Below are 60,948 nucleotides of genomic sequence, written 5' to 3' on the forward strand. Positions count from 1 at the left end.
GATAAATATTCAAAATTGCAGGTGATTGATGATGAAAAATGTTAAAGTACTAAGTATGCGAAAAAATTGTAAAATAAGTAATTTGCAATTATTTTTTTTTTCAATAAAATAATAAAGACTTCACTTAATATATGAATGGGCAAATAGAAATGCAATGTTTCGAAAAATTATTTAATATTTTTTAAAAGTATGTCATTGTAAATTATACGCTTAATAAATTAGAAAAGAAAAGAAAAAGAAAACATTTGCGTATAAGCATAGCATTTCAAATTTTTAAATAAACGTATTAAGAAAGGCTATTAATGTAGTGAAAATGAAAAGATTTGTTATTCTAAAGAAGTTTTGTGTGAAATGAGTTGTTAATAAAAATGATGTTTCGGTTTAACAACACCAAATTTTCATAGGATACTTTCGTTTTTTCAACATCATATGGTCATTAGTTTAAGCAGAAAATTTTTTAAGGATTTGTGAGGAACAGAAATTGGAAAATTTTGTAAACACATTTATTAATTATTTTGAAGAGATAGCCATAGGTTTACAGGCTGTATAGATAATTATCATAAAATTAATAAAATTATCTTGCATGTAATTGATGTTTTAAATAATTTAAATAATTATTTGGCGTTTATAATAAATAATTGACGTAGTGAAACACAATTAATAATAAATATTGAAAGAATTGTTTCATCATTTATCACGGCACAAAATTAATGATAATGGTCGTTTATTTTTTGATAATACAAAATGCCGTGATTCTTATTTTTGTAAAATTGGAAATTCAAATTAAAATTTACTAAGGTTAATTTATTTTAATTATTGTGTTAGTGCCGACTTAGTTAAAAATTTTGAGATTTAATAAATAACTTAAATAAATATTAATAAATTAAAATTATTAATTTAAATATTAATAAATGTAGGTATAGTGAAAATTAAAATGACACAGAAAGCTCTAGTTTATCTTCCGTGTAAAGCTCTAGTAAGTGTCAAATCTGCAGTTGACCGCATTAAGTGAGGTTATGCATGTTAATAAAATTGTCGTAATTGAAGTCAACCTTGTCAAATACCATTATTCGAGAAAAAACATAATAGCCACAGTAAGTGCAGATGCATTGAACATTTGACTTTCAGTTTTTGCTGTTATTGCTATTAGCTGTTTGTTGTTATCTTGTTTTTATTGTTCAGTAGTCATGATTTAGGGAAAACTGAAATTCACTTGATAAGCAGTACTACGGTAAGATCAAATGAGAACGAATATTAACAAATCTATACCTTAATCACACCTCTCGTGTATGCTGTTCCAACTTGACTTAGGAAGTCTGCTGTTGACTGTTTTTAAGTATGAACTGACATATTTAGTGGTGAGTTGATATAACAGATGGATAGGATGAGCATCGCATGTCTGTTTACATATGGCACTATCTAGAGAACATAACCTTGCTTTTTACACTCCATTATAGATAATAGTGAAATTTTTTAATGTTGATATTATGCTTACCTACTATTTCACAAAATTGATAAAATGTTCTAAGGGCGTGAAATTCTAATAAAGTACAGGCTTTTGTTTACAATTAAATGTTTTCTCTTAAATAAAGGAAGGAGCATTCCGCAAAAAGAGTGGAAAATAGATTTTTTTTAAATTAATTTCCATATTGATAAAAGATCTTTTTCAATATTAAAATATTTTTATTAATGTTTCTTATACTGCAAACAGCCAGATGTTTTTAGATAGCAATATTAACAACAGAATATGCATACTTCCTTCAAAATGGTACAAAAGTCGACCGCCTTTTTTCCTCATTTTTTTTTTTTAAATAGATTTCTAGTTAAACAATGAACGGACGTATTTTAAATTGAATTTTTCATACACAAGAAGAATTTCTTTTCAGAAACTTTAAAATCTAATGGTTTTATTTTTAACAATAGGAATGATTTTTCTTATTTATTTCTTTTGTAAATAATTTTAACATTGACCTACCATAGTAAAAGTTATTAACACTTTTGTGCTCATAACTGCCATTCTATTGTGTTTAAATAATATGAGCAAATGCAAAAACAAAAAGAAGTAAATAACCATTGCAAACAAATATGAAATTTATATTTTTTCTTAATATGTTTACAATAACAAGTTGGTCGGTTTTCTACTACCACTAAAATGAAGTTGAATTAAATTTAAAGTTTTTCAAGGAAGCACATTATTTTTGTATATGTATGAAATTGTATTGATGAATAATTTAAATGCTTTAAATTATATTTTGTAATTTAGTAGGTAATTGTAAAACTGTTTAAAAGTCGCTTAGATGCTAGGTATCCTCTATACATAAAATCCCTCCGAGTAACCCATTTTCGTGTAGTTAATTTTGTATTATGTTCTCTGAGTCTGCAAAGAATTTTTTTGGACGTCATTGCCATCTAAATAACAATCACAGTTTTTCTGGTTACATTTTTTTAGAAAAAATTTTGGCTGGCAAACTTTGCATGATTTCTTAAATGAAGATCGTGGCTATTCTATCTCTCTTTATATTTCACTTTGTTCCGATAAAGTTGAAATCTAACTCCATAAAATGATACTGACCCGATGTGCGAGGTCCTACTCCCGGATTTGCAAGCTTTTTAGTTAACCTCCAAATTTGTAAAATAATTGAAAGTTGATGGACAAACTTATAACAAAAAATTATAATTAATTAAGGAAAAATGCTTAAAAACTTAGAAATTCTTATAACCATAAAATAAACACGCCAAAACGTAACAAAAATTAAATATTTTTCTCCTCTAATGAATTTTTTAACAACACTCTTCTTTCTTTTTCTTCTTCTCCTTTTTTCTCTATAACAAGCCATAGTTTTGTAAATTTAATAGTAACAGGTGTGCTGATGTGTTGCGGCTTCTTTTCTTTTTTTCTTCATATTTTCTTATAAAATACTTTTCTTGTAGTTTCATCACCTTTAAAATTTTTATTATTTTTTCCAAATAATTTTTTGTATGAACACCAATAAAAAAAAAAAACATTTTTTTTTTAATTGTAATTTTTACCTTAAAATTTTTTTATTTAATGTATTCTTGGTACTTACAAAAGAAAAGTAACCAAATGTCATGGACCGAATTTAATGCAAAAAAAAAAAAAATTAAAGGGAGGAAAGTTAAAATGAAATTTTTAACAAATGTTTTCATTCTTATATTTGTGTGTATGATAATATATTAAACGGTAACTTAAGAATACCGTTAAAACTATATAAAAGTAAATATTGTAATTAGAATATAAAAAATCTGATGTGGTCAGCACATAACCGACCGCATTGTGTATTGTCTAGTTAAATGAAAGTGTTACAGAATATTATAAAAATGTCTGTTAAATACTTCGTTCCAATTTTTAGGACATTAGTAAGCTTATAGTTAACATACTTAGAAAAATGTAAATTTGGCTCTTAGTAGAGTTTTGCTTTGTGCTACCCGAATTCCCTGAAATGCTCGTCAGTTAGTTTCGGTAACAACCAGAACTCAAATATCAAATTTCAAGAAATTCCATAAATTTGTTCTGTGGATATGGTGAAAAATGTAAAATCGGCCCGCAAATCAGTTCTCGAGCCCTGATCTTTCCAAAAAAGTTATATGTTCATTGGTTTAATATGAGGAATTCATATATTAAATTTCAATGAAATCGGTTGATTATTTCTCTTTATATACACAAAAGTGTATGTTTGGCCCGTAGTAAACGTCTAGTTGCCGATGCCTGATCTTTCCAAAAAATTTACATGTTCATTGTTTTAATACGAGGAATTCATGTATTAAATTTCAATGAAATCGGTTGATTATTTCTCTTTATATACACAAAAATGTATATTTGGCCCGTAGTAAACGCCCAGTTGCTGATGCCTGATTTCTTCCAAAAGTTAGGAATTTTTGCGTATGATCGAGCAAAGCTTATATATGAAATTTCAAGTAAATCGGTTGAATACTTTCTTCAAAATGGTGAGAAATGTAAAATCGGCCCGCTAAAAAGTGCAGTTCCCGAGGCCTGATATATACCAAAAGTTGATCGATCCGTGCCATGGTGGAAACAAACTTACATATAAAATTTCATCAAAATCGGTTCAGCCGAACTTGAGATACACGCGTGCACACACAGACCGACAGACCGACAGACCGACAGACCGACAGACCGACAGACCGACAGACCGACAGGTTGCTAAAAATAGTTTATTTACACTTCCCTACTATGGAGAAGTACGTTCCCACCGAAAACTCGATATGCAAAATTTGTTGCCATCACATAACCTACCTATTGTTTACACAATACGGTCGGTAAAAAAATTCAAAAATTTAGTAAATTGAAAGCAATGTGTACGTATGTGTGTGTTTATAAGAATGACATTAGAATTTTTATGTGTGCATTCGAATCCGTTAAAGTGCACGATTCATAAGTGTAATTAATAATTTAACAAGTAACAGAGGAAAACAGTGTGTGGGATTGAAGGAAAAGTAGATGAAATTCTCTGACAAAAGAAATGTCATTTTGAAGAGTTGAATGTTTGGCGTTATGAAAAGGCGGTTAAATACCCGACCGGCTAAATAGCGTACTACTCTTGAATCGAAATTCGTTCTAGTAAGTAACATTTTACTAATTGGAACTGAATTTAGTTATTAAATTATCGATCAAATTTACGGATAAAATAAGTTTAAAGACTTATCTTTAAAATTACTCTTTCTTTTCGTATTCAAATTAATGCGGTCCCGCGAAGAAGTCACCTAAACCACTTCGGTCTGTTCTGGCTAGGCTCGTCGTTTAATGGTATTTCAATTAGAAATTATAAAATATTTTGCCTAATTTATTAATTTGTTTCTTTGTTTGCAAATGATTTTGTAATTTCAAATTAAAACTCTTGACAATATTGTAGCACACTGTAAAAAATTTTCATGCAATTTGAGCTCAGTGAACTTTCTTTAAGAATTAATTTTTATGTACATTTCTTTTTATTTCTTATATATGTACGTGTGTGTGTTTTCCGTGTACAAATAAAACTTCCACTTAAAAATAAAAAAAAAGTTCACGATTTTTCTTGTGTAAAGTTTAATGAATAAAGAAAAAACAGTTATTTTTCATTTGTTCTTTAATAATTTTCAGTTTTCTATTTAGTTTTTCTTTTTTCTCTATGAAAAATTCTCAAAAGCGAAAATTTACTATGAACATTTGAATGTTTGTAGGTTTATATGTAGACAAAGTGTAATTTTATCAAGTGGAAAACTTTAATTGCAATGATGTTTTTGTTTTTTGTATAAATGTGATCATGCACAATGTAAATACTTATTTGAACATTTCTACATTAACATACATAAATATGGTATTTATGGTATCTATATTTCTGTGGTGATAAGCAAAACCTACCAATGTGTAATTTAGAACTTCTTTACTTTATTAAAATTATGTCAAACATTAAAATGTTTATTGTATGTAATTTTCTTAAAAAATAATCTTTCGACTTAGAATTAAGTTTTCCCTTGAAACCACAGATTTTATATGATGTAGATTTGGTACTTAATAATGTGATGTACTCATTTTATAAGAATACTTTGTAAGATTCAATTTATGGAGTTTTTTGTATTTAAGGGAAAATTTTTTACGCGTTAAGTAAAATACAATGTAAATGGATGGGAAACATGATTTTATTTAATTGATTTTTTTCTTCTTGAACTAGCGAAATCTGATACATAAACATGTGTTCTATAAATAATGTAATTTTTAATGTAATTGCTGTTATTATCTGCAAAGAAAGAGCATAAGATTAAGTAAGTTTTGAGTAAGTTTTAATCTAAAATAAAAGAAAAAAAAATTGATGAGGCAAGTAATAGCTATGGTTTATTATCATTTAAAAATGATTATTGTATTAAAATATTAAAATAGAACTTATTCACTGTGGAAATAGAACATGGTTTTTTTTTTTAATAATTAGCTGGAGTTAACAGATGAACTGACATTTAACTTAATTTATTTTATTTTAAGGTTTAAAAAGAGTAACGGCTCATTGATTTATATTTCAAGTACTTTTGAGTATAACTTAAAAAGGGGAACTGAGAGAATTATCACGACCCTCTTTCTTTGTTAAAATATACCATGTCATTTCATTTCAAATGCAGTTATAAAACTTTTGAAAACAAGAAGAGTACTCAGCTTTTTGAGTTTACACGAACAATATTCATAAGATTTAAACTGAATGTACGTATAATGGCATTTTATTGCGTTTACGCTTGTTTACAAAAAAATAATTAAACAGTTATAAAAATTTACTATAAATAGTAATTATACAGTTATATTAAGTTTTTTCTCACACAAAATGCGATTGTTATAAAGATAATGCCCTTTCTTGGGCGTAATTGTGTGAAGCAATGAACTTTTTTTTTATAATTTTAATTATTTTTAAGTAGTTGAAAAATACTCGTAATTTTACAAAATTCCTAAGATTTAAAGTAGTTTACCTTCAAAAATTAGTAATTTTTGTGATGGTAAAGGAGTTTACAGCCCCTACGTTGGGAAACATCTTTATTTATAATAGGTTTATATTTGTGTACGCATGTCTGATTCGGACGCCATACCATTCTACTGATATGTGAATTTATACATCCTTTTCTATTAGAACAGGTGTCTTTGTAAGGAATTCAGATAATTTGAGGTCGGTGGAGCTTTTCAATATTCGTTATCATAATATGGATTCTGGTAGCAATGAGCCGGATTTTGAGCGCCGCTAATTATTATTCTAGATGCTTTAAACTTGGTATTAGTAAGAGTATACTTAGTTTGGTAGTTTTTAGAAATTTTAAATTACGTTTAATTATAGGTTATATAGCACTAATCTGGATTGCGACTCATATCTACCTTTTTCAAAAACGTTCGACTTTAAGCGTTCAATTTTCGAACTTTCTGGACGGTGTAACATTGTTTAATATTATAATATCTCCTTAATTTTAGCACTTTGTTAAGATCTGCCTTTTTGGTAGTTTTTTAATTATTGCGAATTTTGAGATTTCTTCATGCTGCTATATTTTTTCTTTGATTTGCTTCGTAGTCCCTAAAACATTGATTTTTTCGGCTTTGTCTTTACCTTGTTGGTTTCTATAACTTTCCTTTGGTCTCCATTACTCTTTTTAATGTTGAAAACCTTAGTTGGTTCCGATGGTGTTCTTGAATCAAGTATAGCAATAAATTAAGTGCGGTGCCTTTACGAGTACAAGTACAGACTAAACATTTTGTCATTCTTATTTGGAGGTATATATAGATACATTTTTTATACTAACTTCTTGTATAAATGTAGAAACTAGTATGCAACTGAGTGTTTTTAATTTATACGTAATGATTCATTATTGGTAGATATTATTTTCAGATATTAAAGTTTATACATATACGTAACAGCCTGTTTAACATGATGCCATACAGGTATATAAATTTTTTTGAAAATATTTATTATTATAATGAATTTCCGAGCATATTATATTTTATTACTTATTCTTTTTTTTTTATTATCATATTCAGTCGTTCTTTCACCTCAAACAACAATTCATTAATATTAATTTTGATTAGCATTAATGCAATTTTCCAAATATATATACATTATGTATTTTTTTTTTCTGGTTTTCTTTTTTTAAACAGTATAATATTATTGTAATTGAATCTCATTCACATCATATCCATAATATGACCTAATTTTATACAAACAATAAATAAGTCATATTACGAGTATATAGTGGTAGTACTCTATGAAAGTAGATGTAGAAATTACATACCACCATATTAATATTATTATGTTTAAATGAATTAAAAAACATGAGTACTATAGTAATCGAATTGGAGTTTTTTATATTTTATAATAATGGTGAACGTGTATGGAAAGAATAGTGTACGAATCAAGGTATACACATACGATCGTACACATTATTGGCACGAATCAAATAAACAAAAAAGAAAAGTGGTTCAAAGCAGTGAATGAATGAATGAAAAAGAAACAGAAGAAACAAAAAAAAAATTTGTAAGAAAATAAAAGAAATATTAAAAAAAAAAAAAAACAAAAACAAGAAAGTGAATTGCGGCGCAACGATGACTTATTTATTCGGAAATGCGTGTGAAATTTCTTTATTTTACGTTTTTTTTTTTTTTACAATTCTATAATACAACACAATACAACATCAAACATGTTGGAGGACTTTTATATTTATGTGTGTATACAAGTATTTAATGTTATTGTATATTTCTTTTTGTTATCAAGAAATTTACAATATTGCTGTGCAATACTATGTAATATACTCGTACTTAGATATTGTGGGAGAATAACATACTTTTTGTAAAATTTTCATATTTATTCGGATTTAGATATTTCGTTTAAAATATATTTATTTAATGTGTTTGTTGTTAACTCTTTTATTTATAGTAAAAAAAAGTTTTCAACGAATTCTATGTAAACATTTTGTCTACACCAATTTTTTTTCTTCATGCCTTAAAGATTTTCCTTGTTTGGTATGAAATGGTATGAATATTCTTCTATATCCTTCATGTAAGCAGTATTTTTTTTTTAATAAATTTGTTTGTAAATTAATTTACGATTTAAATGTCTGGTAAACAGGAACAAAAAAAATAAAAGTCGTTTTAATCATTGTTTGATTGGTTACAACATGTTTGATTGGTTACAACATGTTTGATTGGTCACAACATGTTTGATTGGTAACAACATGTTTGACTGTTTAGAACATATCCGATTGGTTAGATAAATCGTACTGCGACACGAGGTTAACAATGGGTATATGAAGACGTTTAAACTGTATAATCACTTAAAACATTGCTTACTGATATTGCTATGTTTTTATATTTTGAATGCAATTCAAAACACTCATAAATATATATATGTACATAATATTGAAATGAGTGAGGACGATAAACTAAATGTATTAATTTTTTACTGTTATATTTTAATCTGAAAATTTCAATAAGTTTCACAAAATATATTTAAGTTTTCTATTTTAATTATATATAAATATATATACAAAATTTCATTCACATTAAATTTATAAAAAAGTATTGTTTATACATGAGTAATTTTTCGGAATTAAGTTCAAATTGATTTTTTCTTTTAAACTTTAAATATATAGTTGGGTATATTCGGTGATCTTGAACTTATTTTTCACTTCTTTTCATAATCTATATATTGTAAATGTCTTTTATTAATTAATTCATTATATTACGAGTATGAGAATTAAAATATAATCAGTGGAGGTCGAAAAATATTTCTTTTATTTTTTTCATTTTTTGAAAATATAAAAGTGTATAGATAGTTTTTTACGACAAATTTTACGCTCCATTTATTGAAAATGTTGCGTTAAGGTATGATGGGTGAACGTGAAGAAGAAAGAATTTTTTTTTTGTTCATTATTATTAATGAAAAAAGATTTAACAAAAAATATTGTAACTATTATAAAGTTGTTAATTGTGGTTTACTTTTGAATTGATATGGTGTTAATTAATGATTGTGTTATTTTGCCGACAGGTTAGTGAATGCCTTTTGTTAATTAAATTTTTGAATTTTAAATAAATAGAAGTACATATTATATGTATTTAGTTTGATTTTATACTGCAACGAAAATTTTATATTAACGATTGTTTAATTGTCAAATAATAAATATATGGAAGACCTTCATAACTTATACGATTCAGTCATTTTTGTACTTATTTCATTTTTCATTCAGATTTATTTAAAATCTTTTGAATTTATTTTTTTCTATCATTTGTAACTGCAGGCTATACATATTTGTAATTATACATAAAAGAAAAGAAAAATCAGAATTATGGGGGCCAACGTATTTCAAAAAAATTTTACTATTAAATATTTAAGAATATATTTTGATATTATATTAGATGGTGGGTACTCTACTATTGTTTTAATACTTTATTGTAGTAAAAATTTGCCCTTTTAAGGAAAAATCAATTAAAGTAAATGTTCTTTGGTCAAAAGTATTAAATGTAAACGCTTTTATGTAGGCGTAGAAAAATTTAACATTACAGAACACAAGAGTAACAATGTTGGCATTTAAAATATTTAATTTTAACACTAGGGAGCTGACTAACCCCTATCGTAAAAATTTGTCTCTCCTGGCAAATACACTCGGGCAGTTGAACAAAGTGTATCTCGTCAGTATCCAAACGGAATTAACATAAAACGGAATCATATTTACCCTATTTGTGTAGATGATATTCCTCTTGGCAGTGTCCAGTGGTGAATTTCGCAATAGTACAATTTTTTTTTGTTCATTCTCAATATACAGCTATGGTCAAAATAATAGAAACACCTAATATTTTTGTTCATAACAATCCCAAATCATTATGTTGCCGCCACCATGTTTTACGGTTTTGAGCGTGAACCTGGGGTTTAATTCAGTATTTAGTGGACGTCTAACGAATGTAGGAACATCTGGCCCAAATAAATTAATTTTTGTTTCGTCCGAACAGAGGATATTGCGCCACTTCTTTACACCCTCTTGCCCACTGCACTCCGAATGAGTTTTAGCAAAAGTTTTTCTATGTTTAATATTGTTTTTACTGACATAGGGAACTTTTCGAGCTCCGCGACCGAATGAATTATTTTTGTTTAATATTTTGAATGGTTCTACCACTCACATTAGCCTGACATTCTTTTTAAATTGCTTTTGAAGATTTGAATGGGTCTTTTTTACATATCATTACAATTTTTCTGTTCAGTTTTTCACTTGTTTATTGCTTTCTTCCTCGTGTTTCAGGACTTTTACTACTTTTTAAAGCGTTAAAAACTAAATATACTCAACGTTCAATAATTATGGCAATTTCTTTTACACTTTTTCCTTGGTTTCTTAAGTTTTTAATTATTTATTTTTCCTTAACACTAGAATGATTCGATCGACCCACAATTCTGCAATATTTTTCCAATTTTTTAAAAAATTAAATTATTTGATTATTAAAATTTAAATATTGTTCAATATTTGCTTAAATAATTTTAAAAAAATTAGTTTTATTCATCAATAAAGCTACCTTCGCCGGGTGTTTCTATTATTTTGACCAGATGAAATACGGTATTTTTACTTTCAAATGCTGAATTTCCGCAGATTACAGTTTTTTAGTGACAATAAATATATTCACATATCAACATAATATAGCAAAATAATTTTGCAAAAAATGGCATTTAATTCGAATATAATTTACAAATGATATAAAAGAAATTAAAAACGTATATTAAGTGTTTCTATTATTTTGACCATAGCTGTATGTATCTACGTATGTAGCTCTAAGATGAATTTTTCTTAGAAAAACACTATTTAACGATCACATCCCTCCGCACTCCACCAACGAAAGAGCATTAATACCTAATTCGCTTGACTATTTATATACCATTAAACTGTACTGTAGTTTCTTTGTTTAGATGAAACGTATATTCTCCATTTTTTGAATTAAATCTCAAATACCCAATCAAAAATTTTTGTGTTCTTGATTTTGATATCAAATTTCAAATTGAAAACATTTTTTTTTTCTTTTCATACAGCTATAGTAGCTGCGCGAATAAAATTTTTGAAATATTTTTTTTTTTTTTTTGCAAAATCACCATTAAAACCACCATCACATATTGAAATCAATGAAAATTAAACATCCGCTTGATGGTTTCTATATTCTAGCCTATCTTATTTCAATTGCTTACATTTGAAGTTCTTATATTTGGAGCAATATGCGTGCGTGCATTGCTGTAATAAGATTCGTATAGGTTATATTAATTAATTAATAGATTTAGTAATATTTTTTTTTTGTTTTTATTAAATTAAAACTTTATAACGTAGTTTAATTACACGCAAAATTAAATAAAATGCAAAAATTGCTTATAATTTTTTTATAAAAAACATTCATTGTTAATATTTAGTATTGTTGTTATTCGTGTGGTTTTATTGAAATTTTAGAAATATTCGAAAAAAAAACTTACTTCAATGAATTTTTTTCTATTTAAACATAAAAGGTTTCCATGCCGCTTAAAAAAATTTTTAAATTTCTCAAATTACATAAGTTTTTTTTTTTTTGCTTTATCTGCGTTCTTTTCATATTTGTTGTTTATTTTAAGAAATGATTAATTAAAATAAAAACAAAGTTTTTTTTCGGTTTGTGTATGGTAAGCATTTTTTACCGACCGCATTTGCATACAATAAGGGAGGTAATGTGATGACACCGAATTTCGCATATTGAGTTTTCAGCGGAACGGCAATTCTTCATGGTAGGGAAGTGTAAATAAACTATTTTTAACAAAATTCCGTTCTGTCGGTTTGTGTGGGCACGTGTATATCTCAAGTTCGACTGAACCGATTTTGATATTTTGACTATGTCACGAATTGATCAATTTTTCGAACATGTTCAGGTTCGGAAACAAGCCGTAAAAACCTTGATTTAACATTTTTCGGGCATTTTTAAGAAAATATTCAAAAGATTTTCTAGAGATAAACGTTTGACAGGACCGAAAAGCACCTAATTTTTGAAGAAATCAATAGACAATTGTTGCACTTTTACTAAAGCTCAAATTAACATTTTTGCGGATATAAATCGCATTTAAGCATTTTCATAATCTTTTGGAATAATTTCGCTAAGCTAGTAAAAACATCTTGCGATCGTTTATGTGTTGGCCTCATCAGATTTTTTTTTATTTACTTTATAGAATTTGTGTTTAAAATTTTTAAGAATGCTGAATTTTTGTTTTGTGCGCTATTGTTGATATTTTAGGAGTGCAGGTATTTCGTTTTTTACTACTGTATGAGCTCAGGTTTGATCTTAGCACATATTCCGTAAAGTAAATAAAATAATATCCAGATGTTTAGTATTTACTTAAAAAAAAATGCTAATTTGACACTCGTAATCGTTACTCTTGCTTGAGTCATGGCTTTAAATACATTTTTTTTTGTTTTTATTATTGAAGCAGTTGTTTTCATTTTTTTTAAATATTTTAGTATACATACTTGAATATTAATAGTGACAGTTATTAATAAAAAATAAAAGTCATAATGACCTTGAACTTTGGTTATAATTTTATTATACGAATAAAATTATCAATGAAAAATGCAATGTGAGATTTATAAATTTATTCTTCTTTTTTGCATTTGGTTATTTACAGAAGTCTTTGGTTAGGAATCGATATTCGAGCGAACAAATTTGACAACAAATGAAATTCGAATGGAAAGCTGACCGATTTGATTAGATAATGCCGTTCGGCTATTGCAAATATTGTTGAAAATATCAAAATACATTTTGCACTCGGTTTTTTCTTGCACTTATCACTCCGTTGGGGTGGTTAAGGGCAGGGGGATGGGGGTTAAAGTACTAATCGATTTTCCTCATATCGCCATCATACCATGTTCGGATAAACATGTTCTATTCCTAACAAAATAATATTTGACACTTTGATTTCTTATTTAATATATGTCCAAGGTGGGGTTCCTGTGAGATTTTGTCAACAGTTAGTTGCATTTCTTTTGCTGTATTCAGTAATTTTTTCTTGGCTACAATATTTTATATACAGTGCTGTTGTCATAGTCAAATATGCACCCTTATAGTGAAAAATGTGTGGAGTTTGATTTTTAGCAAAATTCCTTAAAATACTCCCTGAGAAATTGTAAAAAGGAACAAAATGTATTTTTGAATTAGTCAAATATTTTAATATATATTTAATATTTTAATAACTTTATATAATTTGACTCAAATTTTTATGGAATCTGTACACAAACCCTGAAGAAATATGAGATTGATTTCCTTAATTGACAACATTTTCGTTGGCCATCAAGCAGATTTTATTTTTGTTTCATTACGTAAACAAATTGTAATGTATATTTTAGTAAATTCAATTTAATTTTAACTAATTTGTAAATATTTTTAGCATTTTAAATCATCAAAACCTCATCTATTATACTTTTCGCTAATGTTTAACTTTTGTTCAATGAAAGCTTTAACAAATATTTAATTTTAAATCATGTATATTTAAAAAAAAAGTACAATAAATTATAGCGGGATGCCATAAAAACGAACTTGTCAAAAATGTGGATATAAGGAAAAAAACGGTACTTAATTTAATCTTTGGTTAAAAACAAAATTTGATTCTTTTGAAGTAAAATTTCCAAATCATCACCAGAATGCAAAAAAAAAAAAAGACAAAAATAATAAATTATGGGTTACAGGAAAATGTAAACGAAGCCGGATCGTTTTCATTTCATAAAAAAGGCAAAAAAAATGAAGTAATTCACATTTTTTTTTAGTATTTATTTTTGCATAATTTAGTTGAAAGTGAAAATTTGTGGTTACTTTTATACAAAAAAATATAAAACTTTAGCAATAGACACAATTAAATTACTGTAGAAACCAACAAAAACAAAAAAAAAACTGTAGATTAAAACGAGAAAAATAATAGAGTTGACCTTGTCAACTCTGTGATACCCGTACGAATTTGTTATCCTATGTGCGAATAACTAATGTGCCATAACTAACTATGGGGCAGACTATGACTTTAAGTTGCCGTATTACCATATTAATTTATGCAAAATTTCAGTACTATGTGTTATTCAAAATACTGGTTGTGCCAAACTACTACTGATGTTGTATGGCAGCTACCAGAAAGAGCCAAGAAATTTTAGCAAATTTTATCAAGCACATCGGCCCTACTAATATATTCACTTTTGTGAAATCTCAATATCACAGCTTTTATAGTTTCTGAGATATAGTCAAATAACTTTTGAAGTTGTATGGCAGGTACCAGAAGAAGCCAAGTAATTTCAACGACTTTTATGAGACACATTGGCCCTACTAATATATTCGTTTGTGTGAAATTTCAATACCATAGCTTTAATAGTTTCTGAAATATAGTCAAATAACTTTTAAAGTTGTATGGCAGGTACCAGAAGGAGCCAAGTAATTTCAACGACTTTTACCAGACACATCGGCCCTACTAATATATTCACTTGTGTGAAATCTCAATATCACAGCTTTTATAGTTTCTGAGATATAGCTAAATAACTTTTGAAGTTGTATGGCAGGTACCAGAAGGAGCCAAGTAATTTCAACGACTTTTACCAGACACATCGGCCCTACTAATATATTCACTTGTGTGAAATCTCAATATCACAGCTTTTATAGTTTCTGAGATATAGCTAAATAAATTTTGAAGTTGTATGGCAGCTACCCGAACCGGTACCCCGATCATGTCCAATTTAAATAGGGTTCTGGCACTTACTACAATAAATCATTTGTGAAAATTTGGTGAACTTAGCTCAATTAGTTTTTGAGTTATCGTTCGGACGGACGGACGGACGGACGGACGGACGGACGGACGGACGGACAGACAAAGCTAAATCAACTCAGAATTTGACGCTGATCAAAAACATACACTTGAGTCTATATCTAACACCGTTATTTCTTAGCGTTACAAACGGTAAGGCAAATTTAGTATACCCTTCGAACATACGTTCGTACGGGTATAAAAAAACAACATATTATTAAAAAAACAAACGCAACATAACATCCAACAATCAACAACTTGACAGCATGAAAAACAATTAAGAAAAAACAAAAAACCAAACTGAAACAAACTACTCAACAACATGGTTCAATTTTTTGTGTTATTCTTCATCGATGAATGATGGCGACCATTTTTACTTCCCAACTATACGCTTTAATATTGCTTTAAACTTTATGTATAGGTGTTAATTTTTTTGTATAACGTTTGTTATTACACATTGTTGTTTGAAGAAATGCGAATTGAAATTGAAGTCTAGCTAAAATCGTTATCCAAGCCAAATTTACATAATTATGATTAGATTTAGAGGAAGAGCCTTCGAAAGTATTTTTTTTTTCTGCATTTTTACAATTGTAACAAATTATCGAGAGACAAATATAGGTGGACACGAATTACCGTCAGAACTATTAATAATAAACTATTAATAAACCGCTATTTAAGTCTAAGTTATGGCAATCGTAACTTTTTAGAACTATAGTCAAATTGACAAACCATTAGTTTTGCTCAATAGTGTTTTTCTGTCTACATTTCGTAAAGGAGTGCACTGAAGTGTTATATATCAGCATTTTAGGCTTAATTGAGAGATCTCATTCGTTTCAATCTTCAGTTCTAACCTTATTCTCAAGAAGGCGTGAGGCGTTAATATTTTCGAATTTTACTCTAATATGGAGTAATTTTACAACATTTTTAGTTCATTTCTATGAGGGTTCACATGATCCTCTTTTAAATTTAAAAAGATTTAATGGTAATCAAATACTCATTTAAGAAGTCTTCCTTTTACCGATCGCATTGCTTACAGAAAGGGAAGGTTATTTTATTTATTTTTAAATTTAGTGATTTTTTCTTGGACATACCGAAAATAAATTTTGATTTATGTTTTTGAAAAATTCAATTCGAATAGCCTATAGTTGATCTTATGAAAATCTATTATGAGTGCGGTAGTTAAACAATAGGAGAGGAAAACTAAAATTATTTATCTTGTTATTCAAACAGTGTTTTCACAATATACATATGTATGTGTGTTTTATGTACATCAACCATTCAAAGGTGGAAAAATTTTAATGTAGCGTGAAAACGTAAGTATTTTTATTTTGTCAGTTTAGAAAAAAGAGAAAAATTTATTTTTAATTGTGTTTTATGCTAAAAACGTTTTTTTTTTTTTTTTTGGGGATTTAATAACCATGTTTTCAAATCATTTACAGCATATTTTTCTTCAAGTACATAGCAGAATTTATTTAAATAATTTTCTCATAGGAAGTTATTAATTTTTTCAACAAACAATGAGGGGCTTTTCTTCTATTGAGCGTCTTCATGCTGTTGCCTTTTGTATATAAAAAATATGTAGTTTTTTTTTACTATATATTTAATATTTTAAGAATTGTAATGGTTGTTTATTTTACGACAATTTACGAGTAAATGATGGTAGTAGATTGTTATGTATTTCAAAAGTATCAATGAAATTATTCATATTAATTCTGAAAATGGTCATTTTAGAGAATACAAACTTCTTTTAAATATTTATTCTTTAATTAATTTACAAAAAGAATAATGTAAATTAAATTGTATACAATGATTTTTATAATTGATCAAACGACATATTAGAATAGATGTATAATAGGCAACCCTCATGTTGTGATTGTTAAATTTTTCAAAGAATTCTTCACTTAGAATTTTTGTGTGCCCTTATGTGACAAAAATTTATTAGAATTGTTTAAATTGTCTTGAATGATTTCATAAATATTATTTTAAGAAATTTTGTAGAATCAAAGAAATAAAAAATTGGGTGCGTTAATTGCTATATTGTGATCAGTAAAGTAAGATATTTTAAGTTCCTATATAATTACGTTATTATAGACAACTAATTTAGTGTTAAAGAAATTTGGTATTCTAACTTTAAGAAATTTTTATTGTTGTCAATTGAGTACACGAGTGAATGAAGGTGTCATATGCAATTTTTTTTTCGGAATATGGGTTTGTTGCATAAATAGAAATTTTATATGAAAAGACTCGTTTTTCAAAAAATGTATCAGTTTAAGAGATAGCTTGTCTTTAAAAGGTGTTTGAAAGAAAATTAACTTACTCGAAACTTCAAAAACTGTAGCTGACACCTTCATTCGATCGTGTCTTCAATTGTGGTTAAATATAAGAACAATCACACAAAATCTTATCGTCCCGGCAAAATTAATACACAAAAGAGAGATAAATTTTTCCAAGCTTATGTTGGTGATGTTTCATTTTAGCAACTTACAATTAAGTTATCGATAATTTCTTTAATAATGACAATTCGCTGATAATTTCTTTATATTCCAGTCATGAGCTGAAGCGTTTTATACTTTCCACTCGAAAGTTCACCTTCCAGGAAGGTCACTGGTTTAAATGCAGATTTATTTTCATAATTTTATGCTTTTTAAATCTTCTTTTGCTATCTCCCTGTTTTTTTGGCTTGTTACAATTTGCTTTTTAGTCTTGAAGAAATATGTATTCGCGAAGAGTGTGTTTACAAAAAAAATTTTAATTTTTATTTAGTTCCACAAAAAATTGGAAACAAAATCAACCTGTGCTGTTACATTTTGAAATGTTGCAAAATTATTGAAAAATAATTTTTGGAAAAAATGAAAAAATTGTTGAAGAAGCAGATAAAAAGCTAGCCCACTATGATTGATCGCTTTATTGCAGAAGTATTGCACTTCTTTAACATTTTCAGTAAATAATGATACGGTATGTACTTAATTTCTAAATACGTACGACGTATAAATATACATAACAATAATAATATTAACATTGCCATTGAATTTTTTTCCTAATTAATTATATTTTAAGTGATTTCTTGTTAAATTGATGGTCAAGTCCAGTGAATAATTAGGCTAATTCTTCATATATTTCTTGACTATTAACAATTATTTTTTGTTTTCTTCTCTTTCTTTACCACTCTTTTTTTTTTTTAACTTTTTTAATTAATTTATTTTATGTTTTTTTTTTTGTTATGATTGTTCTGGTCCAATTCACATTATTATTTTTTTAACTCATTAAAATTTTTTATTTGTATATTGTAAAATGTGATGTACTTTTCGCTTGAAATTAAATATAAAGTCGCCTTATATGTGAAATTTTATATAAAATGTGTATACGTAATACGGGTTAATTAATTTATATAGAAATAGTTGGTAAGGTGTTGTTGGTTGAAAGCAATTTATCTATTTTTGTTTACAGTACTCATATAACCAATACACTACTTTGCTCATATGTGCTCAAAGTAAAAAAGACGTTGGTACCTACTTTGAAAAATCACTTTCAACTTTTTTTTGGGAATATTATATGAGACAGAAGATTTAGTTTTCCAATTAAAATTAAAGTCGTACAAGTAGTCAAATTTTCATAAAACTTTTTTTTTTCTTTTCAATTTCCTTTTTTGTATTTGTTACAAATTTTACAGTTTTTCCCATGTAAATTGTATTTTTTATTGCTTTATATCAATTTATAATAAGTTGTTTTTTATTACTGTTTGTCATTATCACGCACTCTAATTCAATATCGAAACTAAGCACATACACATAATAAACTTTGTTTACCATATATAAACTTAAACGACAAAATGCAGAAGGTGTTAACTATGCCTTAAATTTAATGACTTTTTTTGAATTAAGTCACCTATATGTGTTTATGATCAAGTGAGTTATTGTTTGAATGCAAGTTTTTCACTAAATTCGGCTTCACCATAAAGAAATATTGATTTCAAGGTGGATCAAAACACAACCTAAAGAAAGGTTAATTTACTTTCGATTGATTTTTGATTACGAAAGCGACACAAGGCCAAAATCATTTTCGTTTGTTGCCCGATTCCTCGCGCAAATCCTATTTTCGCCAACTAATTTTCAATCACTTTTCAAAATCTTAATTTCCGTAATTTTATACTTACAAAAGCTTCGCTTAACAAAGAGTCTGTGTATATTTTTCAAATTTAAAAAATTGTAAGACTCCTTTTGGTCGGAATTGAAAAATTATTTGTTTTCTGCTACTATTTGGTAGACAATATTTATATTTATGTATGCAGGGGGACCCGCTAATTTTGCCACATTGAAAATTGCAAAATTTCTGCTCATAAGGAACAAGTTCACTTATTAACACAAATTTTGCTTTAAAACGAGTTTTTTATTTGTCTAAGAATGACCAAAATTTCATAAAGGGACAAATTCATTTGGTTTTAGAAAAGGTGTTTGCTTGTAATCGATGCGCTTATAAGCTTGTAAATTATGAACTAAAAATAGATATATGTATAACACCAATTTTTTTTTGCTAATAAAAAATTTTACATTTATGCGAGTTGATTATATACGAGTTCTACTGTACATTCTGCCAATTTTACTTAATTTTGTGGTACATGTATATTCTCTGATTCGTATACCAATAGTATAATAGGTATTTTAATTATAATATTCTTTTTATACTTTACTTTTAAAGTTCACATATGTATTAAACTTTTACTACGGGTACAAAGAGTATATTTTATGTATATTGAAAAATATTGAAAATAAAGCAGAGATAAACAAAAAGTAAAGAAATTCAAATGAAGTGAAGAAAGCATATCGTCACTGATGATAATGGTGGTCAGCAAAAATATACAAAACTCTAATTAATTAAATCAATAAAAATGTTAAATAATGAAGACAAAATAAAAAACAACTTTCCCAATCTCATATCTATAGAAAATAAAATTGACAAAAGTCATCTACATTTTATAGTTAATAAATAACAAAAAGGGAGTCAGTCATTTTAAATGAAAAGATTCACAATTACTAAGTACCGTATATAGTTATTATGAATATGTTTCATATGCTTAATATACGTAATTTAGTGTTGAGAGTTTATAGTAATATTACAATAGTGTTGTTGAAAATCTTTAACATTGTGTTGTAAAATTATAATTTATTACGAGTACTTTATTCATAATTTTTATTATAAATTTCACTTTTTTAGAGTTGTAAGCAAATTAAATTAATTTCTTTAACTAAATTTATAGGTACTTTAAATAAATTATTTGACTTTTTCATTAAACAATTGGCATCAAATTATTGGTCGAGTCGATCTACAATTTCAAGAGTTCATTATATTGTGATTCTGTTGTTTTCCAACATGTGTTCTTTTCTTCACCTCATTGAATATAAACCAAGCTGTTCGACTTAAATATTTATTATCAAGAAAAAAAAATTATCCTAAAAAAATTGGGATGTTTCTGCATTTTGGATACTGTGAAAATACTCTTGTGTAGCCAGCCGGCCATTCAGGCGTTACAGTCGTTACAGTGGTGAAATTTTGAAGAAAGTTGTCCTATTAAAATGAACTTTTCTGTACTCTGCCGAGATAGTTTGTGGCTGTTAGAGAGTCCGAACAAATCAAGAAATCACATTACAAATGCTGTTACAGTAGTATTAATATTAATACTTTTAATAATACATAGTATTATTGTATAGTATTTTTGTATTATTATAGTATTATTAATATAGTATTTGTATTATAAATCGACGAAAAAGTATTAGTATAGTAGATAATACATAAGTATTATCTAGTATTTATTGTGACAGGAGTTGTAATTTGCGAAAAATAAAACTTGTTGTGAACTGTTTGTGTATATTTTGCTATGATAAAGATGAGTACATTGTTTGGCTTTTCAAAGACTGGTTTCGGCTAAACAGTGATGAACAGTTTCGGAAAATGTTTCAATTTGAACTTCTACAAAATCTTTGCTATAAATTCTTTTTGATTTCTTCACTCAAACGCTGCAATAAGTTTGCATAATACCTGCCGTTGATTGTTTTTCCCTTCTGTAGATAATCAATAAAAATTATCCCAGGCGCATCTCAAAAAACGGATGCCATAACTTTTTCAGCCGATATAGTTGTTTTTGCCTTCTTCGGAGCCGGTTCTCCCCTACTGGTACATTGTTTCGACTGCTCTTTTGTTTCAGGAGTGTAATGATAAACCCAAGTTTCATCCATTGTTATAAATCGACGCAAAAAATCGGTCTTATTTTTAGTAAACATGGCCAAACAGTTCATTGAAATATCCTCACGATTTTGTTTGTGGTCGATTGTGAGTAAACGCCGCACCCATCTTGCGCAAAGCTTTTTCATGTCCAAATTTTCGGTCAATATCCGATGTGCAGCACTTTTTGATAAGCCTACTACGAGTATATCAGCTAACTCACGCACTTTCAATCGACGGCCGTCTAGTATGATTTTGTGGATTTTTTTAACCGTTTCTGGTGTGGTGACCTCATTTGGTCGACCAGTGCGATGTTCATCTTCACAGTTCGTACGGCCACGTTTAATCTGCGCTACCCAATTTTTAATCATTGCATATGAGGGAGCAGACTCCCCTAGTGTAGAATTTAGTTCACTTTTGATACCGGCTGGACTAAGACCTTTCAAATAAAAATATTGAATGACATAACGATGACCAATTTTATCCATATTAAACATTTACTAAAAAGCTTCACTATTAATAGTCGGTAATCTGAAAAGAAAAAAAAATAAAAGTGTGACAATTAATCCTTCAAATGTTAGGGCTTTCTGCCAGGCTTATTTTTTTTTTCAAAATTTTTGTGTTTTCTTGGTTAGGCTACTTAATTCTGGGACAGCCCTCGTATATAATTTTTCAGAATTATTTTAAAACCAGGCTGAAGTGACAAATTTGACAATATTCAAATTAGTATAATTATAAAGTTTTACGGTGTACCTCTTGGAATATAATTACGTTAAGAAGTTGTAAAAATATTTTATAGGAAAAGGTATTAAATAAGCTTATTACTCAATTTCTTGTGTACCCGAATGTACTCGTATTTATGGTTATTTTATAAAGATATCATGTGTAAATTTTGTTCTCTTTTTTCTTTTGTTTGTTTGTTAAATTGCCATAAATAAGAGTAAATCTGCTACTTTATTTATAAGTAGTTTATTTTTAAAAAGAAATGTATTAGTTATTATATGAAAACCTGAGCGTTATTATGACTATAAAAATCCGCTTATCACACCATTAGAAGACGAAAACAATTACTGTATCAAACAATTTTTGTCGGAATATAGAAATTTCTGGGCCTATCTAAACAAAATAAGAAAAATGAGGAGTCCCAAATGCCGGTAATGCCATTATATTCGAAATAACCGGTTTCCTTGTTTTGTTTTTTAAAGTGCAACAGGAGATGGAGAACCAGTAATAGGAATTTCAAAGTGAGAGAATATCTTGTTGTAAACCAGGATAAGTATTATCAAAAAACATAGAGAATACTGTTTCACATAATTTTTCTGAGTGCCAATGGCTGAAGAATGTAGAGATTTAAAGGCAGCCGAAATATACCAAGGCAGTTTTATACATAAACCGGAAACTAAAATATCTGGTCGATCCAGAAGAGGCAGAAATGAGAGTTCCATGATAAAATATAATGACACGGTCAGATTTGAAGTCAGTTCAGTTGTTTCGAAGTCAGCGTCTCTGGAGTGGATTCATAGTGATATAATTAATAGTGTTTTTGAAAATAATTTTGATAATTTGAGAATATTAAAATATTTGCTAAAAACATCTTACAATTTTAAGAGATATATATTTTCTTCTTCTTTCTTTTGTCTATAACAATAGTTCCCGAAATTCGATATTCCATCGATTTGCGTGTAATTATGATTCGAAATTGAAAAAGAAAAAGCAAAAGAAAAATTATGATTGCAAATTTTGCAATCGGAATGTTTTTATTTTCTTTTTCTTGTTTTGTATTTTGCAACGTGACTAAATTTTTTCAATTTTCATGGAAAATCTTTTTTAAATCTTGTACTTTTTGCTATTATATACGTATATGAATATATTTATACATATGGGTTTATATTTTTATACATTTTAAGAGAATAATGGGAATTAGTAAAGGAAAAATAAATAAGAGAGAAATAGCATAGAAATATATTGCAAATTGTATCACAATATTCACAATAATGTTGTGATTCGTGAATATTTGTTTTTTTATAGTTATTGCTTGCTAAGGTTGTTTGGGGTTACCTTATGAACGCATTCAAGTGCAAAGTGTACGGAAGTAATTTTGCTAATTTTATATTCATTTTAATATAATGTGAGAATGAGTGAGAGAGAGTTCGATAGAAATATAGAAAAGGGATTTTTTTTGTACTTAGATTTATTTTGAATAAATTTGCATACATATCTTTAAAGGTTCATATATGAATATACATGCTATATGAATATACATGCTATTTAACCAAAATTTCCGGAGTGTGAAATAATTAACGGAAATTTATTTTTGAATGTATTGTGTAGGTATTGAAATTTCTTTTAGTTTCCTTGTGAAAAAAAATGTGCTTTGATTGCAAAAATTTAAAGAATTCGAGGATATTTTTTTGTTGAGTGTAGGGTAGTGATTAAAAAATTGCATTAATATTTAAACTTGCTTCATATTAATTTCCAGTTACATCATATAGAATTTTCGGCCTATTGATTATTTCCAATTTTGTATTATATTCAACTTTTTAGTTAAAAAAATTTTTAATTTAACTAATTCTTTTTTGGGGATGCTCACCTGCCGCTGAAGGAATCCATTAATAGATAAGGAAACTAAAAGGAGCATATTGGTGGGGATGCTGAGAGAACTGGTTGGGGGAATTCATATTTGGCGCGACACTTCAGATTCGCTAGGAAGAAATATTATTCAAGGAGTTTGATTGGCTCCGGTAGATGGCTTTTGTGGTTTGCGTTACATGGGTGTTTTTTATTGTTAATTTGAGGGTTGTCAATGGGTCATCTTGTTAGTTTAGTGCACGTGCTTCACGTGAGTGGTCGGTCGCAGTCCTGCTCTTTTACTATTACTATTACTATTACTACTACTATTACTATTACTACTACTATTACTATTACTACTACTACTACTACTATTACTATTACTGGTACTACACTCTAGTAATAATAGTAATAGTAGTAGGAGTAGTACTAGTTTTTTTGTTGAAAAATTAACACGTGAACTTTGGTTCAATCGCAATACCTTTCTTATTGTACTCAAAACCGGTCGGCAGTAGGCCATATTAGTTTTAGACTTAATATAATTAAAAAAGTGATGTTATAGTTATTTTTTAATTTAATCGAATTAAATTCATATATGAGCAAAAGAAGCCAAAGGCATTTAAAATTATTTTTGGAAGTTGCAAATATCTGTTATTTGGCAAAGAAATAAATTCTAAATATTGCTTTATTTTTGGAAAATATATGAAATCACTAGCTACAATAATGCCTTTTCTTTTTAATTAGCTTTTGTTTTCATTTTGCAATCGTTGACAAAATTAAAATCTTAAAGCTTTCTAAGGCAATTAAAAAAAAATATTAAAACCCTAAATTTGTAATTCCTTTGCTTTGTAACATTTTTTTATTTTTTTTTAATTTGTTTTTAATATTCTCAAATGCTCTTCCGAGTAATGTGATTTTGACATGTGACAAATTTTAACAATGCAATCTGGTTCACTACATATGTATGTATATGTATTACGTTTTCTTTATGTTGTAAAAAACCAAATTCTTCTTTGTTGTTCAAATATCTGAATATTATTTAAAATATTCAAAATGTTTTTCCCCCCCTTGACTATACCTCACTTAAAACATAAAATAAGATCTAAAAAAAATATTGAAATCAATTTTCAAAATAATAAATAAAAACAAATAATAATGTAGGCATGTCTAGTAGTGTGTACAAAATGTATATAATATATAAAGTAGCTATATACATATATATATAAAGAAAGACGCATTTTAATCCGAATTTAGTGTATAGTCAACACAAATAATTGTACACTATTGATATCACGTTTTTTTTTCAAACATTGTGACAGCAATTTATAGCAGATTTTACCATGAATTCAATTTTGGTTTTTAAAAAATGTACATAATGTACGTATGTATGTTGGCTGGGATAACATGTTTACAAAAAAAATAAATTCTAATTTCATTCTTCTCGATGAGATAATACACTGTGGTCGAAAAATATTAAGTAATTTTTAACTGATTTGAGTGAAAATAACGATTTATTTGTATGGGAGTGTGGGATTCGCATATTATTTTGTCTAAGGGGAGGATTCGCCTGTATCGTTTCGTGTTAGATGAAGTCTGTCGCTATTTAGGAAATTAAATGGAAATATTCTATTGTAACACAATAAATTGTTAAAGAATGACATTTTCAGTATTTCGACGTAAACATATTTTCAGTATTTTGACGTGCATGTTTAAGAGGCTAATGGATGGGCATAGTAAAAATAATAAGCACATAATTTTCAATTCTGGAAGAAATATAGTTAAAAAATATTATCTTAGATGATTTTTAGCAAATTCATTTATTTGCTAAATATTTAAGTGGAACTGAAAAATCCGAATAAATTTCGTGTCATCGTTCATAGAGTAAAGATGAGTCGGAACGGACCGTTAAATGGCAATAGGTACTGTGAATAGAAGAAGTTTAAAGCGATTTTGGAATTTAATTATTTTGGTTTTTATGCTTACCCACTTTTTAAGTTCACCAAATTTAAGAAATGTTTAAGAAATGCATTGAAGAAGAAATTTGTAGTCCATTCTTCTAAATTTGTAACAGTTAGATTTAATGTTGTAATTTTTGTACACTTTGTTAGCACTGTTCCAAAATTTTTTTGAAAAAAAGTGCTTATTAGATTCATTCTGTCCGTACGTCCGTGGACATGTTTACAAAACTTCTACACCCTTGAAGATAGAAAGCTGAAATTTGAAGAATAAGTACATAGATTTTTGCTAAAAACTTGTTTCCGTAGAAAAAACTATTTACATATCTGCCCCCCCCCCCCCCCCAAAACCCTAAAAACGCTATTCCTTTACTGTTTATTGCACTGAAACCATAAGCATTCCAAATTTTGCGAATGCAGAAAGGCAGTGACTTGCTTCTCCTATCGCGCCATACTACAGTTAAACTTTAAAAAACAAAATGGCCGTTCAATTTTACCGTTATCAAAAGTTCGTTTTTTTCAAATTTCCATGCCCGTTTTTTTCAAAACTCCATGACAAACTCATTTTTGCTTTATTTCAAAGACTGCATAAATCGTTCATACTAAATATATGCAATCTTGGAAACAGTTTCGTATATGAATTAAAATAATTTTAGTAGTGTGGTAGGTATACATAGACTGTATTTAAAAGCAGTATTTTCATTTGTTGAAGGGAAAAGTGCTACTATACAAATCATTAGTTTGACCCAACTTTATTTTTAATATTATTTTGTTTTTGGTATATACTAACTATTATATCCAAAAATGGCTTCTTTAAACTATTTTTAATAAAGCACCTAACAGCATAGAATCCTATGACGTGATGTTGTTGTTTTTTTTTGTTCTTTCCAACTAATTTCTTTCCAATGTGTTTCCTTTGCTTTCCTTTACCGTTACCGTACTTCAAAATAATCCAATTAATTTAAAATTATTTTTTATTTGTATTTTTCGTTATTTGTTTTTTTAAATCTCTTTATATGTGTATATATACACATAAGATTTAATGGGTAACCTGTATTCATACAATGGTTATATACATTTATAGCTATATGCATGTGTGTATAGTATATATGAAAATGAAAATTCTATTCACTTTTATGCCTTTATTTTTAAAAGAATTTCAATTTTTAAATTCAGTTGAATACATTCCTTAAAATGATAAAGTTTTAATAAGAACAAAAATAAAAATATTTTAACAATTTTTTTTTCTTGAAATTTTAAATAAATTTAAAAAAAAATATGTCAAATAATTTGTTTTTAATTGATTTACAATTTTAATATTTGAATTTGCAAAAAATAAAAAAATAATAAAAAATTTTATTGTTTATTTTGCAAGTTAGTATTTAAAATTATTAAAAATTATATTTATTTTCAAAATATTATCAAATTATTGTAGTGTTTGAAAGATAATTAAAAAAAATAATGAAATAGTGTGTAATTAATGTGATATTGTTGAAAAATTCTGGAAAATAAATATTTGGATATTTTATTATCGCCCTCAAATTTTTTTAAAGAAATGGTAATGGAATTCTGTTATTAATTGAAAGTCTCCAAAAATATTGGAGAGCATTGGAGAGTATTTAATTAAATTAAAATATTTAAATAAGTTTTGGAAATTTATAATGCATTATATTTTAGGAATATTGAATTCCTAACTACTTACGAGTGAAAATGACTTAAAAAAGCTTAAATGGTGTTCTTTTAACATTTTGAAGTCAATTTGAAGTTAATCGTAAATAAATATGTGCTGTAATAGGTTATTCTTTTAATAGTGATTATTCTTTTAATGGTGATGGCCTGAAAAAAATTTGTGCAATTAGAGATTCCTATACATTGGAATCTCTTTATTTTTGTCTTATTCGCCAAAATTTTGAATACACATCGCCGGTTTGATCTACAATGTACGACGTTCATAAGAACAGAATTTAGGCTATTCAAAAAAAAATTTTTTTTTTAAAATGCTTTATACTCGTATCAACCCTTTACTGGGAAGATCCCATAATTTTGTCCCGTTATGAATGTAAACTATGGCTCCGCTCATTAATATAATAACCACCTCGGCAAAAAGACGAGAGATCGCGAATGTTTCGTTTAATTTTCAAATTTTGAAATCAAAACTCATATTGCCCAACATTATTGGCAAAACTATCATTGATACTAATGTGAAATTGATACAAATTCATTCGCCGAATCTTTTTGTAGTAGCCTTTTATACGACTAATTCTGGTATGCACGAGGTAATTATAGATAATATTGCGTCTTGGGAATAAATTTGTAAAGGCAATTTAGATTTTATAATTGCAAAAAGATCATGCTAAAATGTTCGAATCTTTAATAAAAGATTTAATAAATAATGATGTTAAATGAAATCAATACTTTCAAAAAAACTAAAATTTTACATTTAATTTTAATTAATTATAATTAAATGTTTTCTTAAAAAGTTCTTTAATTGTACTTGAGACATTTTAATTGTACACTTAGAAAAAATTGATCAAACCTTCGCTTTTTTGTTTTTGTAAGTGTGTGTAATTAATATATTTTCATTATATTTTCTTCTGCTAGCAGTATGCGCTAGCAGTATTCCTTACGTTTTTTGTTATTTTAAAGAAGCCATATAATTTTATTAAAATTATAAAAAATAATTGCGTATATTGCCCAATATAAAAATTATATCTCAAGGATGGTGCTAAAACTACTCTCATTGTAACTTCATTTTGGCAATAATTATAAAAATAAAAGCCCGCCAAAATAATGGCTTTCATTATGAGTATATTATATTGCTTAATAACCGACATGATCTTTTATACAATAATTTTTGGGAAAATTTTTAAATTTTTACTATTAATTTATAATAGTGTGAAGACTTTTTTTTATTTAATTGCATAATTTTTGGTTCTTTATGAATAAAATTAAATATTTTTTTTTTTTTAAATTGAAAAATATATTCAATTCAAATGTTATTGAAGTGAAAAATCTTATACGAATTCATAATTAATCAGAGCAAATTAATGTTAAAAGTAAATTTTTAATATTTTTGTTTTTGTAATTTAAATTATGTGAAAATTTTGAGGTTACGTTTACTTTTTTTTTTTATTTATTTAATAATTATTTTTTTTTTGGTAAATTATGCAATTTATTAAATTTTCCTATGTAATGATTCAAATAAGATGATTTTGATTTCTTTTTGTTGTTGTTTTTATTTTTTATTTTCATATACTCTATTATACTTTATGATTTAAACAAAGATTTATTTAAATTTATTTATTTGCAAATTATTCGTGAGAATTCACTCGTTGTCTGAGCATACAATAGTAGTTTTTATAGTGAGTGAGAAAATTTGTATGCACAACCCAGACTCCAGTAGCCCAATTAAAAATATTTTTTCTTAAGTAATATAATAATTTTATAGTAAATAATAAAATTTTATATTAAAAGATTTCTCATTAATTACAAAATTTTACGTCATAAAAGATTATTGTGAATTTTGTTCGAGAGTAATAAAAATTTACATAAATACAAAAGATTTTTGAATTTTTTTATTATAATTGTAAGTACTTACAGATTTCTATGTTGTTTGGGCTTAGTTATAAAGTGTTTTAGGTTGGAAAATTGAACAGAAGTAACTTTTATGTAACTTTAATTTGGTTTTTACATAAATTTTATGATTAATAATAAATTTATTTAGTAATATGCAAATTTTATATAAAAATCTCACCTAAATAAAAATTTTTAATTATTGCAATACTAGTTAGTATTTATAGTAATCCGATAGGACTTTACTATGAACGTTTTAGGTATATACTATTCTGCATTATTTGTTGCATTTGTTTCCTGCGTAAGGGTCTGTCGTTACCGGATATTTCCCTGGAAAAATTGCTTGAAGTAATCAAGAATGTTGGTCCCGCGGAAATGCTCTAGGCAAGACACTGAGCACTCGTAGGGCGGGACACGATAGATTTTTAAGATTGCGGTGCATCATCTAAGCCACAATCTATATTCAACAATCCACATTTTCTATATAGGGCAGACAAGGCTGATGTGTCTGATACGTTCTAATGGCTATGTTATTTGTTTGAAGCGGTGTCTATGCTTGGTGTTTGCCGTTTTTTGTTTTTCGAATGGTTTGAGGCTATCGGTTGGTTTTTGTTCACAAATTTCAATTTCTTGGAATCCCAAAGCGGTGGTTGATATAAAACTTTCTCATCAGTTTGTTTTTGGAATCCATTGTTACTGTGTTATGAGAAATGAGCCTGGAATGAGCCTGGGTGATTATTAACGAAAGTCTTTTCGATGTATTTTAAGTATGTCGTCAATGGAAAAATCATATGCACGTAATTGGTTTGGTTTGATTAGTTGGGAATATTTCTTTTTACTTAATTTACTTAAAAAAATTCACTTAATTTACTTAATAAAATAACAAAATAAATTACAGGAAACTCATGAGTAAATTTTAATTCAGAATAATTGATAAAATTTGCCCAACATCCGATCAACTAATTTAAAAAATTTCAATAAAAAAATCAATTTCTCGTGTAAAATTAACTTCAATTAACTTTTTTCAATTTAATTTAAACTCCGTCCGTTCACTGGTTAAAATTGTTATTCGAAAGTAAAATAAAAAACCTTAAATAATTTTTGAATTTTTTATCATTCTTTAATTTCGATTTTTTCTCTTCTTTTTTCAGATTTTTAACATCTTTTTATTAATAAAATTAATATTTTAATAAAACAAATTAAAATCAGTTTTATATTGCTTACACACTTTAAGTATGGCAAGGTATATTAATTTATCGCATCACATAAATTTTACAAATTTACCATCACCAAAAGATCGATTCGAGCTCCTCGATTTAATTGGCGAGGGTACTTATGGTGAAGTTTATAGTGCTCGAGATCGTGAAACAAATAAAAAGGTAGCTGTAAAAATACTTGAAAGTATTGCTGATAATATTGAAGAAATCGAAGAAGAATATTTAGTGTTACGTGATCTATCAAAACATCCAAACCTACCAGAATTCTATGGTATATGGTTAAATAAAGGAAATGTTATAGAAGATGATCAATTATGGTTTGTAATGGAGGTAAGTACTATAGGCCAAATAATTTCATAGCAGAATTTTTAATTGGCAATATATTTTATTGTATTCCAGCTGTGCGATGGTGGATCAGTTACTGATCTTGTTCATGGTCTTAGACTTAAAAATAAATATTTATCCACTGATCAAATAGCATACATTGTTTATGAAATGTTAAAAGCTCTTATATATTTACATGAAAATCATTGTATGCATCGTGATATTAAAGGTTAGTTGCCGAGTTAAACTTAAAGTCTTCTAAATTTTTATTTTCTTTTAATTTTATCATAAGGTCATAATATTTTATTCGATGATGATGCTAATATAAAATTAGTTGATTTTGGTGTAAGTTCACATTTAGCAGCAACATTAGCACGTCGTAATACAAGCGTTGGTACACCATATTGGATGGCTCCAGAAGTTATTGCATGTGAACAACAATTAGATCAATCATATGATTCACGTTGTGATGTATGGTCTGTTGGAATAACAGTTATTGAATTAGCTGAAGGTGAACCACCATTAAGTGAATTACATCCAATGAGAGCACTTTTTCAGATACCAAGAAATCCACCACCAGCCCTATCAAAACCAGATTTATTTAGCCCACAATTAAATGATTTTATTGCAACATGTTTAGTTAAAGATTTAGAAAATAGACCATTTGCTAGAGAATTACTTGATCATCCATTTTTACAAAATATTAATAAAAGGTGTACACAAGCACGTATAGAATTGAAAGAAATTATTGAAATGCAAAAGGTAGATGGTCGAGTAACACGACATGCTGAAGTTACAACAAAACATGGAAAATTAAAATCAGATCGTAAATCGAAGCCTAAAAAAATCTATTTAGACGATTTAGGTGAGTAAAATATTTGTTTTAAATTAGTGAAAAATAAACAAAAATCAAACAAATTAGGAAATGAGCTTACGTCAATAATCTTGCGATTATGGGTTTTGAATTTTTTGCTTATTTTTTTTTTAAATCTTAAAAATATATTTAGAAAATTGATCGATTTAGTGCCAAAACTATAGATGAGATAGGTTTTCTAAACTTTGAAATTTTAAAAAAAAATTGTTAAAAAAGGTGTTTATTGTTTCCTTTTAGTATTGCACGACCCCATACCTTGACGAAAAAACAGAAATTTTTTGAAAATTTTTTAAAATTTTTTGAAAATTTTTTAAAATTTTGCACGACCCCCCCCCTCCTTGCCAAAAAAAAACAAAAATTTTTTGAAAATTTTTTTAAATTTTGCAAGACTCTCTTCTTGGCAAAAAAAAATTTTTGAAAATTTTTTAAAATTTTGCACTTCTGTCTGTTCAGTTATAAAAATTTTATACTCTTGAGTTAGAAATGTTGTGATTTATTTGTTTGAAAACCCGGAAAATGTCCGGTTGTCGTGTTGGGCTTCTAAATTAGTTGTAGTCTCAGACCTATTTAACATAAAGTTTCATGGCAAATGCGTAAAGTTTATACTTTACCTTGTGAAGTTTATTTGTATAGGCATTGCGTTTATACAGTTTTTGCAACAACTCTGGTCGGACTGATTGAATATTTTTAATATGTCAAATATTCATGAGTGTTTACGTTTCATTAAGTCAAAGTCACAAATATTATTATTGCAACAATGAAAAACTGCATTGCATTTGAAATTTTGAAGGTTGTTTTTAATCATACGAAAACAAGTCGGTTTTACGACTCGTTAAAGTTTTAATAGGAAAGTCAGTCACTCATTAATTAGTATGGTATTTTCGCATTTTTAATTTTAATATTGAAAGAGTCATTAGAATGTCGGAAAGTGAGTTAAGTGAGATCAAAAAACACAAAATATCAAAAACAAAATAAAACAACAATTGATGTAATAACACAATCAACACCAAACCAAAGATGCTTCAATACACGCTTTTCAATTCAAAAAACAGAAACTTATTAAAAAAACTAATACTGAAATTGAACATTTTTTTAATGTTCAGGACTACCAAACAAAATCGATTTGATAAGAGAAGAAGAAGAGGAAGAGCACTTAACACGTTTATTTAAATACACCGATGATAAAGTTATTCAATATGAGGAAATGTTTCCACATCCAGGTGTCAATAATAAATTTATTAAGGTACAGAAATTACCAAAATATCCTGAAAGAAAATATCGAAAAAAATTACAAGAGACAATGAGAAGACCATTGTCGATTAACGATAAATTTGATATAAATTATGTACATGTTTACAATGATAAAGATTTTGAAGCACGTTTTAGATTTCCGAGATCATTAATAATGAGAGTTGTTATGGGAAAACTTTATAAATATTATTTGGAAATGAAAAATGATGAAAATTTTAACAAAATATTAATTGATGTCAAATATTTTTATGAACAATTATTGATTACTTTACGTTATTTTGCAACCGGGAATTTTGATGTTGTCCGTCAAGATTTTCCACATCATGATAAAGAAAATATTGAAAATATCATATACCATATTTGCAGTTTATTTGAAATGGGTGCCAAAGAATTTATTAATATGCCATCTGACGCCGATGAAATTATGGATGTTAAATTAAAATTTTATTCCCTTTATGGATTCCCAAATTTGATTGGTGTAATCAATGGTAAATGATTATTTTTTGAAAATGTCGCAAATGAGGATTTTTTGGAGGAGAATTCTTAATAAAAATAAAAATTTTTTTTAAGGGTTTCATGTACCAATTGCAACTGATGAAGAAACTTATATGAATTCAAAAAAGTGGAGCTCATTAAAAGTTCAATTTATTTGTGATTGTGATTTTAAAGTCAGAAACATCTGTGGAAGGTATTAAAAAATTAATTTGAGAACTTTGTTTTTGTATATTTAACACATTACTAAATTAGCCAATTATTGTCAATTTTTTTAGTTTTATGATTTCAAATAATTTGTACATGTGTTAAATGTATAAAAAATTGAAGTAAGTAAATGAATTTTATTATAATCTTTAAAATATTGATAAATTCAGGTGTCCCGGTTCACATACAGATCAGGATATATTTAATAAATCGGATATACAACAAAGAATTTCTGATGGTGTTGAATTTAAAAGATCTGTCATAATTGGAAATAATGAATTTCAATGCCAAAAATATTTATTAACACCATTTATTAAAGAAAATAATAGTAAAAAGAGGCGATATAATGAAAAGCTAAATGAAATTTATAAAATTTCAATAGTTTTAATTGAAAAATGGACTAAGAGATTTCCAGTTCTTGGAATAAGTTAATATTTAAAATATAGACATTTTTGTTTTCATAATTACTTAAAAATATTTTATATTTTCATTTAAGGATCAAATTTGAATGCTGATTTTATATCGAAAATTATTATGACAACAGCTTGCTTACATAATTTGGTATCAGAAAAAAATTATCCGGAGCCAGAAGTTGATTTGGAAAATTTTGAGCAACCAGAATCGTTTGAAATTGAAGATGACGCTGAAGAAAAAGATAATAGTGAAAATTGTATTACAAGAACATTAGTGGCGCGCAATTTCTTTTGAAAAGTTAATGACGCGCGATAATAGCATTACCAGTTTGTATAAAAAAAAAGGAAAAATCTAAGTGATTTGATTCTGAAGTGGTTGATTCTCTTGCTTATATTATTATAATTAACAATTTGTATCTATAAGACCCTTTAAATTTCGTTGAATGGGTTGATTGGGTTAAATTCAAATTTGAACTAAGATGTATTTTGTTTTAAATTCTAATATATTTTCAGTATAAAATTAGAAATTTCAATTTTAAGAGTTTGAAATGAAATTTCTTAAAATATGTTGTAGTCAATTTGCTTCACAATTGAGGCAGCATTCTATCTACGGTATACATATCGATTTTGTTAACTTACATATCTAATAACAAACATATCGGATTTTAAAGACTATATTACACCATATAACCATATCTATTATTTAAGTATTCATTTGTGTTGACTAAAATTAAATTACAATATTTAAACATATCTAGACAAAACTTAATCATCATATCATAGCTTAATGTATTTAAAAATTGTATAAATTTAAAATTGAATAAAGTTTATTTAAATTAAAAAAAAAAAATAATTTTAAATGAACTTTGGAGAGCGTCATATATGGGGATATCGTTGGAAGATAAAAATATTCTTATATCGTTTATTTGGCACGAATATATAAGAACATCTTGTACATGTAACAAAACAAATTTCTTCAATCGTCTCTAATCTTAAATAAAAGTTTCATTACAACGAAATTAACAATGATTTTCATTTTTCACTGAATTTTAGCCGCTTTGGAAGCTTTAACTGAAAATGCAATAGTTGAACAACTCGAAAAACGTTTTGAAGACAATCAAATTTATACATATATTGGTGATATTCTTGTAGCTGTTAATCCATTTGCTGAATTAGGTTTTTATACAACACAAAATCAAAAACGTTATGTTGGAAAATCACGTTCAGATAATCCACCTCATATATTTGCGGTTGCAGATGCTGCTCATCAAGCTCTAATTCATCAAAAAACAAATCAAGCTATTGTTATTTCTGGTGAATCGGGTTCTGGTAAAACTGAAAGTGCTAATTTATTATTAAAACAACTTGTTTATTTAGGAAAGGTATGAAATTTGCTAAATTAATTTTTTTCTGATAACATTCATTTCACTATTTAAAAATTTTTCCTTACTTTTAGGCACCAAATAGAAATTTAGAATTGCAAATTCTACAAGTAAATCCTATAATGGAAGCTTTTGGTAATGCACGTACTGGTATTAATTCAAATAGTTCAAGATTTGGAAAATATTTGGATTTAACAATGACACGTAGTGGAAAAGTTACTGGTGCTAGAATATCTGTATATTTATTAGAACAGAGTCGAGTTGTACAACAAGCTGAGTAAGAAAGAAATTATTAATAATTTTTCACAATAATATTCAATTTTTGTTTTTTTTTTTGTTTTCAGTGGTGAAGGAAATTTTCATATATTTTATTATTTGTATGATGGTCTTGAGTCTGAAAATCGTCTTGCACATTATCATTTAGATCCAGCATTTCGAAAACATCATAAATATTTAGCTGATACACGAACCCCGAGTTATTTAAATGTTGAACGTTGGAAACAATTGATGTCAAGTTTTAAAGTTCTTGGTTTTCGAAATGAGGAAGTGGATACTGTTAATAGAGTTTTATCTGCAATATTAAATTTAGGTGATTTAGAATTCGGTGAAGCTGTTTCAAATGATAATACAGATCCGAAAGCAAGAATAATAGATGTAGCACCGGTACATCGTGTTTCAAAATTGTTAGGCATTGAAGTAAGTGAACTCGTTGAAGCTTTAACATCGAATTCAGTTGTTACTAAAGGTGAAACTATAACAAAAAATAATACCATGTTTGAAGCTGGTGCAGCACGTGATGCAATGGCTAAAGGTCTATATGGAAGATTATTTGATTGGATGGTTAATCAAATTAATTTAATACTATCGTTTAATAAATTAAGTTGGTAATTAGAAAATATTTTTTTTTATTTCTGCATAGATATTTAAAGTTTTATTTGTTTTCTATTTTAGCAATGAGCAGCTTTCGGTAGGATTACTTGATATATTTGGATTTGAAAATTTCCCAAAGAATTCATTTGAACAATTATGTATTAATATAGCTAATGAACAAATACAGTATTATTTCAATCAACACATATTCACCTGGGAGCAACAGGTAGTTCATTAACATTATTGATTAAAATTATCCAATAAAAATATAATTTCATTTTAGGAGTATATTGCTGAAGGGATTCCAGTTGATCTTGTTGAATTCAGTGATAATAGGCCAGTTTTAGATATGCTTTTAAGTCGACCTTTAGGACTTTTAGCTTTACTCGATGAAGAAAGTCGTTTTCCTCGTGCAACAGATCGTACTTTTATTGAAAAATGTCATAATAATATTAAATCAAAATTTTATATTCGACCAAAATCTGATGCATGTTGTTTTGCAATTCAACATTTTGCTGGTCGTGTTATATATCAGGCGGATTCATTTTTAGAAAAGAATCGAAATTTCTTACCTGCTGAAGTTATACAATTAGTACGTCAGAGTAAAATTGATATGGTGCGATTCTTATTCCAATGTCCAATTACAAAAACTGGAAATCTATATAATGCTTTACAAATGCAAGAAGCTCATTGTAATTTAAGGCATCCGAATTTACAAAAAATAATTGAAAGTGCAGATCGTTGTAATTCAAGAGGTTTAGCATCACAATCAAGAGCACAACAAACAGTTTCAACATATTTTAGATATTCATTAATGGATTTATTACAAAAAATGGTTGCTGGTTCACCACAATTTGTTAGATGTATTAAACCGAATGATCGAAGGCAGGCGAATACTTTTGAACCACAAAAAGTTTTAAAACAATTACGTTATGCTGGTGTTATGGAAACGATACGTATAAGACAATTAGGATTTTCTCATCGTTTTACATTTGCTGAATTTTTAAAACGTTATTGTTTTTTGGCTTTTGGTTTTAATGAAAATATTGTTGCTAATCGTGAAAATTGTCGTCTCTTGCTAGTACGGCTAAGAATGGATGGATGGGCTTTAGGCAAAACAAAAGTATTTTTGAAATATTATCATGTGGAATTTTTGGCTCGTCAATATGAAGAAAATGTTCGTAAGGTTATTCTATTGCAATCTTGTATTAGAATGTGGCTATGTAGATTAAAATATAAACGTTCATTAGCTGCAATGAATAAAACTGCAATTACTCTACAACGTTACATACGAGGCTATTTAACAAGACGTAATGTACAAGAAATGAAAGAAAATAGAAAACGAGAATTAAAGGAATTAGAATTATTAGCCAAAGAAAAGAAAGCAAAAGAAAATCAAAATATTAAGAAACAAAAGAAACAAAGTAGTAACAATAACCGGGTAGATAAAGAAAACTTAAATAAGGATGTAGCTGCAACAATTATTCAAAATTGTGAGTTAAGTCAAAATATTATTTTAGAAATAATGTTTAATAGTTTCATTTTTATTGTAGATTACCGAAGTTATTCGATTAGAAAGAAGAAACTTCCACCAGAACAAGAAGCTAAAGTAAAAATTGTTTTAAATACAGCCAGAAATCGTATTGAAGCACTTCGAATGTTGCAAAAAGAAGGCTTTAAAACTGATGATGCTGAAAGAATAATACAAAAATATTTTACAACACAAAAGAAATCTAATCAAATTGGACGTGTTGATATAATGCCAGCCGCAAAACGTGTTTTAACACCAAAAGATCAACAAGTTGAATTGGCTTCATTTGCGCAAAAGGTTATATCAAAAGAATTTTCTTTAAAATCTAACTTATGGTAAATATTAATTAAATTTTATTTTGTTTCAGGTTCATAGTAGAAACCAAGACATACATAAGAATTTACGACGTAATCGTGATAGTGTGCCAATGAATAAAATTGAAAAATTACCAGATAATTATAAGCGTCCACCAGGATTTGTTCTGATACCAGGATTATTGGGAATAAATAATTTATTATCAGGATCAAATTTATCTGATAAATCAAATTCAGGCTCATATTATGATTTATTACAAAAGGAGGAGATAGCAAGGTAAGAAAAGAATTTCCTTTAGTTTATTTGGATTTTTCTTATTTTTATTAAAATTTCGTTCTTAAAAATTATGTGAAAAAAAAAAAAATTAGAAATAATTCCTTGGAAAATGAACCGCTTAATTCTTTAGAAAGTTCAGATATAAAATGGGATTTACCATTTTCACAAAAGGAAATTTATCAACGTGAAATTGACAGGTAATAATGAAATATCCGTGGAAAGCTTGAAATTTCTTTTTTTTGCAGCATTTATAACGCCTAGCGATCGGTAAACAGATCGTTAAATCATTGCATTGTAGGCTTTTTTTAATAATATTATTTTCAAAAAATATAAGACATTACTTTTAAAGAAAGGCAGCACAATTTTCTCAGTTAAAAAATTTTGGTTCATTTGATCATTTGCTTTATCACTGATTTGTAGTTTTCAAAGGGGTTTTCATGACATACATGTTGAATCCTTATTGAACAATCCTATTTTTTACACATTGTTCATTCGAAGATTAAATATTTGCGACTTAGCAAATAAAATAATATGTAAAATTTAAGAAAAAAAAAATAAATTTTTAAAAAATTTTACAGGAAACAACAAAGCGTGGTTATGTCAAGTCGCGAAGATATACTTGGATCTAGATTAATAAATTCAGCATATTTAAGGCAATCGCCATCACCAAATAATGGGCCAGATAAAAATTATGGTCCGTCTGGGTAAGAAGAGATTAAATAATCAACTTTATGACTGGATTTTTTTTGGTCTTTTTTGAAATTTTTTAATTTAAATTTTAAACTTCTTCTTCAAAATGTGCCTTATATTTAATAATTATATAAATGTGTGATTAAAATTTAATCATTTATTTTATTTGTGACATCATTTATATTGTTATAATTTTCTTTACTTATTTGTAGTATTTGATGTTTACTATTGATAATTTGATGATACTAATTATAACAAATCAGAGTTAGGAAATTGGAAATATTAAAAATTTGTGCGTGAATCGATGGCTTTTTGTCGCGTTATTATTTAATGTAGCTCAAAAAACTTTTCGAAAACTTTATTAAATATCATTCTAACGCACTTTGAGTGAATTCTTGCGGTGTTTCAAAAATGATTCAGAAATCTTGTCTTTGAAAATAATAAATATACGAGTCTCTAGTGCCGTTTAATTACTGAGACAATAAAATTTACCTAAAATGGTTATTAAAGCCGGACATAAATATTTTTCTCAAAAATATCATTTTTAAGGCACTCACCTTCTTTAAATAATTATTTTGAGTTTTGTTTGTCTTTAACAGTAACAATTCTTTATATTATAAAGTATAATTTGAATTATTACTGTCAATCAAAATTTGACTAGTAATTGACAAAGATACAAACAAAGTTTTCGAACCCAACGAAATTGTTGCCTTACTTTTTGTTGTGCACTTCAAAATGCGCTCTTTGTATCAAATATTTACCGGTTTCATGCTCTTCATTTCGGCAATTGTTGTAATAATTTCGGATTAATTGTATTTTTATTGATTAAATTTAATTTTATTTTTATTTAGAAAAATCTTTGATCATTTTTGTTTTTGTCTTTTTGTTTTTGGAATCATTGAATTTTTGCATTATTAATTTTTTGACAAATTTTTTGTTTTTCTTTGATTCAACACAGATTTTCTGACACCCCTTATAATGTTTTATTACACCTTTAATGAAAGTTTTTGAAATTAAAGAAATGTAAATTTTTTTTTGTATATAAAGTAAAGAATATTTTAATTAGGTTTTGAAAAAACTAAAAAAAAATTAATGTGGTAAGTTTAGATAAATGTTTAGAAAAAAGGTTTAATTTAGAGCAAAAATTTTATGTTTAAAATTTAAAAGGGCACATTTTGAACGAATAATATGATTGGAAAAAATCTCAATTAAAATTAAAGAATTGAAAGTATTTGAAAATGAAGTTTTTTTTCTTAATCCGTACGGTATTGATTAGCTTTACATAAAAGTAAAAAATTTTAATAATAAATAGCACTTGGAAGAAATTCTACTTCCTATTGAAAATTTTCTTTCAAAATGTGCTAATTTTCATAATATTGGATTGAATTGTAGTAAATGCTAGTAAATGTTAATTGTTTATATTAAATTTTCGGTTACTTAAATTATAATTCTCTTCATTATTTCAAAATAGAATATAAGTAAATTAAAATTTTAAAATATTTTATATTTTAGATTATGTATATATTTTAATTTTCTAATATTAACTTTTTCTTATTTTTTAATTTTTAGTCAAACCAAAATACCATCATTTAGTTATTTGAATCCACCAGAAAATAATAATCCAGTACAATTAACAAATTTTCGTCGACAAATTAATCGTAAATCACCACCTGAAATTAATTCAAATGGTTTACGTTCAATATCAAATATAAGACCAACAAGTAGACAAAGACAAAGATCACCACCACAACTTAATCAAAGATTTGGTAAAATACGTTCTCAATCAAGTCATTCATATTTATCAAATGCTGATTTAATAACACCAACAAAACTCAATGACACCAGTAATAATAATAATAATAATAATGCAAATAACAACAATAAAAGTAATAAAACTGAAACAAATGGAAAATATTTATTTGGATTTTTACATTCAAAACAAAAAGAGAATAATGTTAAAAATAATAAAGTGAAACGTTCACAAAATATTCCACCAAATGGTAATTTAAAAAAATCATCAAAAAAGAATGATATTAAAAGTGATATAATAATACCGGTAAAACGTGGACAACAATTAAATAATAATGATTATCAAAATATTAATGATAATGGAAAATCAAATATAAATAAAAATGATAATAATAATAAAATTGAAAATGATAAAAATATACAACCAAATGAAATTGAAATTGCTGCCAGAAAAGTTGTCTATCGAAAATTTGGTGATACAAATAATTTACCAAAAAGTAAAACTAAACAAAATTCATCAAATGGTGGTATACAAGTTCCAAGTATAATGAATTTTTCAAAAGAAACTGAAAGAAAACGATTATTAAATAGCAATAGTAATATTAAAAATCAAGTTAATTTAAATACAAGAGCTACAAATTTATCATCATTTGCCAATTTAAATTCTAATAATAATAACAATAATAATAATTATAATCAAAGATTAAATTATGAAAAACAACAAATATCAAAATATTTAAATATTGAAGTACAACCACAACAATTATTACAAAAAAATAAACAACAACAACAACAACAAAATAATAATTTACAACGTTATCCATTACGTAATAATCGTTTTAATACGCCAATTCATACCAATAATAATAATATACCACCATATAATAATTTAGCTACAACAAATAAAACATCAACATCAATAATTGCCGGTAATAATTATCTACGTAATAGTTGTGGCAGTAGTTGTAGTAGTAATTGTAGTAGCTCTCATAGTAGTTGTAGCATATATAGTAGCGGCGGTATTATTATATATAAAAGCAATAATAATGATCATGATAATATTAGAAATAATAATGGTAATATAATAATTATAAATAGAATATAAATTATTTCTTTATAATGTATATTTATATACAAATTTGCAAAAAAAAAAAAATGTAGCTATGTATTTTTAAGAAGAAATCGATATTTTAAATACACACATATGTGATAATTAAGTCGATATATTTATGCAATATATAGATAAAAATATTGCTTACCGGAAAAGCTTATGAGTGTTTGTGAGAAAGAAATCAAAAGATGCTTACATTAAGTTTGTATTTTTATTTTTCTTTTTCAACTACAAACATATTATCCTTCTTATTTGCTCCTTTTTGTAGTTGTTTTCGTTTTTTTAATATAAATTTTCAAATTATCATTGTATATAAAAGTACGAGGATTTTAAATACATCTCTTTATAAATAGTTTTCGCAATGAATTCCATTGTAAATGATGCTTAATTTGAGTAATATTGCTCGAATTCAACAAAAAAAAGTTTTTACACAACTGAATTAGAAAAATTTTCCAATCAAACGTGTTTTTGATTAAAATGAAAACGGAGCTTTTAATATTCAATTAAATTTATCAAATGTATTCATTAAATCTTTGTTTAATATTGATTATCACATAACTTATATCTGTATATTTTAACACAATAACATAAACCTGTCCAATTATATATTTAAATAAACATTAAATTAATACAATTTTTAACCAGTATTATTAATAATATTTTTAATTTTTAGGTACAAATTCAAGTCATTCATCAACTGAATCATCTATTGAAAGGGAAATATTTTTGCAACGAAGAAATTATCGTAATGAATTACATAGAAATAACAATAATAATGGCAATAATATTGATAACAATAATAATTCTGGTGTTATCGGTGATGGTCAATCATATTTGGGACCATTTAATTTTCGACAATATTTACGTCCAACTCAAGGACCAACTGAATCATTAAGAAAACGTAAAGGTATTAATCCACCTACACCACCTCCACCACAGAGGGGCAAAACAATTTTATAAATATACATTTTAAAAAGATGACATTATAGGAAAAAAAAACTATAACATATACTACTATACATGAATAGTAGTTAATTAAAATTTAATTAAAAATTAAAAAAAAAATAAAATAACAAAAATCTATACACATACATACATGCGGTGTACTATTATATATTTTTTTAATTATTTAATAACTAGAAATTTTATTTTATTTTATAATTGTACCAAAAAGTAGCTATTTCTTAACTTTAATTAATAATAATAAATATTATTACTATTATTATTTACTTTGTATTATATAATTATGTACTTTTATTTATTTTATTATATGCATAATTTTATTATTATGTTTAAAATAAATTTAATGTGTAAAACAAATTATTAAGAATTTCTTATAAATAAAGAAAACATGGAAATTTTATAATTTAGAGAATAATAAAGAAATTAAATAATATTTGAGAATATTACGTGTATGTATTTTCGGTAAAATTGATTGTACTTATTATAATTATTAATTTCTAAGATATTTCTGGGATAGGTCTAGGATAATAATAGGATATAAAAATTACAGCATAGCGTCCTCATATTTATTAGTTAGTTCATATAAGTATGAAAGAATATAAAACTATTGTAAGAAAATAAATAAGAAGTAAGAAAATAAATATGAAAATAGAGGGCAAACAGTGTTTAAATTAGGATATCCAATTAATTTAAAATTTTATATAATCAGAGTCACGTTTATAAAAAATTTGTTTAAAGTTAATTAAAGAAATTCAATTCTTCTTCGATTTAAAATTCAATCGACTAATTTTCAAACTATTGTTATTCAACATTATTTGAAATTATGTGTATCAATAGTTATTTCTCATAAATGAGTTCCAGTTATTTCTCATAAACATTGTTTTCTATAAACGTTATTTTATCATTCTAAACATTTTCTATCGAAAATTGTACATATGTGAACAATAATTTTTCTTCAAAATTTAATATTTACCATGTTTTATATTATTTTCATATTTTATTTGTTCCACATTTTTAAATACTTGTATATCTTATTATGATTTGCAATGACCTCCTTTCTTTGTAATTTTTACACGTGTGCATACATAATATTTTTTAAGTTAATTATTAGGAGATTTTTTTTTTCCATATTTTGCTTTCATTAAATTTTATTGTGCTCTAAAAACGTCTTCTTTTATTGTTTTTTTTTGAAAAGAACTCAGTTTTATCCTCTTAGTTTTATGATACCTGTAGAATAAGTACGATTTTAAGTTAGATTAAAATTTTGTTAACTTAAATTTATGAAGAAGGGGGAAGAAGGAAGAGAAAAGTTTTATGTTCTCTATTGTAGCTGCTAATTATATAAACAAGTAATTGTATTTGATTGAAATAATTTTAATGTTCTAGGGATTTGTTTTTAAACTTCAAAATTTGTTTTCATATTCCAATAGCTACGTCCTATAAGTTTATATCGTTAGGGTAAAATATGAATAGTTTGCTATTAATATAGGTTGTGAAAATATCAAATCCTTTCACATTTAATTCCTTTGAAGTATAAACACGCATTAATAATGAAACATTAAAATCATTTTAGATGCGTTAGTCCTTTTTTTTCCCTTTTTTTAAATTATCTTTGAACTTAATATCTTCTATGTATTTAAGATTATGTATGAATAAAATAATAATATAGTAGATTATTTTCTAAAATAATTTGAAAATTTTTTAAAATTCTTTTTAAAATAAAAGTTTTGCAGTATTAAAATTTGAAATAAAAAAATATTTATGCTTCGCCCTATACACGCAATTTATTCTTTAGTAGATCATTTTGATGAATGAAATCCTTTTCATTAGAATTCATATAAGGAATGTGCAATTGAATATCTGTGTACACATACATGTATATGAGAAGGTTTTAAGGTTGTAGTAGACTTAATTTTGTACAAATAGTTTATTATGTTTTTTTGAACAGGATTTTCAATCCTATAGTTATCTATGAAATTACCTACTTATGACCTTTTTGATAATTTTCTGATGTTATTTTCATGCTATTGAATAAATTTAAGGCATATATTCCTAAGACTTTTTAATTTTTTTTTTTAATTAAAAATTAAAATATTCAATATAAGCATAATGAATTCTATAGTTTATGTTTAATTAAACAGATTTTCCATTTGTAATATTGAGCAATAAATATGGAGTGAAACCAGTTTTGTCAATTGTACCTTCATTTATTGTATCTTTGCTTCATTTTAAATCAATTCTTACTTAGGTTTTAATATAAAGCATGTTGGGTAAAATCTAAACTGGAAAATCTGTAAAAATAGATTGTGCTTAAAGTTTTAAAGAAATTTTTAAGTTTTTTTATAACTTCTGCAAAAATGTTATATATATTATTTATGTTATAGGAATGGAAAAGTGAAATACTCAGTTTCTGCAACTTTGTAAGAAAAGGTTTTTGGAGATTTAATTTAGAACTTTTAATGCATGACTGAATTATCAAAAATCCCCTCTTACTAAAATCCAATTCGTCTCTAAAACTTGACTAGTGAGAAACTTTCTTTTATTAAAGTTGAACTGTGTTATTAGGAAATAGTTTTTGGAAAATTTAAGATATTGAAATTTAATCTTTTAAACAATATTGAGTTAAAACTATATTTTAAAAATTATAAAAGGTCTTCGATTACTCATTTACATGTAGGGTGCATAGCTTACAGCATACAAAACATCTTAATTTATTATAAAAAAATCCTAAAGTTTACTTGACCAATTATAAAAATATTGTTCATTTTTATATTGTAAAAAAAACAAAAAACAGAAAAAAAAACTATTATTATTTTTCTTTTGCCCCTTGAAATATGCTACTTTAAAAGATTTTCATTATTTTCTTCTATTTTTTTCTTTTCATTTTTGTTAAGTGACTCTAAACATTCAATTGTCTAACCTCATACAGGTGTACCGGATGATGATTATAATGATGATGATAACCAAATGAATTCCTAAAATAGAAGATAGAAAAAAGAAAAAATAAGAGTGAAAAAGTGAAATAGAAAATCATTGTCAATTATTTTATATTTTCTCTGTCTTTTACATTTACTTTTATTTTAAAAACTTTTTGTAAACTCATATATTAAATAATCTGCACCCATAAACACTACAAGTAAGGTAAAGGTACTAAAATATTCGAGATTTTTAGAAACAAAAAAAAAAAAAAACAGAAAAAAAAAATTCCTATACACATTCTTAAGTGTTTCTATTTTCCTTTTTTTTCTTTTCCTTTACCGTTCATCTTTTATTGTTTTGTCAAAAAAAAAAATGAAAAAATCTTGTGTACCCTTTTATTATAACTGAAAAAATCACACATATACAGACAAAATTTCGTTTATATTTGGGCTATATAAGAATTGTATAGTAAGAAGAGCAAAGTTTAATTTATGGAATAATAATTTTTTCTTTTATGCATTCAAGAATATGAAAAAGATTAATTGCATATGGTGGTAGTTGTAGCCAAAGTCGTATAGTAGTAGTTGTAGTGGATCAAAAACAAGAAAAATATGAAATGCATTGGGCATAATGTTTTCTTTTCAGGTATATACAAAATTCGTATATATTTTTTTAAAAGAAATCTACATACACGCACACATGTATAAGAAACACCGTTATTTTGCTTTGAATGTACAATAATAGAACAAGGCTAAAAAAAAATTAAATTTTATTTTTTTGTTTTTATTTTTTTTATCAAATGCATTTTTTTTTTGCCCCTTATTTTATTCTTATTATTATTATGACAGTTAGATGTTGGATGATTTTTGAACAGAAAATTGCTAAAAACAAAAATTTACGAAAAATAAAATATTTGAATTATAAAAAATTTAAAAATTAAATTTAAAATAAAAAAATTTGTAAATTTAAAAATATTCATTTTTAAAAAATCTGATCGAAAAATTTTGTAAAAACTCTAGGGGGGCAGTTTAATAACTTGTATGGAACTGTAAAATTAAGAAAAAAAAAAAAACATTTGCGCTTGTTGGGTTTGGTGTTTGAATTTGAGAAATATTAAAAAAAAAAAAATCGGAATAACAAACAATTCCAATGAATTTCAATTATTGTAAATTATATTTTCAACAAACTTTAGACGTTATTAATAATAATGAAATAAGTTATTATTATGAAGTCGATAATAGGAATAAAATGAAATTGGCTAAAATATCAAAAGTCAATTATACTCGAAAAAAGGTAAGTGATAAATTAAAAATTATTGTATATAAATAATTAAAAAAAGAATAAATAAATTTTTGTAGTGCGGTTTTCCTAGTGTTTTTTTTTCCCTCACGGGGACCGAGGCCCGTAGGCCCTCCTGACGTCGACCCATACGATCTTTTGTGATTCCCATCCCCACCTACATTAGCTCTATACCTAGGCCCCTGACAAACCGCAGTATGACAGTCACACCAAGCTGCGAGATGATTCCTGGGGTCACAAAGCCCTCCCCCCCCGAAGCATCTCAGTCGCAGGCGAGCAACCGCCTCGCACTCACACAGTAAGTGTCCCATGGTTTCGTCCTTCGCCAGAAATAAACGGCAGACTTCATCTGTCACCCTGCCTGTCCTTTTCAAATGGACCACCGAGAGGCTGTGTCTAGTGAGAACCCCCACAAATGTCCTCAAATTTGGGCGACTGAGCATGGTTCGTAGAGATACAGCAATAATAGATTTAAACATTTATTATAAATTGTTCATTGATGTGAAAGCGGGAGGTTGTAGTTTTTCTACTGCTTTATTGACAATATACTTAATTCAGTAACAGTAATATATACTTTGATATGTATCAATACTCCAATTGATTATTTTGCATTGATATTGCTTTTGACCATCTCATTCAACTTCATTAACGTCAGAGGTCACAATATGTTCGTATAAAACGTATATATGTACAAAATATTACAAAGTAAAATATTATGAGTATAATTCATTAAAATTCCCTTTATATATACGAACATCCATAAAAATATAAAAAGAAATATAAAAAAATGACACAATTTTAATATTAAATAAATTTTAAAACACAAAGACTTTTTTCTCACCAATAATTATTGTTCTTTTACTTTTGTAATATAACAAAATACAAACGTATATAATTACTATGAGAATTACAACACCATAAATATATATAAGACGACTTATAAATAATACATAATGTATATATGTATGTGTATACAAATAAACATACGCGTGTGCATACATTTTAATATTATTCTATAGAACTATGTCAAAATTTATTTTTAATTAACCCCATATTATACTTCTGAACCATATAGTAAAATTACTAAAAATACAGAAAATAAATATTAATACGAAATGTCTGACAGTCTAGCAATAAATAACTTTTAAATTAATATTATATACATAATGATTATATAATATATATCTGTATACATATGTAATTTACTTATAAATGTCTATAATTTTTTTTCCTCAAAACTTTAATACTGATATTAAATTTTCGTATTTTCATGGTCGCCTATTTTCTATTTAGAAAATTTTAATTTATGAAATTGTAAAAATTTTCTATTAAAAGTTTATAAAAATTTTATTAATAGATTTTTTATTTTATTCTTTGGATATTTTTAAAAATTTTTATAGTTTTCTTTTGTGTATACTTAAATTTTCTTTATCTGATAGGTCGCGGTCTGTTATACATTAAGTGATTTTTTTATTAAGGAATATCAGATAAGATTCAATCAAAAGTTTTTGTATAATATTTAAGATTTTTTATTAAAAACATGTTTGAATAAAAATAATAAAAATTGAAATAATTTATTTCAACATACTTAGTAGGCTAACATTAAAATTAAATATTTAAATAATCAAACAGAATAAATTGTGTTGGATTAGAAAGCTTTTAATATTGAAAGCTCTTAAATAGAGAAAATTCATAATATTAAATTAGGTATTGTTTAGCTAAGACACAAACCAATTCAATCATACAAATTGTATTGTATAATAATGTTTAAGACAAAAATTAAAGTTAAATATGAAATTATTGTAGTAAGTACATGGTGTTTTTTGAATTCTCGAAATATTTTAGGAAAAAAAAATTTTTGGTAATTTAATATATAATTTTGAAAATATTTTTGTATGTTTTTTTTGATGAAAATTTTACATATACATAATATAGATTATAATTTTATAATATATCGGAAATTTTGTATGCAATTCAGCATTGACATTAGTGCATTCATTATTCTAATTGTTACTTTTGAACATAAACTTAGAAATTTAAATTAAATTGAATTAAATTGTTTCAGTTAAGAAATCGAAGGTACATATATGTACCTACGTATAGAAGTATATTTAGTTTCAAAATCCTGTCTAATTAAGCTATTTTTTTTTAGCAATAACGTTTGTTCCATCCGTTTTTATATGTAGCCAACAAAACAAGAATGATTTCCCGCGGCGAGATGTCAACATTCATAAAGAATACACAAATTGAATGTGACTTCCCAAAAGCAAGCAAAATGAATGCTTCAAATTTAAATGTCGCCGGTGAAGAATTTGTATGTGAGATTATATGCAAAATACTGAACACTTGATGTTGCAGTTTTGCTGTCGTTCCGGGTTAACAATTGAAATCGGCCGCCGTTACCGTTCACCGCTTTGGTTCTGTTTTTAGAAATATATGAAAATTGATCATTGAATTAAAAATCAAAAGGTCGCTATGTTTTACTCAATGTTATGTTTAAAAACTAAACCAGCAATCTATAATTTAATTAATTTATATATAATTGCATAATTTAACAAAACGTATACATTATACGAAAAATTTAAAGAAATGTAAATAAACTGTAAACATTATTAAGGCTATAAAAGCATCATAAATCAGCAGTGTTAAAATTTACATTATTTCTAATGTTTATTCAATGAAAATTTAAAAATTTATACGTACGTACAAAATATTTATTTATTTAAGAAATAATTTGAAATTTTTTTTTTTTAATATAAAGAAACACATGGCGTTCACCAAATTAAATTAACGACAAAAAAAAAATTTTTTTTTTCTGATTTTTATAGATTTTGTTTTTATAATTTCCTTGTTGGAACGTTAATTTTTAATGAAAAAATAAAAAATAATTGCAATTAGTGTTTGGTTTTACATAGATCACATTCATATTTTAAATGCTGAAATTTGAAAGTGACTCACTAATATTTTGTAATAGCAAATCTAAATTGAACTAGTTCGGAGTATGTTGGCAGTTCGATCTAATAATAGACGACTCTATAACTTTAAAACACCACCTAACTCTTAACCGGTTTAAAAGCAAACGTGTGATCACTGTGATAAACAGTCGCGGACTGTTAGCTAAATTAATAGTGATATGCAGTAAAGTGTTCACCCTTTTGCTATCAGTAACCTCTTAATTGTTCCGACAATTAAACTAAAAAAGTTTTTGTAGTAAAATTGGTTTGATACCGTTCTCATACTAATTTCCACGAAGTTTTGAAAAAAAAATGGTACGAATTTTAAAAAGAAAGAGTCTGAAGAGCGGAACAATTATTATTACAAGTGCTTATTTAATTGTCAGTGTCAGTTGCAATCTTTTTTACCTTTCACAGAAGTGCTCTTAGAAATTATTATATAATTGAGAAAATTAAATAAATTGTGCGTGATATTTGTGTTTTGATTAAGTGAATATTTGATGAAGATCACATGAATAACGCTAAGAATCAACAATTCAGAAAATTTCTCTTAGCGTTATATAAGAGACTATAATTTCTCGAACCAAATACTGTAATAGCAATTGGAGTGTGTTCATTACAAGTAGATGTAGTTGGTAAAAGGAAATCTGATTAATTTTAGTATGAAAATAAAACGATCAATGTAATTATGAGTTTGGTTCACATAGAGATATAGAAACACGATATTTAAATATTGTGTATGTATGAATGTGCTACATACAATATAAATCACATATTGGAGAAAAATAATTTAGAATTTCTTATTGTTATATTGAAAATAATTCTCATAAATAATTATTGAAAAAATACTCAAAATAAATAGAGAAGAAAATAATAAAAAATTCAAAATAAAAAATAGGGAAAACTCTAATATGAATGAAAATTTTGTTGTTCTTTTTAATTTTTCCTATTTTTCCGATTTTTTTTATGGTTATCGCATTTAAAAAAACTTTAACGAAACAACAACAACAATAATTGAAAATAAAAGAAAATAGCAAAGTGTTGCCAAAATACAATAATAACGGAGAACAAAAAAAAAAAAAAAAAACAGAAATAAAATAGCACGTATAGTCTGATAGAATAATGTGAAAGAAGAGTATACAAGTACTAGTATGAAATGAAAAAGTAATGAAAAAAGTACACACTATATCAATAATAATAACAATAATAATAATAAAAATAATAATAAATTGTGTGTTGTCGTCGTTTTGTTTGAAGCATTTGAGCGTATTTTTACATTTTATGAAAATTATCTTGAGTGTTAAAATTTTGTAAAAAAATTTTTACCGTATAAAATTTAAAAACAGTTTCATTTTCTATTCTGTATGAAACGGTACATATTTTAAATTAATATTTTCTATATATATATATATATATATATGGATATATGTATAATTTTTTTTTATATTATTAAATGAGTAAATGTGTATATGAGTACTTAATAAGTGCGATTATAATTTTTATTTTTATACCAGTGTAATTAAAGTAAAAATTAAAAAAAAAAATTTTATTAAAAAAAAATTATGAAAATTAAACTAAGTAATTAGATTTACTTTCATAATACATACATACATACATACATGTTTGTATATTGTTTTTATTTTTGTGTTATTATAATTAAAATAAAGTAAGATGGGGTGCGGTGAGCGTATACGTGTTTCTATGAGAAGCTCGATGAACTTACATACATATATATTTTAAATATTTACATACATACACATAATATATAAATATATGTATATTGTTTTGAAAGATCAGTACTTTATTTTTTTTGTATTTTTGGTTATATTTCGGGTGTGCGTGAATTGTGATATGCGAAAATGATATTTTGTATTTTAAAATAATAATAATAGGAATATTTGAAATATTTTTGGGGGAAAAAAACAGCTAGATTAATTAGAATTATAGTTCCATTTGAAATTTAAAATAATATTTTGTTTTTTTATATGTACATATATGTATGTGCAGATGTGCGTGTGTTCTTGACAAAATTCTTTTGAAAAAAAAAAATTATTTTGCATTTATTTACTTTGCGTCCACCAAAATTCACCATAGATAGATATACCAATAATTAAAATCTTGGATTATTGAATTAATTCTATAAATAGAAATTTTAATTAAAAATTCAAATAAATTTAATATTATTTTTTTACTTTTATAGTACACGCATTTAGTTCTTAATCAATTGTGTATTTTTTCGAATTTCAAATAATTTTTCTACATCATATGTAGCGCTAGTTTATTTCGAAAACAAAAAATAAGTGTAAGAAAAGAGCGAGAAATCATCGACAATAATTGAAAAAAAAAATAATCATAAAATTTTTTAGAATTGTGATTTTGTTGAAACTTTTAAAAATTTTCGTTTAAAAATCAAATCAAGTTTTTTCTGGGTTCTTGTATATGGCATTTAAAATTCAATTAAATATTTTTTATTGTGAAAATGAAAAAATTAAAGAAAAGAAAAAAAGAAAAAGAAAAATTTCTGGAAAATTTTTTTCTCAAGTGATTTTTTATTTTTTTAAATAAAATTTGAAAATATAAATTAAAAAATGAAATCGATTTTAATAATAATTTTAATTTATTTTTTAAAAAAATTATTCAAATACAAATGAATGAATTAAATTAAAAAAAAAAAAATTTTTTTTATTAATTTTTTTGTACATATTTTTTGTTTTAAATGTGAAATTAAAAAATTCTAAATAAAATAATGGAAGATAATAAAAAAGAGAATGAAAATATGGATAACCTCAAAAAAACATCCGAATATAAAATTGTCAAAGAATTTGACATTAAAATTAAATCAATTGAGAGAACATTGCTTCCTCTTATAAGACAGGTATGTAGAAATTTTTATATATGTGAATTGTATGTATATCATTATTATATTATTGTCTGCTCATGAAAATATCAAATTTGACATTATGTATGTATGTATGTATTTGAATTTTGAAATACATATAACATAATTTATAATTGAAAGTTTATTTTTTTTTTCATTTTTTTTTTTTTTTGGGAATTGGGCTAATTATTTAAAACTCTCCAAAATTTCTATATTTTAACATGAATACTCGTACAATGACGTTTGTTTTGGAGAAAACAAAAAAAAAAATTAATGTTTTTTTTTTTTTAAGTTTTTTAAAAACACTTAGGCAGTGTACTAATTTTAAAGAAGAAAAAAAAAAATTTTTTGTTAAAAAATAATAATTTCAATATTTTGTTACCATTTAAAATTTTATTTTAGTTTGTATTCACAGCTTGTTTGTTATTTTGGGCAATCTTTAGAAAATATTAATTTTTTTTTACTATATATAGTTTTGATAGAATAATTGTAATTTTTCGGTAAGACCACCGGTTGGTTGCTATAGCGATTTAATATTCGATTTAGTCTACAAGCTGGTTAAATATGTTTAACCTTGTAAACGAGTTTATTTTTTGATTTATAACATTTGATTACGTATATAAACATTTTTCAAATAATAGCAAAGTCCTAATAATTAAAGTCAAAATTGTCGACACCAGCATGTGGTAATCTAAGCTGCATTCTAGCTAAGTTGCATTCTCGGAGAGTTATTCGATAAGTAGAAAGGTGAAAATTGAATAATGGTGGAATTCAGTAATTTATTAATCAATAATAAATTATTTTGTATATTCGCAAAATTTTCCTGTCTAATAATATAATCCTTGTTGACTCTTAATTAAGCAAACGTTCGTGATAAAAGTAATCAACTACTGTCACTATTGTAAGACGATTCTAATGTATCTTTTTGTCCGGGAAAAGAAGGAAAATATCCCGTATGTTACGGCATGTTGTGATTGGCTAGAAAATGATTGACAATTTTTATATTCCAAACTGGTTATCCGTTAAACTGATTTTATTCAGAAATGAACGCATCTGTATCTTTATCTGATGTTTTTTGTGTGGTAGTGTGATATTTCTTTTGGTGGGGTTAATGCAGACATAAAGAACTGTAAAATGTAAATTCTTCCACGGATTCTGCTGGTTTTCGTGCTGAAGTGCCGAACATCTCATCAAACTGGTAAGTGTAAATTCTCCAGGAGGAACTAAATTCTTTTACAGTGTCATTTCATTTATCCCGTTGTGGGAGAAAAATTTTTCAGACATCAATTTTTTTTGTTTGAAAATAACTTCCATATAAAGTCAAATATTCTTTGTAAATAGCCTCCTATAGTAAATGTTACTCTAAAATTACTAAACAAAGGTTCTTAATATTTGTTGTCATTTTAACTGAATTCCCTATACACTATATGCACATTAATATAACAAACGTGTCTTCTTAAATTTAAAAATAAATTGCCCTATACTATAAAAAAAATTATTTTATATTTTTGGATATTCTCCAAGTAAGTACGCGTCATCATTTATGAAATATAACCATCTGCAAAAAAAAAAAAATAAGAAAAGATATAAAACTCTCGATACACTGAGACAAAATAAATTTCCTAAACAAAAACGAACAAAAAAAAATTAAATAAAAGAGTAAAATATTAAAAATAACGATAAAAAAATTAAAATTAAATAAAACTTTTAGATGGAGAAATATTTTTGAGACGGCGACTTTTATAAACACATGCTAACAAAAAAAATCAAAATATGCAAATAAATTCTCTCAAAAATTTTCTTTTAAAATTTCTTGTTATTGTACATAAAATGCGTGCGCATGCACTTAAAAATTTTCATTTATTTTTGATAAAAATTCCCACGTCATTTAGAGTGTGATTTAAAATTAATATTGTACTTATTGTGTACTTTATTAATTACGAATTTATTAGTCTTAATATAAACAAAATCCATTAAAAACGATTTATTGCTCCAGAATACTTATTGTGTAGATTGCAGATTTCTGAAGAGAAGTAAGAGTTCTCCTCGGACCAATGTTGTTCGATAAGCCATGGCTCACCGTAGTCCTTCCATATCCAACTTATAATACCACGTTGCCAAGTAAATAATCGGAAACATACCTGAGTGGGAAGTGAGTTATAATACCCGAAAATACCCGGAGTTATAAGTGAGCCCGCGAGTACTGAGAAAGCCTCGTTCAAATCAACTGCTTCTATGTGGCTGTATTGTTCTGGTTCTAGCGTTAAGAACAATACAGTCACATAGAACATGTATAGCCGTCTCCTCATTATCCCGGTAGAATCTACACAAAAAGGAGTAAGTACAATTTTCTTAGTTTGCACAAAGCGATATTTCACCAGACAATGCCTAGGGCAGAAGTCACGAACGCGATTTGAGAGAACTTCCTTTAGCACGATTCTCCTTCAAGCAGAACGCCAAGTTTGTTCCTAATAGTAAACAGTCCACAGAAGGGGACGGGGTCCAACCGAAAGTGACCTCAGATTCCTCCCATGCCAACTTGTCAGCAATTTCTTTGTCCCTCTAACCAGAATGCTCTCTTAGTGTTTAAAACTTTAGAAATAAGTAAAATAATACAAATAAAATATTCTTCCGTAAATAAATGATGAAAAATATAACGGCAGTATTGTGCAAATATGACACTCAAATTGGAATAGAATCATAATTTTGTACTCTGAATGAAATAAATCTCCTCCCACTAACAGAGTATAATTTTAAATGAAATAGAACTGTCATTCATTTTTTGAGAATGCACTAATTTTTCAATGTAAATGTCAGTCAAAGTACATTTAAAACTTTTACGTTTTGAGTTGAAACATCTGCATATAGAGGTATAGAATTAAAATTTAAAATGCACATTTAAGAACTAAACTAAATATAAAAGGTTCAATGGTACAAAAGCAGATCTAAAAAACGCAGAATAATTCAATGAGAAATTTTGTTTTTTTAAAATATAAGTAAGGAAACTATGTTAACAAAGAAAATTTTTCTGGTCAAAAGATCAATGCAATTTTTGGATGTTATTGCAGCTGATGTTAATGCATTGGGATTTTAAGGTTTAGAAGTGAATATTTATCGTAGAATTTGGAAATGGAATAAGAATTGGAAGAAATTAAATGTATATAAACTAATTGAATGGTTGCTTGAAAAGATTTGTTCACATTTTTATATGCGTGACATCATTAAATGCTTTTATTCGTTAATAACGCATAAATAATGCGTTCTACAATATATTTATAATATATTGAACTTAAAGACACTATTTCCTGTTCATATTTCTTTTATATAAATTTATATATTTTACGATGTTATGACTATTATCAATAATTTTCTAGAATTTGCTAATTTTCTTGAAATATTTTATAATAATACTAATCCGGCAAATGGAGGAAAAGAAAAGAACTCAAAATATTGTTTTGATTTACGAGTATATTTATTGTATTCTTATTATTATTATTTTATAACAAACCGGTATATGAGTTAACAACTAAGAAGTATTACAGTTTTGGAATTATTTTCAATATTTTGAATTAAAACGTGACACTATTCTTATTATTAAGCAATTGAACAAAATTCTTCTAAACACTTTATGAAATATTCTGTAATATTGCGTCGTTTATGTATGAATAAGTAAGTGCGAGTGAGCAAATTGAAACAGTTTGACCTTTATATTGAAAAATATTATTTATGAAATTATTGTGAAATATTATTTTTTTTTTTATTTTTTCGATTATATTATAGTAAAAGTTTACATGGATTTTTCGCTTGAACTGAAGTAGAATTTTGTTTAAAAATAATAAAAGAAAATTCAAGGGTAAAAAATTTTAAATAATTGCCGGATATAAACGAGTTTTAAATTGTAGAAAAGAAAAATATTACAGTAGAAAATAAAACGTGTGCATTTTGTATTGATTGATTTTTTCTATTCAAAATATAATTTTTATTTTAAACAGGAAATTCTATTTGTTTCTAGCGGCATTTCTCAAATAACCAATACTTTATGCAATATTGTTGCTAGCTTTTCCACTAAGATGGACTAATTTTCAAAAAAATTTCTTATTCATATTCGAGCATCAATAATTTCGAATAGAGAGTAGAATAGAGTAGCTATGATACTTAAATTTGCAATTAGACATTTTGCATATACATTAAAAGTCGTTTATTTATTGCCGAAACGTGCAACATCAATAATATTTCTACTTTAAATTAAAAATAAAATATTAGCAACTTTGCAAAATATTTATGCCTTGACCTTACAACAGTTTCCAATTGATATGCCAAGTTGATAAATCACATTTTGTTTATAATATTTTTTAGTAGCATGCTGTTTTTGAAACGTGCTGCTTTTTAAAAGTGAAGATTTATTATATTTAACTTTTTTATTACAATTGCTCGGCATGTATACTTTGATTTGGCATAATTTCAACTATAAACTTAAGATTTATGTTCATTTTACATATATGGCTAAATTAATTTCAATGTGAAATAGTTTTTATTTCCTTTAGCAATAAATTATCAGTCAAATAAATCAGATAGTATGAGTCAATAAAAATTAAACTTCATTAAAAAATTCGTATAATTATAAGAATTTTAGAACTGTTTCATCAATGTAATGAAAAGAGAGGCATATGACGTAACTTAATATGCATCACAAGGAAGAGATGTTCTTTCTCAGGCCTGATTCAATATTTAATATAAATGTAACTATAAATCCCTAGCAATTGAAATATTGCACTCAAAGTATAAAGAGCATTCAATTTGCAATTACAATTAGTGTTACTAAGAATAATGTCAGGTGTTTCATATACCTTTTATAAACAAAAATTGTGTGCAGACAAGGAGTAGTCAGGCAAATGCATTTAATCACCTAAGGCATTTTGGTAGATAAGGAATTGTCATTGAAAGTCAGTAGAATAAGACTTTTGTGACTATAAATAATATTTTTGGGTTTCGACTTAATTACAAATTACTTCGCAAAGAATTGTTTTAAAATGGAAATAATTGTAATACTCGCTTAGCAATTAATACCAGCTCCCCATTTGCAATCACCTCTGCCTGAAAGACACTGCAGTGGTCCGGCGGACGGAAAGAGAGCTCAACTCCCGATTGCTCGGAGTAAACACCCTCACCCACCTTTCCAACAAGTTTGGATCCACTCATGTAGAAATGGACGGAGCCATCTCTGATTGCGTCCCGCCAGCTTTGCTTCGGCAGGACCGGTGCTCCGAAATTCCTCCCGAATGAAAGCACGGGAGGAACCGAATCAGTTGACCCCACCTCGTGCCCCTGTCCGCAAGAATCGAACTTGCGTGCTGCAGACCCCGCAACCATCTGTCTGCCCAGTATATCCAATGGAAGCAAATGCAAGAGAATCTCAAGAGCCTGTGTAGGGGTAGAGCGCAGAGCCCCACCAAAACTCATCATTGCCATCCTCTGAACCCTGCTGAGTGCCGCCCACCACACCAGAACTCCGTACATCAGGACCGGTTTCACCACCGCGATGTACAACCAGTAAACCATGCTTGGTTTCAGGCAAAACCTCTTCCCGATAGCCCTCTTGCACGAGTAAAGCGCAATAGTTGCTTTCTTTACTCTCTCTATAATGTTAGGCCCTCCCCCTCCAGGAGTACGAGTAACCGATTGATTACTAGGTTTTAGGGAAGAGGAGAAAGCACACCCTCCTGCGGGGTGGGCCTTCCAACAGAGCGCTCAATGCATGACCCGCCAAAGCTCCGACAGAGCTGATTGAAAGCGCTTTCAATATCTAGGAAGGAAGCCGGTGTGTATTCCTCTCAGTTAAGGGACCCTTCAATGTAGTGTACCAAGGAGTGCAGGGCCGTTTCCGTTGACCTACCCTTCCGATACGCATGTTGTGCTGGAGACACTCATCTCGGGTTAAGGTAGCTCTTTATGTATGCGTCTATCAATTTTTCCAATATTCTTAGTAGAAACGATGTTAGACTAATTGGTCTAAAATGCTTTGGGCAGCTGTGAGAGCTCCTCTCAGTTTTAGGAATGAAGACGACCCTGGCAACATTCCACGATTTTGGAATGTGGGTTAGGTTTGTACAGCATTCGTAGATAATTTCAGCCAGGCCAGGATGACCTCCGCCGCATTTTAACAAATTAAGATCACTGCTATTCAGTACCGCTGTTAATGATGTTGCATCAACTGTGAATTGCAGTGAAGTGTTAATTATAGCCATATAATTGTCAAAACAAGTTAAATGTTAGGTTTTATTAATAATGCTTACATTTTCAAGTCCTCGTATTTTCTCTGGAATGCGTTTCGCAATGTTGGTCATCCAATATTCACATTAATAGGATTGAAATGATTCAAAAAAAAATTCTAAAGATTGGCCCTTCGTCACCTTCCTTGGGAGAATTTTATTATTCTCCCACCATATGAAAATAGACTCCCGACGTCAACTACTATCTTTTAATTTATGAAAGTTCACACAATTACAATTCAATGAACTTAAATTGCAAAAGTTTGTAATGGCTTAACGTCATCTTTTTTGAATTTAATAATTATTTCGTTAACGGTTTCATTTTTAGTAGACTGGTAGCGATATCTATTGTTGAATAGAAGAAATAGGCTTATATCACATACAATATAATAAAATGTAAACAATATAATATATAGGAGATGCGCATTTCCTTTTCATATACATTAATGTTTGAATAAAAACATACTGATGACAGCAACAACATGGTCATCTACAAAATTTCCCACAATAATCAATATAACATTTCTTATATGCCATATTATAAGAATGAGAGATGAAAGCAAACCACAGAAAATTATATATAGGAGAGCAAATAGAAAAAAAAACCTTGATGTAGGTCATATTTACGTGTAACACGTGCTTTTCAACTGACGTCACTCAAAATTAGTTTTTATTTTTGTTTTCTATGTATGTAAATCGTGTAAGTATTCCTTTGCATAAAACTCTACTACATATTCAATTCAAATTATGTAGGTATATTTTTGTGATAAAGGATATTTCATAAATATAAAAGTGTATTATGTATGGGCCATCTAAAGGAACATAATTTTATGGAAATAAATTTTTTGTATGTGTGCAAGAAAAAGCTCTCTTCTATGTAATTGTAGCCGTTCTTTCCAATAAAATATTTGGAAAATTGAAAAAAAAACCCAACATTATTCACGAGGCACAATGGATAAAAACATTTTTTTTGTTTTAACTTGGAAATTATTTATGTAGTAGAAATTGCGCAGGACATTCCATTTTTTCTGAAGAGAAATTTATTTAAAGCAGATTTTGTATATAAAAATATTATAAACATTTTGTATACACAACTCTAGTTTATTTTACAATGTAATATAATTTTTGTGAGAGCGTTGGTTGGTAAATGGATGGCAGGAGTTTTACTTTGTAAATTTTCCAGAGAGAGAGAGAAAGAAAAAAAATATAACCTTGTACAATATATGAGGGAGGTGTTAGCATAGCTAAAAATGAAAAAACAAAAACAACCATAAACTTGAACGATAGCAAAATATTTTAAGAGCTTTTCATCTGTCTTATATACAGACTTTTTTTTCGTTTTCTTTTATATTTTCC

General features: G+C 26.7%; 2 protein-coding genes across 2 annotated transcripts; one reads left to right on the plus strand and one right to left on the minus strand.

The window, feature by feature from the left end:
• Positions 1 to 21,388: 21,388 nt before the first annotated feature.
• Positions 21,389 to 22,000, minus strand: LOC129613359 (histone-lysine N-methyltransferase SETMAR-like). The gene has a single exon (XM_055527371.1). The coding sequence runs from the start codon at positions 21,998 to 22,000 to the stop codon at positions 21,389 to 21,391; it is 612 nt and encodes a 203-aa protein (XP_055383346.1).
• A 5,255-nt stretch (positions 22,001 to 27,255) lies between these two features.
• On the plus strand, positions 27,256 to 43,714 carry LOC129613415 (myosin-IIIb-like). Its single transcript, XM_055527473.1, has 15 exons — positions 27,256 to 27,409; positions 30,760 to 31,155; positions 31,225 to 31,378; positions 31,442 to 32,014; positions 35,440 to 35,768; positions 35,843 to 36,045; positions 36,113 to 36,652; positions 36,720 to 36,864; positions 36,922 to 38,131; positions 38,192 to 38,466; positions 38,537 to 38,760; positions 38,853 to 38,957; positions 39,339 to 39,464; positions 41,020 to 42,128; positions 42,984 to 43,714. The coding sequence occupies exons 2-15, from the start codon at positions 30,844 to 30,846 to the stop codon at positions 43,268 to 43,270; spliced, it is 5,592 nt and encodes a 1,863-aa protein (XP_055383448.1). The 5' UTR covers positions 27,256 to 27,409; positions 30,760 to 30,843; the 3' UTR covers positions 43,271 to 43,714.
• The last annotated feature ends 17,234 nt before the right edge of the window (positions 43,715 to 60,948 follow it).

This window comes from Condylostylus longicornis, unplaced genomic scaffold (genome assembly GCF_029603195.1).
Source record: "Condylostylus longicornis isolate FDR11 unplaced genomic scaffold, ASM2960319v2 ptg000083l, whole genome shotgun sequence".
Taxonomy (NCBI): Eukaryota; Metazoa; Arthropoda; class Insecta; order Diptera; family Dolichopodidae; genus Condylostylus; species Condylostylus longicornis.

Bases quoted from the DNA above. Each gene is read 5' to 3' on its own strand.
- LOC129613359 (XM_055527371.1), bottom strand. From the start codon at position 22,000: ATGGATAAAATTGGTCATCGTTATGTCATTCAATATTTTTATTTGAAA.
- LOC129613415 (XM_055527473.1), top strand. From the start codon at position 30,844: ATGGCAAGGTATATTAATTTATCGCATCACATAAATTTTACAAATTTA. The intron at 31,379-31,441 runs GTTAGTTGCCGA...TTTTATCATAAG, and splicing joins TATGCATCGTGATATTAAAG to GTCATAATATTTTATTCGAT. The intron at 36,046-36,112 runs GTAAGAAAGAAA...TTTTGTTTTCAG, and splicing joins CGAGTTGTACAACAAGCTGA to TGGTGAAGGAAATTTTCATA.